Here is a 72,089-nt window from a genome sequence, read left to right as displayed (position 1 = left end):
TGATCTTCATGCAGCAGATTGTGTCTATCACAGATCATGTAGTATCAACTTTCGAACAGGTAAAGCAATTCCTCAACAATACTGCACCGATAATCAGTCAGCGTCAAAAAAGTTCCGGGCTGGCCGACCTACAAATCATGAGAGAATCTGTGCATTTCAGCGCATCTGTAGTTATTTGGAAGAGCACGATGATGAGCAACTAACTGTTGGAGAACTTGTTACAAAAACGGGCACATTTCTTGAAGGGACTGCATATGACAGACGGCACATGAAGCGTCAACTAATGGAGTACTTCGGTGACAAAATTATAATTTCTAGTGACAGTGGAAAAAAACGACTTCGAGAAACTGCCAATCACATTCTACGGGCATATCGTGATTTCCCACGAGAGTATGATGAAGAAAAGGAAAAACATAGAATCATAGAAACCGCAGCTCGACTGATCAAAAGCGACATAAAATCCAAACTACAATCTGGAAGTGATACATATCCTTCACCCAGCGAGTTGACCATTCAGGAATCCCTTCAGTACATTCCACCTAGCCTTAAACTATTTTGTGCCACACTTTTTGCCGGAAAGGACAATGAAACCAAAATAGCATCGATTGGCCAGTATTTGATGCAAGCAGCCAGACCAAGAGCTATATTAGCTCCTCTGCAGTTAGGTGTTGCTGTGCAGCTGCACCACCACTATCGATTGAAACACCTGATTGACACGCTACATCACCTGAGATTTTGCTCTTCATACGCGGAAGTGCAGCGGTTTGAACGCTGTGCTGCAAGTACATTTGGTAATCGTGTGACCGAAATGTCAGCAGACCAGACTCTCCTCTTTGCAGCGGATAATGTAGACCATAATCTCCAAACGCTGAGTGGTTTAGGCACATTCCATGGTATGGGAATGTTGGCGGCCATTACTCCATCCACTACTACCAGTCTAACCATTCTTCGGAAGCCTGTCTCTGATGCTGATGTGAAGTCCCTTGCCAGTGTTCCCATTCATGCATACACTGAAGCCAGGGCTATTCTTGAAAAGGTCAACTGTGAACTGGTAACAGCACCATCACCGAACGAAAACTCCCTGGACATTTTGTGGAAACTTTCCTGGCACTTTCCGTCACGCACTCCAAACTGGTCAGGAATGATGCAGGCCATTCACGCAGATCCATCTCTTCATCATCCAGGGAAATCCACTTTTCTCTGCTTACCGATTATTGACCTCCCTCCATCTGATATGTCATGCATCTATTCCACTTTAGTGTACCTGAATAATCTTGCGAGAAAATATAAAGTCACACCAACACCAACCACTGTTTTGGAAAGCTTCACGTATCCTGCATGACAGAGCACATAACACCAGTATTAAGGACACGGTTCTCCTGTTGGGCTCATTTCATACTCTGATGAACCTTCTAGGAGCAATTGGTTCCCTGATGGATGGTTCAGGCTTACGTGAAATCTTGCATGAGGTTTATGGAGAAAATTCGGTTGTACATATGTTAAGTGGCAAGTCCGTAGCAAGAGCCTTCCGTGCGCACATGATGGTTGACCTCGCATTAAGTGCATTGCTTGTGGAGAATGTTTTTCTGGAGACCAATAACGGAATTCACAGAACTATCAACATGCTTACTCTCTCTACCAGAGTCTGATGTCGGGTGAGATTAATGTAACTGGAGCTAGTTCTTCACCTCTTCTTCAAGAAGCCCAGAAAAAAATAGAAGAACGAAAGTCAGAACTTATTAACACATCAAAAACAAGTCAGTTGTGGCTTGCATACCAGCGCATGTTGACTACAGCAAGGAAACTTGTGGCAGCAGACCGAACAGGAAGCTGGGAGGATCACCTTGATGCTATAGCAGAGTGCATTCCCATATTCGCTGCAGCAGGACACTTCAATTATTTGAAGTCGACATGCTTGTACCTGCAAACAATGTTAACGCTGCCATCGGTTAATCCAACAGTTCACGAAAGCTTTCAAAATGGGTTCGGAGTTATTAGAAGAAGCAACCGTTATTGGGCTGGGTTGTCTTCTGATCTAGTCATAGAGCAGGTTCTGATGAGATCGCTAAAATCCACTGGGGGTCTAACCCATGGGAGTGGAATGTCGGAGATGCAACGATCTTTGTGGGTGCTCTCAATGCCAGCATGCTCCGAGTATAATCTGGCGATGCAAACTCTTACTCACACAGCATATGTCACTAGCGAACAACATAAATTAGCCGAAACGTCAAGAATGTCACGTGATATCAGTGACACACGTCGCATTCTTGCACGACTGCAGCGCATCTCACCATTTGACGGAGACAAATCATTGAGAAACATTGTCATTGGCGTCATAGCGGATTCCTCGGTCAACGTCCATAATTTATTTTCAGTTGGGGAAGAGCTTGCGAAGAAACTATCTGGCAAAGACCTGTTCACTGTGAAGTGGAAGCGTGCTGATAAAGTCCAAACTCTAGCATCCCCGAGTAGTGTTAAAATCAGCAACGATATCTCCGTCGATTCGAATCTTTTGTTTCAAAGACTGTTAGTTGTCGCTAATGCAGGCAGCACATCTTTAGAGGAGACCTTAGCTCATGAATTATGTGCCTACCCACCAGCTTTATTTGAGTCACCCAGCATGATGCGTAAGGCAGACAAAGCCCCACTGGCTCATGTGATACTAGAGTTCAGCAAGCAGCAGACCGCACAGTTTGAGGAAACGGAGCCAGACGATATTCTGTATGTCTTAGACGGAGGATTTTTGTTACATAGACTACAATGGTGTAAAGGCAGTTCGTATGACAATATCGCTGCATCATTTGCTGAGTATATAGTTCGTAAATATGGCACATCAACCATCGTGTTTGATGCGTATGGATCACCATCAACGAAAGATGTCACACACCGCCGTCGAGCTGGATCCTGTGCTGGTCCAACAGTGCATTTTATGCCATCGATGGAATAAGTGGGCAAAAAGGACAGCTTCTTGTCCAACAAAAGTAATAAGGCGCAAATGATCGACCTCATAACAGTCCACCTAGAGAAAGTAGGTTGCACAGTGCTTCACGCTGACGGAGATGCTGATGTTCTGATAGCCACAACAGCAGCCACAGCTTCCAAAACCTATCACACTTTTGTGATTGGAGAAGACACAGACGTACTACTTTTATTCTTATATTACTCACAACCGACTCCATTCCGCCTCGTCTAGCGCAGTGACATAAATACAAGAAAAAACGTTAAGCCCGATTATGACATACACCTAATTCGTGAAAGTCTCAGTCCCAGCTTGTGTGAACATCTCCTCTTTTTGCATGCCTTTACTGGTTGCGACAGCACATCACGAGTGTATGGGCTTGGAAAGCAGAAGGCACTTATAAAAATGCAGAAAGACTCAAGACTTCGAGAAATAGCTTCTGTATTTTGATTTCCTGGCCAGCCAGCAAGCGCAATAATCGAAGCCGGGCATAAAGCAATGGTTCTATTGTTTGGGGGTGATGATCACATCGAACTCGCTCGTCTTAGACATCGCATGTTCAGTGCAAAAACCACAACAGCCAAATGTTTCGTAGCTCCAGAAAGACTGCCACCAACTGCGTCTTCCACCAAATTCCACTCTCTTCGCACCTACCACCAGGTCCAGGTGTGGAAGTCGAAACCTGCAAACGCTACAGAATGGGGCTGGCAAGAAAGGAATGGTGAGCTCCACCCAATCTTATGTGATCTACCACCAGCTCCAGCGAATTTGCTCACCATTGTTCATTGCAACTGTGTTACCGGGTGTGCAACGACGCATTGTACTTGCAGAAAGCATGGCCTTCCATGTGCTATTGCTTGTGGTGTGTGCCAAGAAACTGAATGTTTTAACTATTTAAATGAATATGCTGAGGACAGTGTTAGCGTAGGCGATGACGATGTAGATGTGTAATTTTCCTCCCAAAGTCTTTCGTTATTCCCATTCTTTTGCTTAAAAATATTTTTGTTTTATGTATAGTACTTATATTAAAGCGACCTTTGATTTAAAGAAAGAAACAAGATTTTTTCAAGCGTACAACGATTATAAAGGTTGCCAGAGCCCAAGAAAGGTAAAAGTGTAGATTTTCCCAATTTTTTCAAGGTTTCTTCTTCTTCTTTTTCTACAGGTTGGGCACAGGGGGCACAAACAATACGTCATTGGCAAGGGGGTTCCATAAGCTTTCCAATGCGGTATGCTCCATGTCTGCGACAATTAGGGAGGATGCTAGATCTAAGAAACATAAGTTAAACCACTGTAAAAAATATACAGAGTGACCCTCCATGGTCCGTGGTTCCGAATTCTTATCTCCCTTACTGTTAAACCTACGTCCTTCATTTTTTAATGTTATTGTTACCAATATCTGGTCTACGCGTGAGAATTTTTCTGAAGGCGTATGAGGACATACAGTGTTGCAAGGGTCCAAGAAATATCAATTTAGAAGTGAAAAAACAGAAAAATCAACTTTCTTCTTCTTCTTTTTCTAGGGGTTGGGCATGATGGGTACAAAAGTCACTTCGTTGGAATTTGTTGTCTATGAGCGTTTCAACGAGGTATCATTCATGTCTCTGTGTCAATTAAGAGGACTACTAGAGCCGCCAACGTAAAGGTCTACGATCTTTTCGAAAAACCATGGTCCGCCATTTTGAAACCCGTTTTTGGAGGTGTTCCCGTGGTCCGATTTTGTCGGATTTTGGATATTTTCATCAGATGGGGTACCTAAACAAAATACAGGTGTAAAACTAAAGGTTGCAATTTTGCCCAGGTCAAACCGTATTTTGACTCGACTATATGTTTAAAATATAACATCTAAGATAATTTTCACAGTAGGTCGGTATTATATATGAGGATGTAAATACAAGTTAAAAAACTCGTTCAATAGCAATAAATAAGTTATGTAGTGTATTTATTTGCAGCTATTTGTCATATAGAGAGTAATTCTCAACATTCATAATATAGAATGTCATTTATGTTCTTGAAAAGTTATTCGATGCATAAACAGAGGGTATAAACAGAGAATCCAAAGTCGGAACGCTCGCAAAAAAATTCATGAACCCCAAAGGTCACGTGAGCAGACTGGAATTGTCCTTATGAAGCATGCCACAGCAGGAAGTCTTTACATAGATTTTCAATTCAATTCCTGATATATGCTTTTGCAATGTGGAAGTGGTGATGCCTTGAGTCGCCCTCTCTCGCTCGCTCGCTCGCTCACTCTCTCTCTATTTATACAGAATATAAAAGTGGATTAATGTGTGTGTTTCAACATAATTCTGATATATCTAGAGCAATTTTAACTATATTTCTTACAGTTTGGAAAAAGAGTACTGTCGGGATACATATCAAAAATGCTAGAAACGGGTCGATATTATTATTGAATCCATAGTTTCGTGGTCGCTTAGGTGAATAGCTCTACTTTCAATTCAAGTCCAATTAAGCTCCCATTAGCACCCAGGGTGATTACGTAGCGACATAAAGATATCGAAATCAACCGATATTAGAATCGAAGTCTTTTGAAGTCTTTAAGTTTTACGTCCACGGTTATGCCGGCTAGGCTAAAGGAGACGGTGATAATGAGAGATGAGTGAAATGGTGGAATGAAGAAAGTGGGAGGAAACGGGAGAACCCCGAGAAAACCCACGAGCACGGTGTTTGTCCACCACAAAGTCCACACGGCGCGAGCTGGGATCGAACCAGGGACCCCAAGCATCGGAGGTGAACGCTCTACCACTGAGCCACCGCGCCCCCGATATTAGAATCGAATCGTAAGTTTTCAGCGCCGCTAACAGTGCAGCATTTCCAATTAGTCCACATTAGTCCCATTGAATAGAGGGCAACATATTTGCAGAGTGCAAATTTTAAAACTTGAATAATATTTTAATTTTTTCCGTATGAAAAAGTTAAAAATCATGAGCAAATATACTATTTCACGAACAATCCTCTTTTACTATTCTAATATGTTTAATAATAGCGTAAGAAATGTAATAGTAATTCAGAACATGTTTCACAGTTGTTATTTTTTCTTACATAGTTGTAGCTGTAGCATGTAGTGAGTGGAATTTAACTGTAATAAATTCACTAATTAACCATATTCGAATTAAGTTTCATTTTTAAGTTCGGAATGAAGGGGCGGAGAAATATGGAGTTATTGGGGGCACCGAGCTTTTCTACATTTTACTTTCAAGATCTCCATTTTTCTTTTGTCATTTGTTCCTAATAAAAAAAGTTCAGTCACTTTTGGATTGTCATAGAATAGTAGGAGTTGGATTTTGGGATGCAGCCTGTGAGATTCTAGAGGAGCTAACTGCTTGAAAAAATATTTTTGAATCATCTGTAACATATGAAATAAGGATATGTATCATAAAAAATTGAAAGTAACTATGTCTGCGTAATCATCACGGCCAGGCCCGTAGCCAGCTCAAAAATTTAGGGGGGGCCCGGTAGAAGTTAGGGGGGCCGACCCAATCATATTATACTTTATCACCATATTATAGTTCATTTGCAAGCCTACCGTGAAACTTTTAGGGGGCCAGACAAATTTTAGGGGGGGCGGCCCCCCTAGCCCCCCCGTGGATACGGGCCTGATCACGGGCAAATTGCAAAGTCATATGAATTGACGTTTGGTGTATAATCAGGCTCCAATCCCAACTGGGAAGTTATCATACGCGTGTCACTTTCATTATAATACATATCCTTAGGGGGAGTAGAAGTCCGAATTTTTGCGAAAAATTTAGTATCTCACAAGCCGTTCAACTGAGAGCTGAAATTCAGCATATAACTCTTTATTAAAAATAAAGAGAATATGCCCTGGCATTTTTTAAAATTGTCTTTTATGAGCGGGGGGTGCATTTTCTATATATTGGAAATTGGTAGTGGGTTGATTTGTAAAAATAATCGAAAACGATTGATATTAGTTGAGAAAAAAATTGAGTAATGCAAACTAAAGTTCTTTTTGAATTTTATACCCACTGCTTTCTATTTATAATTGCTGAAGCTGGTGTTTAATATATGGAGCGTTCCGAGCATAAGGCAATCAAGCCATAAAGTTAGAGAAAAATGGCCATAAAATTTGTATTCTAAACTTAATTACATGGGCATTTTCAATTAGTACGGCATGCTTAATTATATAAAAAATTAGTTTCTCTCTCTCTCTCTCTCTCTCTTTTTTTTAACGTTGGTCTACTTTTCCTTGATTCGAAACTTTTAAATTTCACCCTATTTTCTACTGAAATGTGTCTGTAAGGCAACAAATAAATAATTACATATGATAAATTTAAATTCATTTTAATTCGGAAGATGAGAAACACTTTGCCATTATATCGTAAAGGTCAGACCCACCAGTATTGTAACAAAGAGGTGCTTGAGCCAATGACGGTAGAAATTCAAACTCCGATAAGTGATAATTTCACAGTCTTGTTTTATTACAAGTGTAATCTCTTTAGTCAATGGAGAGGAGGACGTGGGTCATCGGTCAGAGTTGATGTCGATGGGTTTTGGTGGTTCGGAGTTGGTCGCAATGGTTCAGAGTGGTTCATAGTTGATGGTGGGTCAGAGTGGATCACGATGGTTGATGGGTCAGAGTGGGCCAATGGGTCATTTGGGTGGTGGGTCATAGTGGGTCATGGTGGGTCGTGGATCAAATTTTCATTGACCCACACCATCTCTTGTTAAAATTGTACTAAAGATAAGAGGCACCGAAGATGCATGTCGGCTATTATGCTCAAATTTTGCGCATGGATAGTACTCCACCAGAAAACAATAAATCTGAAACGGTTCACGGTATGACCTCCTAGAACTCGAGATGTAGGGGTTTGTCTGATTGGCTAAATTAAGACGTCAATGATTTATCCTTCAACAACCAAGCTTTTTATGATCGTTTCCGTGGGGAAGTCAGAAGAACACGTGCCTAGTAATCGTAATATTGATAGTTCGCATCCACCCCGGGGTATTTGTTTTGTGTTTTTTTGTTTCACCTAAATATAAACAAATCACACATATAGGCATTTTAACACATTTTGGGAGAGTAATTTTGTGGTTCGTTGGCGTTTCATCGCGTCTCTGCCGCTGGTAGTAAAGTTTTCAAAATGGAACTTGGGCCATCACGGATCGTCGCTGCGGGGCCACCAATTTCTGGCGAGAGGTTAATAGTTGACCATCTGTAGTCCACCGACGCTTACAGCTTAGGGTAATGAACGATGTCCTTGCCTTGTAGACTTAATGACTACCGACGTCGGCAGTCAACTAGCTTTTAGTATTCCTTTACTAACCATCTATCGTTCATGTTTGTACACGGTGTTGTCATAATAATAATAATAATAATAATAATAATAATAATAATAATAATAATAATAATAATAATAATAATAATAATAATAATAACTATTATTATTATTATTATTATTATTATTATTATTATTATTATTATTATTATTATTATTATTATTATTATTTGTAGTAACAGTAGTATAATTGATGATAGAATTATTATTGTCTATGTATTGTCTAGGTAGGACTACACACAGGATTTGGCTCGTTTTGGTTCGACTTGACTCTAATCCGAGTCGAGTTGGAAGATATGTTTCGCGCCGAGTCCAAGAGTAGACCTCAAAGATGTCTGTTTCGAGTCGAGTCGAGTTTCAAAGAAAAGTCGTTCGTGCCCATCCCTACTAATGAGAGCTTAATCGGAGTTAAGCGAAATTGAAAGTCTCACTATTTATCTAAGCGACCCCGAAAACTATGAATCTAATATCGATCATCTTCTAGCAATCTTTTATATGTATCCCCCTCCCATTCACCATAGGTAACCTGACAGCACTCTTTTTGAAACTATAAGAAATGTGGTTAAAATTACTCTAGGCCAGTGGTTCTCAATCTAATTCCTATCACGATCCCCTTTTATCACACGCTCTTGCCAGCGACCCTTTTATAATTTGTTTTATAATAAGCTTGTGTGGGATTTTTAACATACCTATTTCTATAATAGTAGAATCCATTTTTTTTTGTTTATAGTGAACAGTGCCATGGAAAATCATTGCCTGGGGCGAGAGTATAGTACGATGTCACCGTATATATGAGTGACGTCGACAGACTAGCTACGAAGCGCCACCATGGTTGGCACGAAGCTCAATAACATTTTCAAAATAAACCCTACCTTTCCTTAATTTTGAGCACATTTTATTACGTTTTTCCTTCTATTTTACACATGTGCAAATGCACTTTCCTAACTTGAGTAACACACTTCCTCCAAAGTGTGTGGCCCCTCTTTTCGGCGCCCGGCACTGACAGTGGATACAGTAACTGTAATATCTATATTCCCAACGACGAAGGTACTGGTTCAAGATGGATGTTAAACTCCTTCATTGAAGAGGCAATTAACGTATCCGATCTAAGCCCACAACTTCTTGACCAAATAATAGAAGGATCATGCGACAAGTCTTTGCAACTGGTTTTCTGTACGAAGACTTGGACAAGTTCTGCCTGATGAGGAGAGAAGAATATCCTGGTCTGGTGATTGCTGCTTTAAAAGTAATAATTCCATTTGCTATATCGTACTTGTGCGAAAGTGTGTTTTTTTTATGGTAAACATTAAAACAAAGATAAGAAATCGCTTATCAGTTGAAAATGGCTTGATAATGTTCGTCATGAAGATTGAACCGGGCATTGCTGCACTAGTGAAATTATACCATGCTTAGGTATCTCATTAGGTTTTAATTTTAATTGTATTTCAATGTGCAGGTTTTGTTTCATGTGTATTTTTCTAGTATTTCTATATACAGTTCTCATTAGTTTTATATCATACCTCTTTGATTTAAGTTCATTTTTAAACAACTCTACTAACTAACTAACTCTATGGCCTATGGAACCCGGAGGTTCAATGCCCCGTTCACAAAAGCTCTCCACTGACTTCTATCCTTAGCCAATTGGATCCAGTTTCTACTTTGTATTCTTATCTCAGCGAGATCCATCTTAATATTGTCCTCCCATCTGCGCCTAGGTCTTCCTAATGGTCGTTTTCCGTTTGGTCTTCCAGTCAAGACTTTGAAAGCGTTTCTACTTTCTTCCATTCTAGCTACATGACCTGCCCACCTAAGCCTCCAGACTTGACGACCCTAACAATGTTGGGTAACCGTATAAATTATGTGGTTCCTCGTTATGAAGTTTCCGCCATTCCCCATTCCCATTCCTCTTGGGTCGGAATATTCGTCTAAGGATCTTGTTCTCAAATACTTTCAGTCTATGTTCTTCCCTCAGAGTAAGCGACCATGGTTCGCAACCATACAGAACAACAGGCATGATTATCGTTTTGTATATTTTAAGCTTCAAATTTCTCGACAAAATTCGCGACGACAAAAGACTTTGAACCGAATAGTAACACGAATTCTACACCCTTTGAAAATCTTCAGTAGACTTATTTTTTATTGTTCTTTACAGTGTGTATAAAAAATAAAAGTATGCCTATCAGAACAAAATTAAAAATAATTTCTGGTATTAGATTCTAACTATATTTATCTCTCCCGCCTATCTTCCCGATCCCCTAGGGGCCGCGACTCCCAGGTTGAGAAACCCTGCTCTAGGCATACATGAGTTATGATGGAACATACATACATACACTTTTATATGTATAAATGCAGATAAGAGAGAGTTGAGAGAGAGCCATTAAGGAATTACCGCTCTCAATCTCTTCACTTTACTTTTGCGATTCGTGAATTTCTTACGTGACAGTTTGGGGCTAGCTAGTTTTTTGTCTTGAACCACGATCCGATTTTCGATATGCTCTACCTAAATGCTGTAATGCGAATATTGAGAAGTTATCTGCGATGAAAGTAGCTGCAAATAAATACATTACATAACTTATTTATTGCTATTACACGATTTTTTAAATTTGTATTCAATGTTCACACATAACACACCGACGTTCTGTGAATACCTCAGATGTTATATTTTAAAGATAAGAATTACTTATGTCGTGAAATGATATGAATATATATATTCAATTGATATATACAACTGATGATATGAAAATATATATACAAGTGATGAATTGTAATGTAACTATTTTACATAATTTTCATGCATTGAGGAAAGTAGAATATCATAAAAGAATCTCACCTGAACGGGTATCGAACTCACGATTTAAACGCTCGGTGGTGTACCACTGAGCTAACATGACCGCTTTTCGGAAGCTGCTTCTGAAATATAACTGAGCTCATACGTAAATGCTCTTTTCCGTATGGAAATCACAATGATGAAACGAGAGTGTGAATACATAGTCTCGAAATATTGTATCATTAAGTATTTCAATCAATGTTACTTTTTTCTACACTTAATACCATTTCAACATGTCTTATTATATTTAACAGAAGGAAAAACATATCTGTACATCTTTTCCCGATTACTAAGGTTGGCTTTGGAGGTTCGAACCAGCAGCTTTAGTTTACTGTTTTCTGAAGATACCCGAAGTTGGACTTCGAAAGTGCTCGTCTCAAAACAGCTATCATCATATCGCTCAATCTGTTTGGTATATGGTATATGTTTTTATACGTGTAAAGTCAGTATAACAATTCATTCTTTAAACAGCTTTTCGTATGTATTAATATTCCTATATAAAAACTGTTTTATTATTATTATTACGGCGCACCATTTTCAGATTTGTTTCGCGAGTCGTTGATCAAGTCGTTCGCCACCAGCGTTGCCAGACTCACAGCTCGGAATTATTCCAAAACCTGATCGAACTTATGCTAGATTCGGTCAAATTATGCTAGATCCTCATAATTACTAATTCAGGAGTTTAAAAAAACGAAGTTGAGATACGATAACGTAACTTAAAATACACAGAGAGCAAGAATGCATGGATAGAACTCAATACTTCACGCACCAAAATTTTAACTCAACTAAATTACTGCAGTCATTGCCAGACTCAATGGCGTATATATCGTATAAATGAATGCAAAGTTTTTGTTTACATATTTTGAAAGAAAATTACTTCGCATGAAGGAAAAACTCTCAGACGACCACAAAATTTACCGTCTCGCGTTTGCACAGGCGAATGTGGGTCTCAATTGGGAAAACGTAGTTTTCTCAGATGAATCCATATTCACAACATCAAAGGAGGGACGCCGTTTTGTGTATCGTCCGAGAGGCACCCGATATGACCATGGATATGTGGCTGCTTGCAATCGCAGTGGCCATGTATCTATTTTATGTTCGGGTTGGATTTCCAGTCGCGGAGCAGGAAGCTTCATAGAATTGAAGGACATCTGGACAATGCTCAGTACTTAGACATTATCAGTAATATCATGGTGCCATCTGTACGAGTATTTCAGCCGGATGGTGTAATTCAGTTCCAGCAATACCAGTCGCCAATACATACTTCCCGTGTGGTTCAGGAATGGTTCGCAGGGCACCCTGAGATTGATTTAATCGAATGGCCGCCTCGTGGAGCAGACCTCAATCTCATGGAAAATATGTGGGCAGAAGTGAAACGTACTCTAAGGGAAAGGTGGCCTGAGGCAGATCCACCAAGAACTCAGGATGACTTGTGGCATCTTGCTTCCGAAGCATGGCTGGAGGTAGGGGAAGGAGATAGATTTGTCACCCATGTAATAGATTTCATGCCCAGAAGAATGGAGAGTGTAATAAATTCAGAAGGGTCTTGGACACAATATTAATGTCCCCGCCTTAACTCCCGAAAAGAGCCCTTTTCAGGGCTACCTAAACGCTTCTGAAAATATTTCTAGAAGTAAACCACTCCTTGTATCCGATTTCTGTGCAATTCTACTAACAAAATAATGATAATTAGCTGTAGGTTTTGAACTTAAGACCTCTTCAGTGGCAAGTCCGTATTCTACCAGTGAGCTAACATGAACACGCAAACCCAACCTGAAGAAACACGACTTTCAATTTCTGGTATTCGATGACAATGATGCTCATATACTTTGCAAATGTTGTATTCAACTTGGGATATTCCGCAACACACACACATATATAAACAAAGCGAAAAAGAGAGAGAGAGAGAGAGAGAGAGAGAGCTAGAGAGAGAGAGAGAGAAAGAGAGAGAGATGAATACACAAAAGCATATTCAACGTATTCGAATGAGACTCTTAAGTAACGACATTCCATTCTAAAGAGAATTTGTGTTTCTTCCCGTGACGTTAAGGGGATCGGGAAAAGTTATGTGTCTTGAAGCAGGATACGACTTTGGATACTCTGTTTATACACTTTCTATATCCGTAGGAATATACTGTATTTCACGAATATAAATAACATACTGTAATGAAAATATTGAGAAGTTAAATCTGTATGACAAATAGCTGCAACTAAATACACTACATAACATATTTGTTGCTATTAAACGATTTTCCTAACTTGTATTTAACATTCTCATATATAATACCGACCTACTGTGAAAATTATCTCAGATGTTATATTTTAAACATAATAATTACTATGTTCTGCAATTATTAAGTTATATATAAACAACTTATGTATTTTAATGTAATTATTTTAGATATTTTTTCATGCATTGCGGAAAATATAATTTTTTAAAAAAGTATAGACCCAGATGGGAATCGAACTCAGAACCTTATGATTTGAAATCCGACAGCTTACCCATGAGCTAACCCAAGGACTTCTAGAACTAAGCTTCTAGCGATGTATAACGGATCTCAAGATAATTATGACATTCATATCCATTACAAACGCTGTTTCTGTTCTACTTTGACTTTTATTTTAGTACTCAGGCGATAATTATGTTCTATTTCTTAACTTTGAGCATTCTTTTACATATGGAAAGATTCTTTAACGTATTTAAATGTACCATTACGTATAGAGAGCTAAATGACAAACAAGCATGTGTTCACATTAATAAAAGAATTCGAAATATTGTATCATTAATTATTTCAATCAATGATGCTTTTTTAAACACTTGGTAACAAGTCTTATTATATTTAAAAGAAGAAAAACACATTTGCAAACTTTTTCCCGATTGCAAAGGCTGGCTTGGAGGTTCGAACCTGGCTTACTTTTTCCCGAAGATACCCGAAGTTGGACTTAGAAAATTTTTGCCTCAAAACACCAATAAAGAATGCGCTCAACCTTTTTGAGACAAGCTGTACGTCTTGTATAGAGTAGTAGCTGAAAGACACGCTGAACTCTATATCACCTCGCCTCGTGAGATATTCTACGTTTGCATAATTTCTAAACCACTTTTCTTTCTTTCAATCTCCTCCTTCCTCTTAGGACACGCATAGGTTCAAACAGAAACATTCTTCACGGTTGGAGGACGCAAGGCTACTGTACCATACGCGTACAACCCTTATGGGATTAGGTAGTGAGTTGAGCAGTTTGAGTAGCACGCACGAATAAACCACGCTTACATTTATTATATATAATTAATAAAATCTCATAATAGGACTTACTCTGCACGTCAAACTTTTAACATATGTGACTTTTTAGATTCTGTTCTTCTTCTGCTTTATTATTATTATTATTATTATTATTATTATTATTATTATTATTATTATTATTATTATTATTATTATTATTATTATTATTATTATTATTATTATTATTATTATTATAGCTATATGAAGCAAGTATCTCGGCAAACTTGGTTAATACACACCATTCAGCAACCGGTAGTTGTAGAAATCTGGCTTTTCCAACAGTAGTTGTGAGCTCAATCGGTAGAGCGCTGAGTCATGGGTTTAACGGTTGCGGGTTCGAATCTAGTCTAAGTCAAAAGATTTTTTTCCTGATATAATTCTTGAAGTGGGAATGTTTCTCTTTTAACCTTTATCTCGTAATTCTGAATAGAGATGTTTGGATGTGAAAAAAAGTATACTAGAATATAAGAAAAGAGAGGTAATTTACATGATACCTTTTGCAATTTTTGACTATATTTTCACCTATCTAGGACGTTTCTAAAAAGTTCAGACTTCTAGAGCTCCTTTTCGCTCTCTTATGTGTCCTTTAACTAATTTCTACAGTTACTTAGTGAATCACATATACATATATTACAGATGTCAGAGTATCTCTTTCTCTTCTCTCTACATCATGTCTGGACATGAATGTTTTGACAATAGGTTACAAACACGATTTTTAAAAATAATACGATCTGCGAAATCAGTGATACATATTGTGGTGTTTAACTTAACATATAAAACAATAAATAGAAAAACTGAGAATACGAATCTTTTCGTGCACTGATGCTTCAATAACAGTGAACTGATGCTTCAAATCTGTGTCTTTACTCCCTTCACCTATGTTAATTCCCTAGTCAAAATAAAAACTCTTCAAAATTAATCACAAATTCTTATACAACCATCCCTTCCTTATAGTACTGCGCGGTCACATACCCGTCACTGCGATGTAAAGGCACTTATGGCGACGAGGATACATGCAATTGTCTTGTGACTGGTTTGTGTCAAATATAACAAAGGTAGGTCAAATCTACTCTAGACAAGCGTCACTGGTGAGGGTGATATTCTAGGCTCAGTATATTTTTAAATTCATGATATATGTTCCTGTTGTCCTGAAATATTTAGAAATAATTGTACAATTGTTTTATTATTCTTTGAAATTTAACATGCGAGAGATGCCCTTGCATCTAGAACAGTAAAACATCACACACAGACACACATATATATAATATGTTTTGACTTACAATGTTCTGCTAGTAGCAGGTTTTATTTAGGATACTTTTTGGTTACGTTAGGCCATACATTCCTGTTAACTTTTATCGAAAACCCTTGAGAACAAAATCCTCATAAGTGGTTCTTTTCTTTTATGCTACTTGAAACCTGTGAACACCAATTTTACTGCTTTTGACATTGCTCACAAATCTGATTGAAATGTCTCACAATGATGATAAATTTGTTTCACAAACTGTATTTGATCGTACTTTTGTTGTCAGTTCCCTTTCACATGTGGCAATACCTCTTTTCCTCGGAACATCAGAGCTACTCGTCGTTTGATGAACACACTCCTTTTGTGTCTCTCTACGAAGCGATCGTACGATTTCCTGGGCTGCAATTGTTCTTAGCACATTTTTGTTTGTTTGATGTAGTTTTCAGTTGAGTTGATTTTAGTTTAGCGTCCCTTGCAACAGCGAGGCTATATGACTGCCGTGTCGTGACAAAACGCTGTAACTTTGGCGAAGAAGTTTTGCGAAAATGAGCCTTAAAGTTTTCATCCGAAAATGTGATCTGTATCGTGTAGAACCAGTGTATCTTGACTTTGGAAACACGTGGTTACATGTAATGTTACGTAAATGCATGTTGTGTGATTAAATTTGGTGAAAATTGATTGGTTGACCATTATTGCCTAGTTACACTGGTTCTACACGAAACAGATCACATTTTCGGATGAAAACTTTAAGGCTCATTTTCGCAAAACTTCTTCGCCAAAGTTACAGCGTTTTGTCACGACACGGCAGATGAGACGTGGACCTACTGATCAGCGTGAAATCCAAACCACATGAACTCCCGCCAGGAATCGAACCCGGGTGTCCCACGCCAAAGGAGCGTACGCTAACTCCTTAGCCGTGAGGGAAGTCTTGATGTAGTTTTCAATCAGAGCTTGCCGAAGAATTTTCATCAGACAGGGAAGACGAAGACAAGGAATTCTGCACTCCTCCGTTTCAGATGTCACTTCTTCATCGTCAGAAAAAGTAAGAAAGTTTTGAATTCTTCTAGTGTCAAAGCAGTCGTTTTAGACACCAAATAGACTGTAACTACTGCACAACGAGGAAACAAACAATAATATGAATAAAAACTAATCCAAAATTACCCTAAACAATGTTACCAGTACAAGGTATCTGCGAAAAAACTAAACAATTTTGCCAGTATAATATACTGGAAGAAACTAAATTATTTTCGGACAGTGCAATAATAATAATAATAATAATAATAATAATAATAATAATAATAATAATAATAATAATAATAATAATAATAATAATAATAATAATAATAATAATTATTATTATTATTATTATTATTATTATTATTATTATTATTATTATTATTATTATTATTATTATTATTATTATTGCACTGTCCGAAAATGAATCAGGGCCCCAAGAGACCCCACTAACAGTTAACTCATGGTTATTTACTTAACTGTCAAAGCAATGCAAACATATTAAACTATTAATGGGGGTTCCCTTTCCTGAGGGGAAAGCAACCCATAATAATTACTTTAGCCCACGTTTACTGGGACGATATTCAAATCAGGAGTAGGGAAGAGACCTTTAGTTTTGCTTACACTGACATAATGAACATTATTCTCACTACACGGAAAACCACCGCCATGATAGTAATTATGTATAAAAAATATCACACTGACTACAAGTACAAATTAAAGGTACATATATGGACAGGTGTATCGACCCTTACCTGAATTTTGTGAGGGGAGAAAGGGAGATTTGAATGTTTAGATCACAAAATCTGCACTTGATTTTCACACACCTTTAAAATGGTTCACAGACATCCCCCACTGAAATGAATCCTGTCCATCATCATTGTTTATATGTATGATCTGTCAGGAAAGTAAATGTACACCTATTTTTCGAGTCTGGCATTCCTGCGCTTCATCCGTGGAGAGTATGAGAATTAAATCAATCAAATGTTTACTGAGGGGCAAAAAGAAAAGCTTAATCTGAATAAGACATTGCAGAGGGACACAAGCTGTGAATACGAATAGTGCATAGTGTAAATAAAGGACGACACCGAAAGAGAAAGCCAGAAACAGCTGATAAGCTTAGAAAAAAGAGTAAAAATTGTTGAAGTGGGAACATAAAACACAAATACAAAAACACGCCGACAACTAAACGTTCACCATGCCGTGATCTTGGTGTAGTAGTTAAGGTGCTGGCTTATAAATGCAAAGGACGCAAGTTCGAATCCTCGGCAAGGACATTTTTAAAAATTTTTGTTAATAATCTATGCAGCTCATGAGAGATGGTAAAAGAGGTCGTATTTAGTTTTTCGTAGCAATTATTATTGGTAATGTTTAGTACTGATAATACTTTTTGTCTTTGCGTATTGCTTCTATTCTTTTCTTCATTTCGAAAGAGAAGAATATCCAAACAAATGCCATCAAAATTCCTGATATTTTGAATGTAAACGCCATTTGCAATTAGTGAAGAATAAAAATTGAACGTTCCGATGTAGCTGCAAAAAGTAAAAAGAAAAGGATGGAAGTCGACCATACTCATGGTTATTAAAAATACAATTTCTACATGCCTTACACCTCCCGACCACGTTTCTACGTTAGCAAGTAAGAGGTTTGTGTTTAGGTTAGGCTGGTCAATACGTTTTGCAAAGGGGCCCGGTTTAGCTCTGACGCACCACAGGTGCGAGAAGGGAGAAAAACACTTTTTCTCTCTCGCTCTGTGTGTCTATTTATCTATCTATTTGTATATAGATAACGCTATTTGTGAATGCCATAACCACCCTAATTTTCTGCGGATTGAGACGAAACTTGGCACAAACATTAATTGTTGAAATATCTTGATGAGTTCGTTAACCAGAATAATCAGATGAAAATGTTCAAAATGGCGGCCCTTCAAACTCTTAAAAAGTTCCAAGGGAACCAAATTTCGCCCATAAATAAGTATTCAAAAAGTTTGAATAAATTTTCCTCTTTTACTGAAATATTTGTGTCCAGGGACTTATTGAAATATTGGACCCGATTAATCGCCTAAAGAAGGTTCACGCCCTTTCGCTACGATCAGTTTTTTTTTTTCAGGAGGGGGTTATATTCCTATCGGAACAAGATGATTGTTAGTGATGATATGAAATTACACATTGAAAGTGAAATAACTTGTGTAACGTGTTATTTGAAAGAATAATATAATAAATGTGCTTTCCTCTAACACAGAGAACTGTAAATCATGTATTTTGAGTTCGGGAGCCTGAATGGCGAGGAGTGTTATTTGATTTGCTTTTTAGTAACACATTGCATTGCAAATAAAGGTAGGCAACATTAGTGGTAAGTAAAATAATAATAATAATAATAATAATAATAATAATAATAATAATAATAATAATAATAATAATAATAATAATAATAATAATAATAATAGGTGTTGTTTGTGGCAAGGTAATATCTTAATCAATTCTTCTTCAAACGTAATGATTGTAACGCCATATCTCCCTTACAAACAAAATATTAGCAATTTATATCGAGAGAACGAGAAACCGTAGAGCGATGGAAGCAACGTTGGACAGTATGCACTCATAGTACTCAGAAAAGTAAGCGATTTCAATGCAAAAGGAACGAAGAGTCATTGTCATGGGTAATCATGGGGCCACGGCAGAGCCCTCTTTAGGCAAAGTGTCAATAACTTATATCGAGAGGTGATACTGGGATGGGACCAACTTTGGACACCGTGGACCCATAAAGCGCATCGAAAAAAATAGGGGGGGGGGGCGCCTGCCAGCCTTACTTATTTCCACATAATAATATAAAATTATATTGTCGAAATACACACACGAGTTAGCTACTAATATTTCATATTATTATTATTATTGTTATCGACATCGTCTTTTCATTACGTGTGCGTGTTTGACATGAAGCCAAAGAGAAGATCCATCATTCGTAGAAAGAATAATAGTCAGTTACTTTAACTGTGAACGACAGCGAAAAATACGAAGAGTGGACTACCTGTAGCGTAAAGAAGAAATATTTTCTCTCAAATGGATAAAAAACCAAGCCGAGATTGATTCGAACTCGCATGGACGGCGCGAAAAGCCAGTGCTTTGTCCACTTTTTTTTTTTTTAACTGACTCACCGAACGTGTTTCAGTAACTTACTTATTGCTAATTTTACTTGCTTCACTCGTTTAACTTGCTTTTTCTAATAACTTATAACGACAGGGACACGAACACAGAAACATCGAGAACAGTTAAAAATGAAAGATGCTCTCCCGCCGGGAATCGAACCCGGGACTCCATACACCAAAGGCGCACGTGCTAGCGACTAGACCAGCGGGAAGGGCACCCTTCTCTTCCTGTGTCGTTAGGGATTACGACCACTGTATTGCCAGCTATCACTTCTGTGGGTTGTATACTATGATCACATGTTTCTTCTTTGCTGGAAGAGTAAAATCTACATTATATGTAAGACATGAGGTATTTAGACCTACATGCTCTTCATATAATGTAATAAAAGGGTCATGCTGGGAATAAGAAAAAGAACATTCCTTGGACAAAACGGAAACTATTGGCATCAGAAATATTTATCTACAAGGCATGCGCAGTAGTATATTTCAGAATAGTTTCTGTTTTGTTCAGTAAACGAAGAAAGGGGTATTAAAAAGCAAATATGTCGCGTCAACGAGATCGACCAGATTTGACAGGGGCGAAAGCAGATGTATAGTAATACAACAACTTCGCTCAGTTGATACGAGCCGAGCCGGTTGATATCACTACCCGAGTTGGTCTTCTGCTTGGGCTCAAGAATTCGACCGTGCAGATCTCAGCCTTGATTTTAAGAACTACAGTATATACTTATATTGGTGATTACGACATTTGAGGCTGTCTCGTAATAATAATAAAAAAAAACTCTTGTCTTCTCGTTATCTAGACGAGACGAGATACACTAAAATTGCCCCACGAGATGCACCAAAATTACGAGAGGAGACGCACCCTTGCCGTGAGCAACACTAAAAGTATTCCACATTACTGCCTACATTTCTCATGGCTTTCGGTCTCCAGTCTAATCAGGCCATTATTTCAAAACGAGTTAAAACGAGCTGAACGAGTGAGCGAGCCATTATAAAACTCGACTCAACTCGAAACTCGACCTCGAAAACAGCGCCTTGGCTTGGAACTCAACTCAAGAAAAATACCTTTGACTCGACTCGGATTGAACTCGAGTCGAGTCGAATTTTGGCTCGACTCCTGCTCATCCCTATTCGTATTTGTATTTTGTTTTCACTTCAACCATTTCTACTCTTTTTTTTCTTCGTTTACCTATTGTTTCTGGATTTCTCTGTCGGTATCGTCCTTTATTAACACCATACACTATTCTTATTCCCAGCTTGTGACCCGCTTCAATGTCTTATTCAGTTTAGGCTTTTCTCCTTACATTGACTTCACATGTGATTGATTTAATTCTCACTTTCCGCGCACGACCGATGAAAATGTTTTATTATTATTATTATTATTATTATTATTATTATTATTATTATTATTATTATTATTATTATTATTATTATTATTATTATACTATTGAACTTGCACGGCGAAATTACTGTATAATACGATATCATTTCAGTAATTTTATTCCATTGTATGTTATTTAATTTATTAATGGGCACTAAATTGTCTCCAGATCAACGAATAAATTAACTACGGCATGCACTTTGGTGGAAATATCATTACATGAACATGTTTGGAACGAACCAATAATCTTATTGTAATGATATTTCCACCAAAGTGCATGAAGTAGTTAATTTATTCGTTGATCTGGAGACAATTTAGTGCCCATTAATAAACTAAATAACATACAATGGAGTAAAATTACAGAAATGATATCGTATTATACAGTAATTTCGCCGTGCAAGTTCAATAGTATAATAATAATAATAATAATAATAATAATAATAATAATAATAATAATAATAATAATAATAATAATAATAATAATAATAATAATAATAATAATAATAATAAAATAAAAATAATGATAATAATAAAAATAAAAATTTTTCATCGGTCCTGCGCGGAAAGTAAGAATTAAATCAATCACATGTGTAGTCAAGATAAGGAGAAAAGCCTAAACTGAATAAGACATTGAAGCTGGTCACAAGCTGGGAATAAGAATAGTGCACGGTGTAAATAAAGAACGACACCGAAAGAGAAATCCAGAAACAGCAGGTAAAAGGAGAAAAAAGAGTAGACATTGTTGAAGTGGAAACATAAAATACAAACACGAATAGGGATGAGCACAAGTCGAGCCAAAATTCAATTCGACTCGAGTACAATTTGAGTCGAGTCAAAGGTAATTTGCTTGAATTGAGTTCCGAGCCAAGTCGCTGTTTTCGAGGTCGAATTTCGAGTTGAGTTGAGTTTGATAATGGCTCGCTCACTCGTTCAGCTCGTTTTAACTCGTTTTGAAATATTGGCCTGATCAGACTGGAAAGCAAAAGCCATGAGAAATGTAAGCAGTAATGTGGAATACTTTTAGTGTTGCTCACGACAGAGGTGCGTCTCATCTCGTAATTTTGGTGCATCTCGTGGGGCAATTTTAGTGTATCTCGTCTCGTCTAGATAACGAGAAGACAAGAGTTTTTTTATTATTATTACGAGACAGCCTCAAATGTCGTAATCACCAATATAAGTATATACTGTAGTTCTTAAAATCAAGGCTGAGATCTGCACGGTCGAATTCTTGAGCCCAAGCAGAATACCAACTCGGGTAGTGATATCAACCGGCTCGGCTCGTATCAACTGAGCGAACAGCTCGAGTCGGCTCGGTTGGGATGAGCCGATGACCCGAGCCGGCTTAGTTGGAACAAGCCATCGACTCAGCTCAATTGAGCCGATGGCTCGAGCTTTCTCGGTTGGGATGGGTCACCTACTCGGCTCATGTGAACCGGTTCGAGCCAGCTAAGTTGAAACTAGTTCATCAGCACGTTTCGACTCAGCTCAACTAAGCCGATGGCTCAAATCGGCTCGGTTGGGTGAGCTATTGGCTCGGCTAACTTCTCGATTCGGTTCGATATTGAATGAGCTGTAAGCCGAGCCGCTCGAGCCGTTGTGAAGCCCAAACCCGGTCCCAGCTGTTTTGAATATGTTTGGCTGAAGCCTATAACTTTTAACAATTTTTTGTTCGAACCCGAATACTTGCCCCTTCGGAACTCAAATCCAGAACGTGACCGATGTCCTTGCCTCCTGAAGACTTCCAGACGACCGAGATCGACAGTCAATTAGCTTTTACTATTCAGATACAAACCGTATATCTTTTAAAGATTATACATGGTGTTGATATAATAATAATAATAATAATAATAATAATAATAATAATAATAATAATAATAATAATAATAATAATAATAATAATAATAATAATAATAATAATAATAATAATAAAAGTTTAAACTAGCCCTGAAATTTGGCAAAACTTACTTAAGAGTAGAGATTTCGGGGAAAGGGTTCCGTACCTTCAAGACACAACTCTGCAAGTACCAACATTTTAAACTAGAACCTTTCATTGAAGTTTCATGTAGAAAGTATTCTACTGTATGTTTTGAGGAAAATAACTGTAATAAATATAACTGAATATCACGCGACAGTAAGGCATATAATAAACTAATTTTTAGAATATGCAGAGGTAAATATAAAAGCTTTGCTACAAAAATACCTACACAAAGCATAATTCAATGAGCTCTGAAATACAATGTAACGAAATAACCTATGAGATTCAGTCTACAGAGCAATTGTTACTTAAAGAATGGACATACACTATTTCGAGAATCGAGACAAGACGGGAAATGTTTACGATACTTTTCGTCTCGTCTCGATTCTCATCTCCAAAGAGAGACGAAAATTTTGATTTAGCCCTGACCCGTCTCGAATGCAAAATGTTAATTCTCATGTTATTTTATTTGTTTTAGAAACGAGATGAAAAAATGAAATGAAATCTTTAAGTTTTACGTCCCACAGTAATGCCGGTTAGGCTAAAGGAGACGGTGATGATGAGTAATGAATGAAACGGTGGAATGAAGAAAGTGGGAGGAAACGGGAGAACCCCGAGAAAACCCACGCACACGGTGTTTGTTCACCACAAAGTTCACTTTAGAAACGAGATGAGAAACTCCTCTTCTCGTGAGCAACATTAAACCAAACCGAAATATTCTTTCCAAATGTCACGTTTCTGCTTGTAATGGTATGACCTGAGCGATAATTTAGCTTCTAGCTTTTAATCTTCTACGAGATAATAATAATTATTATTATTACTATTATTATTCCTGAAGATTTGATAGTTCAAGTATTGAAACATCCGAGTATTCAAATATCTGAATATAATAAAACGTATGTTATCGCTGATCAATCGCCATCAAAAATTCTAAAGTTAAAAAAAAAAAAAAAAAAAAAAAAAAAAAAAAAAAAAAAAAAAAAAAAATTGCAACGTGCATTCGCAGAAGCACCTTGACCACTGAACTGCGATCGCTACGCGGTAAACGATTCGTCTTTAGTCTGGTTACGTTAGGTTTCTTTGTCTCCGCTTGCAAACTTGTATGTTATATTTTTCGATTCAAAATGTCTTTCGTATTTCTTTTATGAAGTTGGCAAAGTTTACATTAATAACTTGAGTTTTTCTTAAACCACTGGTTCACAAGTTCGTTCTTTCTCCACACGAAACTACAAATATGACAGATTGAATTCTCATACTCCCCATTTCTTTCAAAGCAGTCGCCATTACCTGGTCAAAGACTTATTTCCGCCACGATTCATATTAACCAAAATAAATTCATTTTTCGGAAGCGGAACTTTCACTTTCCGGATTTCGCAAAATTATGGAATTCAGTTAAATTCCGGAATTCAGAATTTCGGAACTCGGAAAGAATCCGGAATTTAGAAATTTCCGGAATTGAGAAAAACTCCGACTTTCGAAAAAATCCGGATTTTCCGAATTCCGGAATGTTAACGAAATCAGAAATTTCTAAATTCCGGATTTTTCCGAAATCCGAAATTATTACAAAATTGGAATTTTCCGAATTCCGGAATTTGTCCGGCTTTACTTTCGGGAGTCCGAAAACTAATAATTCCGGAACGGGTGTAAGGACGTATCTTCGCCCTTACTGGTTTGCTGTAATAAGGTAAAAAGATTAAATATATTTTATACATATTTATATGTTTAATTAGTAAGACTATATATTTATAATCTATTAGGTCTGGCCAGAGAGGATAACTTGTGTATAGAATTGTGTTCATAGTTTGTGCTTAATTTTTTTTTTCCTAACGTACTTTTTTCCTTTAGCTTTTAAATATTTGGTGGCTGCAAATTTTAGAATGGAATTACTAGAATCTCGGAGGGTTTGCCTACCCAAGCTGTTCTTTTTCTTTAGCGAAAATATAAACCTAATAAAAAAAAAGAGAAAGTAACGCGTCCACCGACCATATAAAAGAAGACCCTCAGTCGTAATTTTTTAGAAGATGGTCAGGAGGGCTAAGTGATGTCCTTTTGAAATTCTGTCTTCTGGTAGGGAACTATCTAAGTGATGATAGTTGCAGAGAGAAGTAATTTTCTCTGGGCCTAAGTGATGGCCGTAGAATATGTTGAAATAAATTCATGTAGGGAACTATCTAAGTGATGATAGTTGCAGAGAGAAGTAATTTTCTCTGGGCCTAAGTGATGGCCGTAGAATATGCTGAAATAAATTCATGTAGGGAACTATCTAAGTGATGATAGTTGCAGAGAGAAGTAATTTTCTCTGGGCCTAAGTGATGGCCGTAGAATATGTTGAAATAAATTCATGTAGGGAAGGCCTGAGTGATGGTCTAAACAGAAGCGTTGATTTAACTGAGTTCTGAGATTCAAATGGCTAATATATTGAAGTATTAGATATTTTTTTTTATTTAGGCCAGAGGAGACCAAAGTGATGGTGTTCTCTTTAAGGAAGTTAACCTTCTATGTTCACAAGTGGGTGTCATAGATGAAAGGTTAATCTATTTTTTTCTTACTGACGGAAAGTTGTAGTCAGACTTTCTTGATAGAAGTAGGCAAATCGGTCGAAGCTTGTTCGAAGTGACGGACAGCGGGTTTCCGAGTAGAGTAAATTTGGGAATCTGTGGGCATCGATTAAGATATTTTTCTAATCAAAAAGATACAAAGGTTAATTAGTTAAGGCTGAAGAACTTCGATGACAGAATTTTGATTATATGTACATATGTATATTTGCACTTTTATTCTAAAAATAAATTGATATCAATTCTACAAGTGTTATATATTATATATATATGTCTCAGAGCAAAAACCTACCACCTTAGTTTGATAGATAAAACTTAGATTTCAGCTAAAACCTTCGGTTGTAGGAGAAGAAGAGGATTAAGACAATTTATTTTATTATTAAAGGTAAGATAAGAATAAATGCTTTATGAGAGAAGCATTATACTTAATTATGTAGTGGCCTGTTACATGCTATGCATTTGAGGTTATGGAGAAGAACAGGTAAAACCACTAACATAAATGGGGGCTCGTAGCCGGAATTGAACAGCAGACATAGAATTGCATAGATATTTGAAAAGCTCTTATCGTAACCTTTATGCTACTGAGATCTGGTAGGTTTAAAAGAGGAAAGATGGAAAATTCAATAAGTTTAGACGAACTCAAGAGTGCTTTGGGTTTAGCACCGGAAACTGAAACTAGCCTTGACAGTCTATTAGAAGAAATAAGAAAATTAAAAACTAGAAATCATGAAAGTAGAAGTGAAGAACAGTGTAATTGCGGGAAAGTAGAAAATCTTATAGATATTAAGTTATCTACTCCGACATTTTCTGGTACAAAAAATGAATGCCCGTTTGAGTTTTTGGATGCGGTAGATGAATTTGTAAAACAGAAAAAAATAAGTGAAAAGGACGTTCTGGATCAGGTTCTTCCGAAAATATTGTTAGAGGAAACGGGACGCTGGTACAAATTCCGTAGACCTTTCGATAACTACGCGAGTTTTAAACACAGTTTTCTGCAGGAACATTTTTCTTTTGAGTACAATCAGGAAATAGAGACACAGATTGTTAAGAAAATACAAAATCCCGATGAATCTTTGGCAAAATTCATCAGAGATATGGCAACACTGTTCTCACGCCTAAGAAATCCGCCGACAGAGAAAGAGCAAATAACTAAGATAATATCCAAATCGCATCCCAAATTCAGACAATTTCTTCATGGAAAGGAATTTGAGTCTTTGAAGAAATTAGAGATGGAATCTTTACAGATTCAGTCTTATTTATTAGGAGAGTACAATTATTTGCAGCAGGCTAAAACAGTGAATATCACGGCTTCTCATACAGTGGCGGCAATTACAGAAAGAGAGGAAACAGACTCTTTGAATACGTCCCAAGTTGCTGTTTCAGCGTTGGATCCGGCAAAATTTAATAGAAACAAAAAAGAGCACGTTCAAAATAATAGCATTCGGGAAGAGAAAAAGAGAATTCAATGTTACTTTTGCCGTAAATTTAATCACAAAAGTTTTGAATGTTCTGAAAAGAAAAAGCAGGAAAGATCGAAAAACACAGTATCAGCTTCTGTGTTGGACGGGAGGAATCCTGTTAAGAAAGAAATCCAACCCTACTTGTATGGATATTTCTATCGGGCTAAGAAATTTTTATATCTGGACAGTGGTAGTTTTATCTCATTAGTTAGCAAGTCTGTTGCTAACCAATGGAGGAGGAGAGGGGCTACTTTTGAGAAAAAAGAGCTAGAAATTTCTCTAGCGAGCGGCCACACGAAGAGTATAGGCATAATAACACCTTCTTTCTGCGTGAAAAAGGGTAGATTTAGACATAGTTTCTACGTTCTTCAGGACATAAATATTCCGATCATATGTGGGGCAGATCTGATAAAGAAAATGGGGATTTCATTACATTTGAGAGAGGGTGGTTGGAGGTTCCAAAATGAGCATAAGATCACTCCGTTTGCCCAACCCAATGAAGCTGACGACCTCGACAATACAAACACTTGTAGGTTAACAACTAGAAATAGAAGAATGAAGGCAAGCAACGCCAGGGGGTCTGTTTTCCCCAGTAACCTCACCCGGGAAGAAGAAAGGGAGAGGTCATTCACACAAGGCTATACAAAAAAGGTCCGAGGATCAGGTCGGAAGAGCACCAAAAACAAAGTGGCAACTATTGCAAAAAACGGGGACACGAACCGTCTTCTAAGAAGACGGTAGTTCGTAAACAATTGAGGGAACCTCTGGTTAGATGTCGTATTCTTGGGTTCGAAGAAGTTATGTACCTAGACGTTGGGAGCAGTATTTCTTGTATTAGCCCTCAGATAGCTGAAAAGTGGAAGAAGAGAGGGGGAAAAATAAAAAAGAATTCTTTTGAAATCCTGTTAGCTTCTGGTTCTACGAAGACCAACGGTTCCATGACAGTAAATGTACACTTTTATGGTAATACTGTTCGACAAACATTTCACATAGTCCCCAACTTGATAAAATCTGTCCTTGTTGGTAGATCTTTTATTGCAAAAGCGGGCTTGTCAATACATTTAAAATCAAATGGTTGGAGCATAGACAATGGAGAAACACTTGTTTGTTTATTTGATTCCCCGGAAACAGTAAAGAAAGAAACAGAGAGTGAAGTACACCTCATTGAAGAAAATAAAACAGATGATATTGAGACAATGATCAATAAAGTTAATTTAGAACCTACTTTAATGAAGCAGTTCAGGGAAATTGTTTATAAATATAAAGATGTATTTTCTGAAAAACCAGGGTTGACGGATGTTATTCAACACTCCATTACATTAAAAGATACAAGACCGTTTTATTCAAAGTTACGGCCTTTATCTGAGGAAAAAAGGAGAATTATGTCCAAATTGTTGGACGAGATGGAAGAACAAGGAATTATAGAAAAAACAATATCTTCTAATTATATTAGCTGTCCTATATTACATAGAAAGAAATGTGGCAAGTTTAAATTAGTTCTTGATGCCCGTAGGTTAAATTTAGCCACGCAGAAGGAACCGACGAATATTCCGGGACTTTTTGAAGCATTAAGCTATTTAGGAAATCGAAAATATTTTCTTAAGTTAGATTTAATTTATGCATATGCAAATATTATGATATCCCCAGAGAGCCGTCAGTATACATCATTCATAACTCACAAAGGAGTGTTCCGCTATGTCCGAGGAGTTTATGGCTTGTCGGGAATGCCTAGTACTCTAAATAAACTAATGCAGATAGTTCTAGGTGAACTATATTACACGAAAGTAATTGCTTTTTACGACGATTTGGTAATTTCTACTGAAACCAAAGAAGAAATGTTACAAATCTTGCAGGATGTACTGGAAAGATTCAAGAAAGCGAATTTAACTGTCAGTCCATCGAAGGCATTATTTTTTGCAGAACAAATGGAATTTTTAGGATTCCAAGTAAAGCAGGGATACTTGTCTTGTACTGAAGAGAAAAAGAAGATGGCTCAGCAGATACAGAGGCCTAAAACGAGAAAGCAATTACAATCATTGCTTGGATATTTTTCTTATTTTCGTCAGAATATAAGAAACATGGCTAAAATAACGGCATGCTTGAGTGATTTACTAAAGCAAAATAATCGTTTTAAGTGGGAAGAGAAACACGAAAATGCACTACAGGAACTAAAATCAGCTCTGATAAATGATAAGAAATTGTTAATTCCTAGGATAGGGGAGGAATTTTATTTATTTGTAGACTCTTCAGCTGTTAGTTCTGGCTATGTCCTCGCACAGAAGAATGAGGAAGGAAAGCTTTGCGTAGTGGCGTATGGGTCAAAGAAATTAACACCGTCACAGCAAGTTTATAGTACAACAAGGAGAGAGTTACTAGGGATTCTGCTAGCAGTAGAGAGATTTGAATTGTATCTGATACATTCACCGAGAATAATCATTTATACTGATCATGAGGCGTTACTTACAATGCTTAAGTCTTATAAGCTATCTGCTACTTTAACAAGATGGATGGCTAGAATTTCTAGATTTCCAGTTATTTTGAAGTACAAAAAAGGAGCTAAATTGTACGTAGACTATCTCTCAAGAATTGAAAGTGGACACACAGAGCCTATGGAATTTGAAGGTTCAGAAGTTGCCAATGAACAATATCCACTGGAATCCGAAAATGATACAGGATACTTCAAAATAGAAGATAAGGATGGTTCCCTCGTGAACTACGATGATTTTAGAAAAGAAGAGAATTTATTTATTGATCTTGAATTTAGTAGAAGAATGAAAAACTTCAAACAGGGAATTAAACAGAAAGGGAAAATGCAAGAACACAGATTTAGTGGAAATATCGACATTAAGCCCGAGGACAAGATTAGTATGCTATCAGAGCTACCATTCTGTTTGGCTGTAGATGGCAGCACAGACCAAAAATGTGGGAGTGAAGAAGACCAAGAAAATTACACAGAAGAAATTTTAGTTGACAGTAAAGCAATTAGAGAACTTCAAGAAGGGGATGAAGTTTTATCACAATTAATTTGCTTTTTGGAGAATGATATTTCAAGTTTCAGCAAAGCAAAGAGAAAGAAACTTAAACTCCTAGCGAGAACAGCATTCCTTGCAAAAAACAGAATTTTGATGAAAACTGTTAAAATCAGAGGTCTAAATCGAGATGTCATTTGGCTTCCTACTAAGTTGAGAGCTGTGGTATGTGATGTAACCCATAATAAGAAATATTCTGGGCACCCAAATTTCAAGGATACTCTTTTGAGAATAAGAAAGAAATATTATTGGAAGACGATGTTCAAAGACATTAAACAATTCTCACAAGCATGCGTCGCTTGTAGTATCTTTAAAGATGCTGGAAAGGCAAAATACGGATTTATGTCTAGCACACTCGTGGAGAAGGCAGGACAATGTGCGTATATTGATGCCCTAGGGCCATTAATTAGATCAAGTACAGGGGGACACGTTTTTTGTATAGTAATCCTTGATGCTTTCACTCGATTAGTAAAATTTTTCCCTCTTAGAAAAGTAACATCAAAGACAGTAGCTGATTGTCTAATAAAATTTTTTTGTGACAATTCCTTCTATCAGTTTGTCATTTCTGATAATCATGCTGTATTTACAAGTAGACTGTGGAAGGAAACATTAGAGTTGCTTAGAGCAAAAGCTGTGTATATTTCAGCTTATAGAGCTTGTGCTAATAAAAGCGAACTTTGGGTTAAGCAAATCAAAACAAGTATTTCTATATACAGCGAAAAACACAGTGACTGGTCGAAAGATATAAAGTTATTAGAATTTGCTTTGAACTCGAAAACTTGTTCGGCGACTGGCTTTTCCCCGTTTCAATTGACTTTTGGCAGGGAGGTTCAATTTCCTTACAATTTGTCTGAGACCAGTGAAGGAGTACATGAGGTCATTCAACATGATTACTTAAAATCTGTAGACGAGCTTAAAAAGAAATTGAAGTCGGCCTGGGAATGTGCTAATTTAACGCAAAAGAAGAAGCATGAAGCATCAAAGAAATTTTACAACAAGGGTCGAAAACAACATCATTTCAAAACAGGACAAAAGGCCTGGGTCAAGGCAGTGCGTCTGTCTTGTGCACCTAAAAACATTTCTGCCGCGATGTTACCAAAATATTTAGGTCCCTATTTATTGGAGAAACAGTTAGCCATGAATACATTTTTAGCCAAAAACATATTTACAGGCAAGATCATAAAAGTTAATACCGACCAAATGAAACCGTTTTGGAAACCACCGTCTTTCAGCGAACATCTTCCGGAGCAGAGAGAAGATTTTGTTATGAGAACGCCGGAAATGAAGGGGAGGGGGAAGAAAGACCCTAAAATAAAACTTCCTTTTTCGGAGAGGAAAAAATAGCCGATGAGGAAGGTTATATACATATAATTCCTATTGTACGAACTTGACAAACAAAATAAGAAAAGATTAGAGAAGCTTTAGTTTTGTATTAGACAATCTAGTGTGAAGACCTATAGTACACTCTTAGAGATGAACTCAATTTTCAAAAAACCACTTCCGAAGCAGAGATCGGTCTATGCTTCTTGTAGACCTAGAGAAGACAACCCGTACGAACTAGCCTTGCTTCTGCACGTCGATAATGAAAAGGCAGAAAGGGGTAGGAAAAGGAAATTTAACCAAATTTCTGAACGAAAAGGCTACGATCCAAAGAACTGCACCCTTGCAGAGCTGAGATTAATAAAAAAAAGAAGAAAGCATGGAGGTACATTCCATGCCAGGAACATCCTCCAAGAGTCAACCGTGGGTTGAAGATGATGACCAGGATGTGCTGTCTATTTTCGCAGATGACATCAATTTTGATGGACTTCCACTGACTCCCGGGAAATTCTTAGAGGAGGAAAAACCCCCGGAAGACAAGAAAAGTGCTGCGAGAAAACTCCACTTCTAATCCAGAACTTAGTTTCAGTGTTTAGTGAAAACTGTGGTGTTTGTGTTTTTTTTTCTTTTTCTTTAAAAAAAAAAAAAAAAACAGTTCGAGACTTTTAGACTAGGCTAAAATAAGCCTTTTAAAAAATGAAATTAATATCTTGTGTGTGTGTTTTGTGATATTAAAAATAAAAAAAGGTGTAGTGAAAAAATCTTAAGAAAGACAGTTAGAGACAGTGAACTTTCAAAGAATAAGTGATATATTCAATTTTTTTTTTTTTTTTTTTGTTTGTCCGGGGCTATGTAAGGACGTATCTTCGCCCTTACTGGTTTGCTGTAATAAGGTAAAAAGATTAAATATATTTTATACATATTTATATGTTTAATTAGTAAGACTATATATTTATAATCTATTAGGTCTGGCCAGAGAGGATAACTTGTGTATAGAATTGTGTTCATAGTTTGTGCTTAATTTTTTTTTTCCTAACGTACTTTTTTCCTTTAGCTTTTAAATATTTGGTGGCTGCAAATTTTAGAATGGAATTACTAGAATCTCGGAGGGTTTGCCTACCCAAGCTGTTCTTTTTCTTTAGCGAAAATATAAACCTAATAAAAAAAAAGAGAAAGTAACGCGTCCACCGACCATATAAAAGAAGACCCTCAGTCGTAATTTTTTAGAAGATGGTCAGGAGGGCTAAGTGATGTCCTTTTGAAATTCTGTCTTCTGGTAGGGAACTATCTAAGTGATGATAGTTGCAGAGAGAAGTAATTTTCTCTGGGCCTAAGTGATGGCCGTAGAATATGTTGAAATAAATTCATGTAGGGAACTATCTAAGTGATGATAGTTGCAGAGAGAAGTAATTTTCTCTGGGCCTAAGTGATGGCCGTAGAATATGCTGAAATAAATTCATGTAGGGAACTATCTAAGTGATGATAGTTGCAGAGAGAAGTAATTTTCTCTGGGCCTAAGTGATGGCCGTAGAATATGTTGAAATAAATTCATGTAGGGAAGGCCTGAGTGATGGTCTAAACAGAAGCGTTGATTTAACTGAGTTCTGAGATTCAAATGGCTAATATATTGAAGTATTAGATATTTTTTTTTATTTAGGCCAGAGGAGACCAAAGTGATGGTGTTCTCTTTAAGGAAGTTAACCTTCTATGTTCACAAGTGGGTGTCATAGATGAAAGGTTAATCTATTTTTTTCTTACTGACGGAAAGTTGTAGTCAGACTTTCTTGATAGAAGTAGGCAAATCGGTCGAAGCTTGTTCGAAGTGACGGACAGCGGGTTTCCGAGTAGAGTAAATTTGGGAATCTGTGGGCATCGATTAAGATATTTTTCTAATCAAAAGATACAAAGGTTAATTAGTTAAGGCTGAAGAACTTCGATGACAGAATTTTGATTATATGTACATATGTATATTTGCACTTTTATTCTAAAAATAAATTGATATCAATTCTACAAGTGTTATATATTATATATATATGTCTCAGAGCAAAAACCTACCACCTTAGTTTGATAGATAAAACTTAGATTTCAGCTAAAACCTTCGGTTGTAGGAGAAGAAGAGGATTAAGACAATTTATTTTATTATTAAAGGTAAGATAAGAGTAAATGCTTTATGAGAGAAGCATTATACTTAATTATGTAGTGGCCTGTTACATGCTATGCATTTGAGGTTATGGAGAAGAACAGGTTAAACCACTAACACGGGCTATCCCTAGTTTATACAGAACCTTTCAGAACACTAAGCTAGTAGCTGTCTACAAACAAACAAGTAATGCAAAGCATGTTGTATCCTGCAATACGTCATGTATTAAAATCCGACAGCAGTTTCCGTATTAAAATCCGACAGCATGACCCTTTTATTACATTATATGAAGAGCATGTAGGTCTAAATACCTCATGTATTACATATAATGAAGGTTCTTCCAGCAAAGAAGAAACATGTGATCATAGTATACAACCCACAGAAGTGATAGCTGGCAATACAGTGGTCGTAATCCCTAACGACACAGGGAGTGAGCGTTACCATCCCCGCTGGTCTAGAGGCTAGCACGTGAGCCTTGGGTGTATGGAGTCCCGGGTTCGATTCCCGGCGGGAGAGCATCTTTCATTTTTAACTGTTCTCGATGTTTCTGTGTTCGTGTCCCTGTCGTTATAAGTTATTAGAAAAAGCAAGTTAAACGAGTGAAGCAAGTAAAATTAGCAATAAGTAAGTTACTGAAACGCGTTCGGTGAGTCAGTTATAAAAATAGTGGACAAAGTACTGGCTTTTCGCGCCGTCCATGCGAGTTCGAATCAATCTCGGCTTGATTTTTTATCCATTTGAGAGAAAGTATTGTTTCTTTTGGCTACAGGATGGATTTTCTCTTTGGTTTCATGTCAAACATGCTCACGTAATGAAAAGACGCTGTAGATAATAATAATAATAATAATAATAATAATAATAATAATAATAATAATAATAATAATAATAATAATAATATGAAATATTAGTAGCTAACTCGTGTGTGTATTTCGACAATATAATTTTATATTATTATGTGGAAATAAGTAAGGCTGGCTGGCGCCCGCCTCCCTAATTTTTTCGATGCGCCTTATGGGTCCACGGTGTCCAACGTTGGTCCCACCCCACTATCACCTCCTATTTTCTCGATATAAGCTATCGACATTTTGTCTAAAGAGGGCTCTGCCGTGGCCCCATGACTACCCATGACAATGACTCTTCGTTCATTTTGCATTGAAATCGCTTACTTTTCTGAGTACTATGAGTGCATACTGCCCAACGTTGGTCCCATCGCTCTACGGTTTCTCGTTCTCTCGATATAAATTGCTAATATTTTGTTTGTAAGGGAGATATGACGTTACAATCATTACGTTTGAAGAAGAATTGATTAAAATATTACCTTGCCACAAACAACACCTATTATTATTATTATTATTATTATTATTATTATTAATAATAATAATAATAATAATAATAATAATAATAATAATATTGTTATTTTACTTACCACTAATGTTGCCTACCTTTATTTGCAATGCAATGTGTTACTAAAAAGCAAATCAAATAACACTCCTCGCCATTCAGGCTCCCGAACTCAAAATACATGATTTACAGTTCTCTGTGTTAGAGGAAAGCACATTTATTATATTATTCTTTCAAATAACACGTTACACAAGTTACTTCACTTTCAATGTGTAATTTCATATCATCACTAACAATCATCTTGTTCCGATAGGAATATAACCCCCTCCTGAAAAAAAAAACTGATCGTAGCGAAAGGGCGTGAACCTTCTTTAGGCGATTAATCGGGTCCAATATTTCAATAAGTCCCTGGACACAAATATTTCAGTAAAAGAGGAAAATTTATTCAAACTTTTTGAATACTTATTTATGGGCGAAATTTGGTTCCCTTGGAACTTTTTAAGAGTTTGAAGGGCCACCATTTTGAACATTTTCATCTGATTATTCTGGTTAACGAACTCATCAAGATATTTCAACAATTAATGTTTGTGCCAAGTTTCGTCTCAATCCGCAGAAAATTAGGGTGGTTATGGCATTCACAAATAGCGTTATCTATATACAAATAGATAGATAAATAGACACACAGCGGGAGAGAGAAAAAGTGTTTTTCTCCCTTCTCGTACCTGTGGTGCGTCAGAGCTAAACTGGGCCCCTTTGCAAAACGTATTGACGAGCCTAACCTAAACACAAGCCTCTTACTTGCTAACGTAGAAACGTGGTCGGGAGGTGTAAGGCATGTAGAAATTGTATTTTTAATAACCATGAGTATGGTCGACTTCCATGTTTTTCTTTTTACTTTTTGCAGCTACATCGGAACATTCAATTTTTATTCTTCACTAATTGCAAATGGCGTTTACATTCAAAATATCAGGAATTTTGGTGGCATTTGTTCAGATATTCTTCTCTTTCGAAATGAAGACAAGAACAAAAGCAATACGCAAAGACAAAAAGTATTATCAGTACTAAACATTACCAATAATAATTGCTACGAAAAACTAAATACGACCTCTTTTACCATCTCTCATGAGTTGCATGTATTATTAACAAAAATTTTTAAAAATGTCCTTGCCGAGGATTCGAACTTGCGTCCTTTGCATTTGTAAGCCAGCACCTTGACAACTGCACCAAGCTCATGGCATGGTGAACGTTTAGTTGTCGGCGTATTTTTATATTTGTGTTTTTTTTGTTCCCACTTCGACAATTTTTACTCTTTTTTCTAAGTTTAACAGTTGTATCTGGCTTTCTCTTTCGGTGTCGTCCTTTATTTACACTATGCACTATTCGTATTCACAGCTTGTGCTCCTCTGCAATGTCTTATTCAGATTAAACTTTTCTTTTTGCCCCTCAGTAAATATTTGATTAATTTAATTCTCATACTCTCCACGGATGGAGCGCAGGAATGCCAGACTCGAAAAATAGGTGTACATTTACTTTCCTGACAGATCATACAAACATGGCGTCCCTGAATGGAATTTCTTATTTTACGTTTTTTGCTGTCTATTTTAGATGGATTTTTATTATTTTTCTTCTCAAAAGCTTCCTGGATAGTTTTCCTCTTAAAAATGTATTAATTTTACCGGTCCTTACTGCCTTTGGACTGAGAAATTCCAAAATGTATCTAAGACGAGCAGGCATGTTCCTGCTCAAATCGTTGCTGGTACTGAACTCGAGATTCTCGCACCGTAACACAATGGTTTGGGAAATAGTTTCAATCACAGCAGAGACTTTGGGCGGCGGAGAGTAGAAAACGAATAGAAAATGGTAACATCTGGATCAAACAGGTTGGCAGAGAGGATATAGGCATCTCAAGAAGGACGAGGGAGATCGAAAAATTGCTTCCAAAATTTTGATTGATAATCTTTTTAAGAGTTCTTTCCCAACAGCAGGACTAGTTTTTTTATAGAATTAAGATGATATTTTCAATATTTCCCTATTTGAAATACCCATATACAGAATGTTATCGTGAAATAATGTAACAATAAATATATTTCCCCAAAATATAGTTACAATAGAATTATCCTCAATTTCCACGTTACTTAAAAGTATAATTATAATTAATTGAAGATCATATATAATTAAAACCTATTTCAGAAAAAATTAGCATGGTATAGTCGGTGATAAAAGTAGTGGGCCCCTCCGAGCTGAGACCACATCACGTAATTGTAATGGTACATTATAACATTAACCAACTAAGAACTAAACTAGTGAAACTTAGGATTCGAACTTAGGACTTTTGATATGTATCGTGTTCGTGATTACTCCCTGTATTCATCTCAACTGGATCACCTAATTGTACCGTTCGTGGTTAACCAGTATGCGGTCAATGTTCGGAGAACGTTGTGTGCGACGTTTATTTCCTTTGTATTTCACGGAAAACAATATCAACCTGCTGCACTGCTAAAACTGCTAACATAATAAATAAAATACATGAATAATACTTAGTGTCTAACACAAAATATTATTATATAACATGCACTTTCTTCGTCACTTTTATGTTAATTAAATCACACAAATATATATTTAATATGTATAATTTAAACTTTTTACATATTGTGGCACTTCACATTTTATTAGCACTAAGATACCTTCTCAAATTGCAATGATGTGGCCTCGTGTTACGCGACGAACAAATATTAATATTTCCGCGCGCGTGTTCACGGTTACGAAAGTCAGTTGACCGGCAAACATAAACATTGCTAACAAAAATGAGAAATCCATTCACACGTTGTTGGGATCTTTTGGTTTCTCCCATATGCTGGTTCCATTCTGACTAGCACAGACAATCCCGTTGCACTATTTTATTGGTGATGGTAACTTAGATAGCTTAGAGGCCTTTTCATGTCTACTCGTTACTAGTGAGCTTAGTATGGAAAATTGTAATTAAACTTATTGCACTTGTATTTAACGCTACTTTAAAACTAGAGTGCTCGTCGAGTGCTCTAATCCTTTTTGTGGTCCCAATTGTACTCCCCGCGCCAAATGCTGGCTGCTTTCTCCGTTGACACAATGGAGGCTCATTGACACTTTATTGAAATAAAAAATAGTTCACAAAAAACATTTAGTTTTTATATAACTGCTTCGATAGTAAAAAGTTATTGATTAATTATCACTTGTTTGAAAGTACGTTAATTATATTGAAGCATATCATAGTGTAAATAATTAATATTTATTATTAAGAATACACATTATGACGTATGATTCACTACGGTTACTTGGGAACTCAGCTCTACGTGGGTTTGAGTGAGGAAACAGGCATACCTTCCCAAATACAGTTTGGCGAGAGATGCTAAAATGTCTTGAGGACAGAGGCACCTTCTGGGTAGAAAAATTCCATTGTTTTGTTGTTTTGCGAATATCGACTGGCTAGGCGTTAGTTCCAAGAATTGGCATTGGAAATATGAGCGTTGGTTAAAAAGTACATATAACGATATCGTTATATATGGTGTATGACTGGAATGTCCACTAATGGTACTTAATGGGTGGTGAACAACCCTGGAATTCAAATTTCAAGAATTGCACTTCATTATAAGAACACAATCACAACACTATTGTGTTGTCTACTAAAGTGGTCCACCCAGGGTTAAAGTTATTTTGAGTTTTTTCATACTGACGTATCATAATTTGTGATTGCACTTGAAAACACGAATTTACGGAATTTGGTACTAACATTTTTACGAGGGACCATGTTGAGCGACACGAAGAGCCATTATTATAATGTCTTTTTGTCCATTTGAATTGCCATTTGATTTTAATTTTCACAAATTTTTTAAAATGTAATCAAATTAATAGTGAATTACTTCAATGTAAATTTCATCGTGACAAAACTAATGAAAATGATTACACTTTTTTCTTTTAACTTAAGAAAGTTTCACTTATTCTTAATACAGAATATAGTGTTTGAATAAAACATTATCCTTATAAACAAGTTATAAATGACATGTATTTTAATACTCTTGAATATCGATTACTAAGTGGAAATTTTTAAATCTAACATAAACTTATTCAGTAAAAATATTTTGTATTCAATATTGAAAAAAGATATGTGATGCTGAATTAAAATATGAGACACTTAATTAAAATGTTAATGTTTAGTTACATAATAGTGCTTAATACAATACTAACAATTGGTTAGAATGATAATGCTCAATGCTGTTTACTTACTACATAATATAAACATATCTGACATAACCTAAATGCAGAAAATACAAATTATTACATAACATATAATACGAATAAATCCATTATCATTCATAACAATTATGAATTACAACACCTATATGTAAACGTAACACTATAAGAAATAATAATACATTAATTTGAAATGTAGTATAACTCAGCTAATCCGAAATCCTTACACTCGAAGTATATATAAATATACAGCTTGCATTAAATGTGCAATACTCTACCCCAATTATTCATTTATATGTTTCTATCCCCGACGCAAAGTGGAAACGATAGAAAGTAAGGTTATGAAATCAAAATAATATAGAGGGGACAAATGGAAAATTGCATTTTCAACGCGTTACAAAATATGATTAGCCCACAATTTGGGAGGGAACTTTGCTTCCATGATTTCAAGTTTGGCTTGAAGTGTTTTCCGTATTAACAAAAAAGATTAACACAAAATATAAGTATAGTAAAAATTGCTATCAATTAGCATATAGGTGTCTAACGTTATATTTAATTGTATCAAATAATACTTCCTCCTTGGCTATAAAAGCTAAGTAACGCGCTCTGAAGGTGGGTACATCTATAAAATGAAGCTACAATAGCTTACTACACCAAAAATTAAAGTATCATCAGCTGATTTAAATGATCCCAGAAGCATACCAATTGCGTGAAGCAAATAACTTGTTGAAACACATCGTTAGTTTACGTTACTATTTAATTGGCACATAATTGTTATTTACAAATTGAAAAGGTTACTCAATAATTTAGAATGTAATCATTTAAATTTCTAATCAGACAGTTTCTCACCAAAGTATTTGATTTTATAATTCAACATATTTTTAGTTTTGTAAAATTGCAACACTGTAATGGAATATTTTGTATCCAGATTATCTACATCTTCACAATTTAAATTTATTTTTTATATTATTCCACTAAATTTGAAATTATTTTCACTGCACAAACTCACTTTAGCAATTTGAAAATGCAATATATTTTTCGTAATATGAAAATAAATTATCACTGTGGGTATGACAATGAGAGAAATAGTATTACAGCCAATTACAGAACACATAGGCTTGAAAGAACAAAATTTGAAAATGGTATCTCTTACCCTGCATTTTAAATATATAATAAAATGCAATACTATTTGGAGCTTAAAAATAATATTTAAATATTTTCTAAATTTATAGGTTATAGACACCATCATGACACATACGTGGAAAATACTGTTTATTTCTAACTAAAATTCATATTATTTTGATATTTAAAATTTGTGAAAATACTAAGAGTCATACAATATTTATAGTATGAAAAATTATTATAATACTAACGCCAAATGAAAAATTTCGTATGATAAATTTCTGCAATGGTCTCAAAACATTTTATTTTTCATCACCAGGTGTAAAATATGGAAAATGGGTAAACCGGCTATATAATAATATCGTTCACACAATTCCATTTCGTATTAGATTTATTACAACATCATAAACCAAATTTTTCATGTGATCATGAAATTTACACTTCACTTCCTATCTGGGGTATTTTGATTTTTGTTGACGCAAAATTGCAATATTTTATGAATACTTGTTTTTCGTTTTGCACTAACGTGAAAATCAGCTGATATTTTACAATTACTTCGTATACTTGAAAGATTCGTGATCTGAACGACATCACAATTATTGGCAGCGAAAACCCTATAATTTCTGCGTACGTAGAAAACCTTACCTACCTTATGCCGTACTTTACGAATTTTAAGCTTAATTCTCATTTCCGAGCGGTATAAAAACCTCTTTATACCTTTTTTGGTTACCACGCTGAAATCGCTACTTTTAAAGTTTTTTATTAGCATCATCGGAAGAATACGAAATAATGGCCGGTGCATAGTCAACCTGACATTCTGATTTACTTTACCATCATTTTTCTTACCTTTACTAGGTTTAAAATTTATTGATTTGCGGTATGCATGATGTGTCACAGTACTACGTGAAATGATTTTGTCTTTGAAGCACACAGTTGCAGGCGTATAAATTGTACATTCTGACCACACTAAAAATACCTTATCATTGGATAAATAACATAAGTTGTCAACCTCAAAATGTTCTGTAATGAATTAAACTGTATGGTGAACTTTAACATGCCATGTACACACCATAAAAAATACAGGACTTATTGACAAACATTTCTTATTGACAACTAGCATTGAGCCGGAGGGGGAAACAATTGGTCTACCCACTTCCTTTTACATAAGAGACAAGTGCAGATACTAATTACGTTTGAGAATACCTCGACGGCATCACTTTTGATTTCCCTAACGTTGGTTGCATTAACCGAACTCGTACTACTAAGGGAAGTAACCCCCTTGAAATGAATCTGTACGTTTCTTTTTACATCTACACTGGCAATTTTTACCATTAACTTCATTACCCTGAGAAGAGACATAACTATTCTCTAAAACAGACGTATATTCCGATTTGATTATGATACTTTGTAGTTATGTACTGTTGTCTAACAATTGAAATAAATTATTCCACAAAGTGTTTTTTACTTTCACCACTACCAACAGAGTGGAACTTATGAATGTCAGATAACCTAATTCTTTTTACGCGATTTTGATACACATCTGTGTTGTCGGCAATACTTTCCCATTTCCTTTTACAATTCTTGCTTGCAGACTTGGGAAGACAACTATGACGAAAGCATGCTAACGGGACCACATTGAACTCATCAGTAAACTTCACCTTTTCTTTGGAATTGTATTTTCCTTTTCAGTCTGACCCACATTTAATAGCATAGTATGTGTACTAACATCCTTATTACATTTTTTGAAAATGGACTTAATAGCCCTAGAGGCAATTGTGTAAGAATGTTCAACGTCAATTAAAGATATTTTTTCATTACCACTATTCCTAATTTCATGGAGACTAGAACAACTAATGTCATTGAAATACTTCCTTTGTAATCTCTTAGTTATTATTTCAATGACTTTATTTTTGACGTTATTATCATCGCACTGTATTTTCAATATTTTGCCTGCATAGCTGAAATCCAAAATTTTGTCACGAGCACACTTTTCTTTTAATTTTTCGTACTCAGGGGTTTTTCTTATACTACATACATGAAGATTGATTTCTTTTTCTATTTCTTTTCTAGACTCACAGTTGAAATTGAATACAGATTCCCAAATTGCTTGCTTAGCAATTCTATTGAGATTATTAGATTCTACATCAACGCCTAAAACATTTTCAAATTCGTTCAAAGAAAATGGAGTAGTGCAAAATTTGTATTTGCTTATGAAAACAACATTTAGTTTCAATTTCACTTCTAATTTGCTTGCATTAACTCGAAAAGTGACATGATGCCTAATTTCGACTTTCAATCAAACATAAAATGTACATAAATAAAAGAGGAAAATACTACTTTTCATACGTATTGAAGTAAACACCGTTGAGGATGATTTAAGTGCACTGAATATTACTCTTTAAAGTAAATACAATAAAGAAAACTTGACAAAAACTTCCCTGCTTCCTCGGTAGTCAATTTATAAGAGTACTAGAGTTTGATTACCGTGTATTTCTGTTTGGGATAAGCCTGTGGGCTACTCTTTGAGTAAGCAGTTTGAATGTTATTGGGTTTGGTCCCTGAACGTTTTATACTGATTCATGAAAGAAAACATACTTTTAAACTACACAATAACAACACACGAGCAATCATTAACAAACTAAGAATTATACTGGTGAAACTTTGGATTCGAACCATGGACTTTGGATCTGTATCGTGTTCGTGATTACTCCCTGTATTCATCTCAGCTGGATCAGCTGATTTTTCCATTCGTGGTTACCTAGTATACGGTAAGAGTTCGGGGAACGTTCTGTGCGACGTATATTTTCTTTGTATTTCATGCAAAACAATATCAACCTGTTGCACTGCTGAAACTGCAAACATTATAAATAAAACACATTCATAACACTTATCGTCTAACACAAAATATTATTATATAACATGCACTTTCTACGTTACTTGTGTGTTAATTAATTCACACAAAAAATATATTTAATATGTATATTTTAAACTTTTCACATATTGTGGTACTTTACATTTTATTAGCACTAAGATAACTTTTCAAATTGCAATGATGTGGCCCGGTGTTACGCGACGAACAAATATTAATATTTCCGCGCGCGTGTTTACGGTTACGAAAATCAGTTGACCGGCAAACACAAACATTGCTAACAAAAACGAGATATCCATCCACAAGTTGTTAGGATCTTTTTGCTTATCCCACATGCTGGTTCCATTCTGACTAGCACAGACAATCCCGTTGCAATATTTTATTGGTGATGGTAACTTAGATAGCTTAGAGGCCTTTTCATGTCTACACGTTACTGGTGAGCTTAGTACGAAAAATTGTAATAAAACTTATGGCACTTGTATTTAACGCTACTTTAAAATTGGAGTGTTCATCGAGTGCTCTAATCCCTTTTGGTGTCCCAATTGCACTCCCCACTCCAAATCCTGGCTGCTGTCTCCGTTGACACAATGGAGGTTCATTGATACCTTATTGAAATAAAAAATAGTTCCCACAAAACATTTAGTTTTTATATAACTGCTTTGAGAGTAAGTGATTGGTTAACTTGATTGAGAGTACATTAATTATATTGAAGCATATAATAGTGTAAATAATTGATATTTATTATTAAGAATACACATTATGACGTATGATTCAATGCCGTTAGTTAGAAATTCAGCTTTACGTGGGTTTGAATGAGGAGACAGGCAAATACCTTCCCAAATACGGTTTGTCGAAAGATGCTAAATGTCTTGTGGAAAGAGGCACCTTCTGGGTAGAAAAATTCCATTGTTTTGCTATTTTGCGAAAATCGACCGGCTAGGCGTTAGTTCCAAGGGGAATATGAGGGTTGGTTAAAAAGTACATATAACGATATCTTGGAACGAACTCTTGCAGTCAATTGCTGGAAGCACACTAGCATAGACTTTTATCTTGAAATGCAGGATTTGCTTTCATCTTTTTCCAGTCCGACTTCTGATAACAATCACTTAGACTTTATTTTATGAATATCCTGGCTAGTCGCCTGTCAGGCACGTGATCTGTCTTCCTGTAGACTTGATAATAAAGGGCGTTGATAATATACCCCGGAGGATTTTTATTTGTTTCTTTTTATATTTCGTTTGTTATCGGTGAAAATTCTGCGAAACATGGTTTGACAAAAACAAGAGAGATATATTTCTCTTTCGGTAAAGAAACGAAAAGATAGGCATGACAACATTGAATCTAGATGCAAGCCTTGCACAGTTGGGGAGTTTAATTTTTTATTTTAAATTAAAATTTTAGTAAACGCAAAATTTTAATACAATTTTATATAACAATATATGTAGAAGCCACAGAAATTTGTAATATTGGTCATATTATGTAAAAATATGTAATATGAAACTTGAGTTGCAGCTCCCCACAGATGTGAATCACAAACATTAGAAGATTTGACAAACCTACATATGATGAAAATATGTAATTAAATAGAAATTGGGACATTAGTATTCAGTGTTACATAGGTGTTGATAAATTATACCATGAACAGGAACGAGTATTCCCCTGCTATTGGTTCATAACAATATATATGTCCTGCTGTGTTCAATAGAGTTTAAAAATAACTCACACTCTTTCATTAGATCTGCTATATTAAATAGTTTTTTTAAAAAATAAACCATACTCTTTTAACAACTCTACAACGTTAAAAATGCCTTTAGCGTTCCTTGTGTAATCTCTACCTTATATAGAGGTTGAGAAAAGGAGTCGTAGAGGAGAACGAATGCACCCTCATTTTCTCTGCTATATGTTCATAGTGTTATGAATTCTATGCCTTGCTACGTAGGGATGTTACGAAAATATACGTTCGTAGTCTCTGTAATTTCTGCAGCGTTACCTATGTTTTAAGAAAGTAGTCGTAAGAGAGAATGATTACACCCCATTAGTTACTGCTATATATTCACAGTCTTATGTAATGTTAATAAGTGGTTGAAAATAATACATACTGTTTTATGTTACATAGGGGTGTTGCGAAAATATCCGCTCGTACTTTTTGGTGTGTTAAAAAGTAGTCGTAAAGAAGAACGAATCCACCCCAAGAAGTCTTCATAAAAGAGGACGAATACACCCCCAAGCACGAGTAGTAAAAGAGAAAGAATACACAACAAAAGGGTGTCGTAAAAGAGAATCAATACATCCCAGTACAGGAGAACAAATTTCCCTACCTAAGTCTTCCGCAATCGCGTATCAGACGGCACTGAAAAATTACGTCCTTTGCATCAATTCGGGCCGACAAAATGGGAGTGTGCTCAGTGGTGCAGAACCGTCGTTTTTACACTATTAGTGATAGTAATTTCATTCTGTTAAAACGTTTTGATTTTTTTCTATTTGCCTGTTAATTCATGTTTTAAATATCTAAATACATATAAAAGTATATTCTAAAAGTAGAATTTCACTGACTTCTATTGAAATGTTCATGATACCCTTAAAGTATATATTTCTATTAATAGTTATTATATATATATATATATATATATATATATATATATATATATATATATATATATATATATATATATACTTCACGTTATACAATATAAAATGATCGAAACAGGAAACTTAAACACATTTTAGAAATCACGAATTTTTTTTTAAAAAATAAATATTTAAATTGTCATTATGAACGCTTGCTGTGGAGTTACAAAAAAGGAAAACAAATTATATCAGAAAGGTGTTCAAATCTGTTTGGTTTGCTGCACTGCAGTGAAATGGAAAAAATAAATATTTCCTCCTTCTCTTCAAATCAAATGAACGCTGAAAAACAAAGCGGGACATTTGACACGAGAAGATAAGAAGGATTTTTTTCATAAGATTAACAATTCGGGTTTCAGCAGTTTTCATCAATATCAACTAAGAAATAAAAGTAGAAATGAAATTTTGTTTTTTCGTGAAACCAGGCCTTTAAATAAGTACAAAAATAATGTCACGAACAGTATTCAATAACTTGTAAAAACTAATACTAATTTGCCTAATATTATTTTTCTAAATGTCATACATAAATAATTTGTGGACTAGATATATATGATATGCAGAGCCGGCTCTATCATATAAGCAACACGTGCATTTGCATGGAGAGGCAAGCTTGGATGGTCCGGCAAAATCGTTCATAATTATATTATTTAAATTAAATATTTCTTGTTGGAAACAGACTTCATTATGATGGTAGTTACATTTACTAAGCTGACATTCTATTTGAATACTACATTCATAAATTATGTTTAGCTTGCATTAGTTTAAGGCCACATGGACAATGCTAAAGCAAATGGTCGAATAAATCCGAGCACAAATTGCTTGATTGTTGTCAAATGCAAGAATTCAATTATCGAATAGTAGTAAATAACTGTTCCATTTAGTAAGTTATCGCAGTTTTGATATGAAACTAGTCTTGTTTTTGTCAGAAACAACATTGAAGATACAAAACAAGTTTTTTTTTTATGTTAGAAGATGTAGAAGAGAAATCAAGAAATAAAGATGAAAGAGCTAGTTGCACTGAAATTGCAAACTGATATATTGATATTGAAGCTCGATATTGAATTATATAAAAAGGATTACCATCTTTCCTCTGCAGATGTGTTTGCTTTATCTTCCACTAAAATAATAAATTAATATTTAAAGAAAAAACAGACACAACGGGATTGCATTTTTAGTAGGTATTTAAGCCTTTCTGAGTGCGACTGCACTTACCCTCACCTTTGCTGTTCATGGTGGAGTAGCATACTTAAAATCATGACTTTTAAGATTTGTTCTTTCTGGAGAAAGGGGGAGGCGGCAAATTATGCCATTGCACGAGGCGACAAATTGACTAGGACCGCCCAGATGATATGTATATAAAAGACAAAGACATGAATATAGGATTACTCAATTTGAAGTAATGCACGGTGTTACAAAATTAATATTAGTGTTTTGAAACCTTGTAATACCTATTACAATTAACTTACAATTATAAATATTATATCAAATGAAAGAGCAACTCAAACAGTTTTGTACGCACACTTGTACATGCATTGTTTCTTCTGTCTGCCGTTAGAAAGAGCAAGTAGCAAAGATGGAGACTAGAGAGCAGAAAGCTTTTTGTGTTTTAATAAAGACTGAATCTGTACAGTGCAACCGTCTGTGTGAAGAATATTAAGGAGACGCTTGCAACTACTTTTTTATCGTTTGCAGTTGCTACAGCTCTAAAGCATACAGACTACGGTTTACGTGCCAATTTCGGAAGTTAAATATTGCTGCATAACAATGAAGATTTTCTGGATGGTGTCGTCTTCAGTGATAAATCGACTTTTCACCTAAGAGCTAATGCGAACACTCATAATGTTTGAATCTGGCCATAATCAGCAAATCCTCAGGAGATGGTACACTTGAAACGAAACTTCCCTAAATTGAATGTGTTTTGTCCATATGGCGGAAAGTTTATGGGCTTTTCTCGCCTATCGACTAGATGTGTGCCGTGTGACGAATGAATCTCACATTGAACACTTGTAGCAAGAACTGTTTGAGGTGCTCTTTTACTTGATGCATTGCTTATAATTGTACGTAACACGTAATAAGTACTACGAAGACTTAAAACCCCAAAATTTATTATGAAACACCCTGCATTTCTTACCAACAGTGTTGGAAATAAGATGTAAAAAGGAGAGAGTTTTCCTTATAAACTTATTGTTTACAACGATATTATTATTAATCGAGACTATAACTACAAGAACAACACGGGTTAGAGTCAAAAAAATGCAATCAAATGTATACTCGGTGGCCCAGGTGGCCAAAGTGGCACACACGGGTGTGTCACTTGTTTAATCCGCTCCCGTGTGGACAGTAAGTAAGATATCGGGATATTATTCTTGCAAAATATGGCTGACTATAGTTTATCATATTAATTTCTTTTTCTTCTGGTATCGAATTTAATTTTCAAATTTCATCCCAGTCAAAAATTCGAGAATTTCCTTATTTTCGAGTTTCCTTTACTTCTTTTTTCCCTGTAGCTTCCTTCGTTGTAGAAAGACATCCGTAAGGCTTGCCAGGTAGATACCTCGGATGGATACCTAACTGTTGATATGAATTGGACGGGTCTGCGCGCGGTGTTGCCATTTAGGGAAATTAAAATTCTCCTATATTTGGGCAAAAATTAGAATTTTTTGTTTATAAATCCGTACCTATACGTACGAGTGCAAGTCAACTTACGCCAATCGAACATTTGTCCATACTTAACAAACACAAGTACAGATTGTTACGATGGAGTAATTAGGCTGCGCACGAAAATTCGTATTTAGGTTCCAACGCTTGATTTTTCTAGTTTTTCCCTACTTTTCTGTTTACCGTAATATATTTTTGGTAATTAAAAACTTTATTCCTTAAATATCGCCAGAATACTTGTAGAAAATATTAGTTGTTTACCAATGTTTAATTTAAGATTTTTTCGTCTGTGTGGTAGCAGTGTTTCCAGCTACAGGAAATTTTAATTCTAGATTTTAGGGTGAAATTTTGGAAAACTCTATTGTTTTGGCTCTATTATTTCCCTCTTGTTGGCTATATCGGAACAAACGTACAAGTATCTGGAAGTCTCGTCCTTGCTCTACACAACGCACTATTGAAATTTTCAAAAGGATAATTAGGGGAGTACAATTGAGGTTTACAGTAGACCTTGTTCTCTAATTGGAAAGATAACTGTGATTTTTTTTTAAGGTAGAATGAGATATTTTTTATTGACATGCTTACTTTATTAGACATCGTCACAATACTTCTAGGATATATTAGAGGGATACAAAAGCTTATTTTAAGATAGTTTGTATGTGTCTGATAGTAGTGTTGCCAGCTACAGAAAATTTTAATTCCAGATTTTAGAAAAAAATCCCTTTTCTATTTCTATTATTCCCTTCTTGTTGGCTACATTCGAACAAACGTACCAGTGTCTAACAGCCTTATCCTTAGCCTACACAGCGCACCACAAAAAGTTTCACTAGAGTAATTAGGGGAAGTACAGTTGTGGTTTATAATAAACCATTTTCTGGAAATGGTAAGAAAATGATGAATTTCTGAGGTAGAATGAGATTTTTTTTTAATTTCATGCTTACTTTGTTATATATCGCCATGATACTTATAGAATATATTTTTGGAGTACTACGGTTTATTTTCAGATAGTTTTCGCCTGTCTGTTGGCAGCGTTTCCGGCCAAAACAATTAATTTCCGCTATTAGGTAAAAAATTCGGAAAAATTCCCTTTCCCCTCAATTATTACCCTCTCACTGGCTACATTGAAACAAACGTATCACTACCTGAAACCTTCCTCTCTGCCTTACAGAACGCACCATAAAAAGTTTCAATAGGATACTTAGAGAAGCTGTAGCCCAGGCATATTTGATTTTTGTTTCTGAGGCGTAAAGTGTCAAAATTTCATGTGTATGACAGAATTTTTTCTTTCCCTCTTTGGATAGAAGCCAGCGACTTCAGGATTTCACTCTACCTTGTCAAGACACCAAAGATTTGTTTAGGTTACTTAAACCCATATAGCGGCAGTGGTGCTAGATACAAAAAAAAATTGAAATTCGGTTAGGGAATTTTTTGTAAAATTTTACCCGTACATTTCTCTCAATAATTTCCCATCCGTTGGCAACAATGCAATGCAACTTACAGCAAAAAATAGCCACTTCCATTTTCTAAAAAACAAGGCCTTAACCATAACAATAGAACGAAAAGTTCTTGAGCAATAAGTCACTAACTGGAAATGTAGGAAAACGCCAAAACTGACCTGGGCCCGAAAGGAATAATCACACAATTTTGCTCATATAGGTACAAAGAAACAAACGATTTGTAAGTTACAAGGGCTTCGACTCAAGTTCTGTTGATTATTTCAATAATCTGCAACATAAATCAATAAATAATAGAAGCCAGAAAAAAAACAGACATTTGAAGAAACATGGAAAAGAACGATGTTTTTTATTGAAAAAAAAACTTCACAGAAAAAAGTTTTTTTTACAACACTAATAAGAAGAAACGGAAGATAAAGCAACTGCAGCGATCGTTTAAAAGGGTAGTATTATTTTATCGAAAAGCTGGATTGGATATTCTTCATGCAGCAACTTCAACATTTTCTGTTGTAGTGGTGTGTATTAAGTTATTTAACTAACTATTTTCAAATAGTTCTTAGTTGAAAAACTACTAAACTTTTTATTCATATAGTCTATTCTCATGCTATATCGCAGTGTTGCTAACTCATTATATTTTTTGGTGAAATACCTATTTTTTCCATTTTTTAAACTAGCAAGAGATCTCGATCAGTACTTCGTGTACACTTGAGTGATTGGTCTTGTTCGAAAGCCAAATTATATAACAGTCACCAGGTTATATAAATTATGTTTGTGGACACCCTGTATATTTTGGAAAGACTGAAATAGATTCTTCGATTCATACTTTATTTTTGTTACTCAAATAATTTCCTTTCTTCGATGGAAATCTTAATAATTATAAATCGACTTTTCTCCTATGAATTGGAAATAAAGAGTCTACCATAGTTCACCGATACATACATGTGAAACATTGTTTTAGCGGTAAGAAATTTTAAAATGTAACAATGACCACATTCATTTTCTTATCTATATATGTGAAAAACGTGTTTCAATTACTTAGATTACATCAGTGTTTCATCCTTAGTTATTAATATGCAAAGACTATATTACCTGATTGCTTGCAAATAAAAGTAATTGTTTGCTTTTATGGCAATATTTAACATGACAGATGCGATCTAGATGGGTTGTTGCCTAGCAGAATTTTTCAGCCACTTTTATCATGAAGTTGTCATGATCGAGGTTCCGTAGTTTTTCTACATTGTAGTATTTAAACTGTTAATTAACCCAGTGCTTTCAATATATTATTTGCATACCCGTACAGGTATTTAATCTGATCACATTTTAAAATGAACTGCCAGAATTGTCCAGTTCGGCAACCCCACTCCCACCTGGACACTTCAACCGAAGTAGTTTTCTCTACGTATCGTTCGTTTAGTTCATTTAGTTCGCTACGGAATTAAGTAAAGCGACATAGGACAATCAGCCGCCCAAGGACTTATTTAGCTAGCGTCCATTTAGTAAAGTTCTGGAACATGTGAACCAGTGCAAATCAATTCAGATTTACGAGTAACTTTTCGATTTTTATACCATACAGACAGACATTCCATGGATAGCTTACCATGACCTTTTCATGAATTCTCAGCGTAGCCGCAAGGATATTACGTCGTGGGATGACTTTCTGTGTTACCCCATACAGCTGTAACCAATGTGCAAGATTTGGGGGTGTGAGAAAAGTGTTTGTCGTGAGCCCAAAATATAATATTTGATTCATATATATAAGTAATATTTCGAAAGGGCTGTAACATCGTAAAATATAAATTGTAATTCTATATTTGTGGAAATAATTAAGATTCTACATACATACAAATATTTAGTGTTGTGATTGCACATAGTACATTTATAAATAAGCATAGTATTATTTTGTTTAATGTATTCGCGTTGCATGTGTGAATGGTGATTTGTTTGTCGTGGTCTAAATGATCATCTCAATGTCCGTGAATATTTCGAGCCCAGACATCTGAACTTGAAGGTGTTTATATTCGTCTCATTATTGAGACTTGAGAGCTATCCGAGAAATGGTCTGTAATCCCGTTTTGGAAATGTTCTTTCTTTCTAAAACAGATAAGCTCAGATTTTCTGATAGTACTCGGTGGTGGGACAGTAGCGGCAGATCCGGAAACCGGTTACCTATTCAGAAAATACCCCTTACTAATAGAAGACTAATGACTATTCAAAATTGATCAATTGACCCTAGAATTTACATTAATAAGAAACTAAAATTTATTTGGATAAATTGAAAGTTCTGTCTACTATTTGGGAAATTGAGTAAGAATGACATTTTAAGCAATTAACGACGAATTACTCAACAAGCAATTAACTGAACACGATATTTTAATTGCTACTAACACGATCTTGACGTTAATTGAAGACAACCACATGGCATAATATAATGTTATATGTAAAACCCTACACTTTGTACGTTATCAAGAAAATAAGTATTTTTTTATAATTATGATAACTAATTTAACGCAACTGTTTCCCTTAAAATAACTATTTACCTTCCAATAATTATGACCTTCCAACCTAATCGCTATCATTATATTAGAGGAGACTTCGAAGGAATAGCGTCTTATAATGAGTTTAAAATAGTTATGTTCATAAATCATAAATAATCGTGATAAATCTACAACGCTCACAAGCACCAACTCTAAGGTTCTTCAGCATCATTTTCATTGAAACTTCGTGGAGGATTATAAGTTTTCCTTCTCTGTGTTTCGAACCACCAATCTTATTGTAATATATATATATATATATATATATATATATATATATATATATATATATATATATATATATATATATGCTTTAACGCATTAGCGAGGTTGATATTCCTGAGGTTGGTGGTGGCCCCAAACCCACCACACCCACCATCACTATCTCTAACGCTTCTTAACATCAGTTTCCTTGACACTTCGCGCCAAGTTCGAGTGTTCGTTTCAGATGTAGTGACCAAGGATCTTGGCTCATTCGTCCTCATCTCAACTATTTTTTGACGCAGACGAACTTGGCTGCACTTTTTGCACCTCTGGTGTTTTTCTTCAGATTTCCCTTCTTTTTGTTGTTCACCATATCAATATCGTATATTGCAATTCTCAATCGTGGCATATTGTTGCAGTAAAATTTAAAATTGAAAAATTTTACAGGAGTCATAATGTATTACGTGAAACATTATTTTCCAAAGATTCTCCCACCAGGAATCGAACCTAGGACTCTGTACAACAAATTCGAACACCCTAGCCATTAGACCAGCGGGAAGGATTTCTTCTATTAAATATCTGTGAGAGAGATATGTCCAAAGGAGATTCCAATTCATTTACCCGAGTTACAAAATCACAAACGTTACCGTCTCAATTTTCATTACCTTAATACGAAGAGTACCAACAGGGTCCTGATTCTAAATCCTCGATGCTAGACATGGCAGGTGCCTCAATATAATTTGTGTTTCTCTTCCCTTCCAGATTGCGATATTATGGAGTTAATTATATGACTCGTATGTTGCACAGTTTAATGCAGCCTCGGGTATTCTTTCCAATGTTATACTTCTGTGCACCTTTTAAATACCTTGTGAACTGAATTACATTTACCACCAATACATACCTATATAAGTCGAGCAATTGGATTTCTCATTTCTTGAAAAACTTCATTATTTCTAGGTATCCCCAACTTTACATCCTCTTTATTATCAATTCAGTTTCAATATCTGTTTAATACCAATGACAGAGATAAAACAAATATATTCACCGAAAAAATATTAGATTTCCTTATCTGGGTTCCCAACCACTAAATTTACAGCAGTATGCTCTCACCCTTGCCCACTTTTTTAAGTGATCTAATTCATGGAACGTGCCTCATTAACTTCATTAACTACTTATTACTGGGTTTCACTTGCTTTACTCACACACTGAGAAAAAAATATGTTGTGTACGTAAAAGCGTATTTTACTTCTATAAATCATGTAGCTTTTTTATGTAACGTACGTTAAACATACAATTAAGAAAGTATATTTTATGCCTACTTGTTTTATAAGTGTTCCGAATATACGTAGGAATCTACGCGGTCAGGAACTCATATAAAGATGGACGTATGCAACTTATAGCTGCCATACGCAACATACGTAAGGTATGAAAAACTGTTAGATATCAGAAATTCTGCAACGACATGGTGTAACAGCTAGGCGGGAAAGAGGGTAGTGCGTATGTAGCATGCGGATAACGTATGCTAAAAATTTATTTCTATGGTAAACATAAGGATCCCGTATATCTTAACAATATACCGTTGTCCGGATAACAATTTTTTCTCAATGAGCTTAGCTTGATTTCGTATTAACCTAGAACAACAGGGCCACAAACATCCAGGACAGTTAAAATTCAAAAGACTCTCCCGGGCCCCCGCACGTTGAAGCCACTAAACCTGCGAGGAGGGCACACACTCTGCCACTCGGACGATTGACAAAATTATCGCTATACACATTATATTGTTGCATAACGGAATCGTTCCCGATTTCTGGTTGTAAGGAAAGTTTTCGACAATGAAATATTTCCCGTACCAAATTTCTCGAAATTCATACTCAAGCAGTTATAATGTACGTTTATGGAGAGTTTCAAATCTTTATCTCATTAAGAAGTACTTAATGGCTACGGACTATTATTCGCCCAAAAAATCGAATATTACGTTTCTTAAATTTCAAACGTTTCCATACTCAAGTCTTTGCCTAAGATATGTATCATTCTGCAGAATTCCACGTCTTTATGTCATTAGGAAGTTCCTAATCAATGACGAGTGAGGCGAACGAACCGATCCCTTTGCAAGGACAGTTTTTCCCCCACAATAAATTTCGTATACCACATTCCTCATATTTAAGACTTTTTACATATTCAAGTCATCATAAGGATCCTTACGTAAAATGTCACGTCTCTGGCTCATTGGAAAGTATCTAATCAATGTGATAAGTCAGCGAATGAGCCGATTTCTGCTCGGCTAAGGACAGTTTTTTGCCCATAAAAATTTCCCGTAGCATATTACTTATTTTTCGGACCTTTTTCTACCCAAGTCATTATAAGGTATATTTATGCAGAGTTCCACGTTTCTATATCCTTGAGAAGTATCTAATCAACGTGATGAATGAGCGATCAGATTTCTGATCGTGTAATGATAGGTTTTTGCCCATAAAAAATCCCATAACAGATTCCTCACATTTCTGACCTTTTCCATACTCAAATTATTGTAAGGTAACTTTATACAAATTTCCACGTCTCTAGCAAATTGAGATGTACCTGAGCAATTTGACAAGTGAGTGAATGAACTGATTTTTGCTTGGCTAAAGATCGCTTTTGCCCTTAAACAATTCCCATAGCGTATTACTCATTTTTCGGAACTATTTTGTACTCAAGCCATTATAAGGTACTTCCATGTGGAGTTCAACGTCTCTATCTCATTAGTACGAACTATTCATTGTAATAGTTGAGTGAGTGAAACGATTTCTCGCTTGGGTAAGTACAGTGCTTCGCCTACAAAAACTTCCATAGCAAATATCTCAGATTTTCGACTTTTTCTCTACTCAATTCATTATAAGGTACCTTTATACAGAGTTTCATGTCTCTACATCCTTGGGAAGTACCTAATCAATGTAGTGGATGAACGAGTGAACAGATTTCTGATTGAGTAGGGACAATTTTTCGCCATTAAACATGCCAATAGTGTAAACCTCACATTTCGAACCTTTTCCATACTCAAATTATTTTAAGGTATATTTAAGCAGAGTTTTACACCTCTAATTCTTTGGGAAGTACCTAATCAGTTTGATGCGTAAGTGAATGAACCGATTTCTTGATTGGCAAGGACAGTTTTTTACCCATAAAAAATTACATAGAACATTTCAAACTTTTCCGAGTTTTTCCATACTGAAGTCATTATAAGGTACCTTTCTGCAAAGTTTCGCGTCCCTATCTCATTTCGAAGAACCTATGCAATATGATGAAATAGTTATAGAAGCGATTTCTGATTGGCTTAGAACAGTTTTTTGCGTATAAAATGTTCCCTTAGCGCATTACTCACATTTCGAACTTTTCCAGAGTAAGGACATTATAATGCAACGTTATGCAGAATTTCACTTCTCTATGTTATTGGAAATTAGCTAATCATTGTGATGAGTGAGTGAGTGAAACGATATCTTGCTTGGCTAAGGGCAGTTTTTGGCCCATATAGAATTTCCCACAACACATTCGTCTCATTTTGGACTTTTTCCATACTCAAGTCATTATAAGGTACCTTCATACAAAGTTACACGTCTCAGTCTCATTGGGGCATAACTAATCAATTAGATGAGTGATTCACTGCGTCTGCATCTGTACATTTTAGTGGTCCAATTCTCGAATATAGTTGAAGCTAGGAATGTGAGATTTGTTATGGAAGCAGATTTCTGGAGTATCTCCTTTAATTCTAAATTTCGTTTTTCTACCCTTACAACAGTTGTTTTTACAGAGCCTTTAAAATCGGCGATTTAACCCAAAACTTTTGTTCGTGGATAGCATGTGTTATAGAGAACATTTATGTTACGTTTTTCAACTGACTGACGGCGTTGTCATTATTAATTTTAGAATAACAATAAATATAATTAAAATTAGATGAAATATATTTGTACTAATTTACACTAAATAAAATTTTAGACTTAGGATTAAAATTAATATTGATTTACCAGACAAAATAATAAAGGTATAATTTGAAATAGGAAGCCATAATCAACTTCCTTCAGTATGCAGTACTCTCGGCCAGCAACTATTATTGGAAAATTTTGAATTATAGTAGGTGAGACCGAGGGATTGGCTAACACTTAAGTTTTGATTATAAATAACACTTTCGTTTTTAGAGATAAAATTTAGAGAACTTCGAGCTTTTCCTGTTTACTAAAGTGCAGAGGAGAGTCAAAAGTAACATTTTTCAATAAATCACATTTTTCAACACATGTTTTAAAAATGTACCTATGATCCGGATTGCCTCAGTAGCCGGGGTAATCCCGAAGATACTTTTTGCTTTAAAGTTTCTTTTACGAAAGAAGCGGAAGGCATTAAAGTACATTAAAAATATAGCGTAACTGAGTATTTAAATCTTAAAATAATAATTACAATTACAAACATAACTAATAAGTATAGGAAATGATAAACACAGCAAACTATTGTGGTTAATAAAGCTAATGATACCATGACATCATCTATTTTCCCAAATTAATTTCATAAACTTATTACTTACTTAAATTTAAATATTTTTGAATTTATTTCACACCATAAGGCAATCCCGAACACCCCGGGATAATGGAAAACAATCTTTCTGGCATTTTGCCATGGGAAGTCATCTTATTGTTATAGTTGAACCCCATTGTTTACTGCATACAGGGTAGTAAGATTACAAAGAACTAATACTCAAATATAGGAGAAAATATACCCATATCTGTAACAATATAGGTAAGATCGAACAAACTTATCTGGCCCAGATTGTTGAATCAACGTTATAAATGAATCGACAAAAACAACAAAAGGCTACTTCCCGGCAATCCACTCAACTGGCTGTCACCAATTTATGCTACACTTTTCAAGGCCTCTGTGCCAGTGTGCAGCAAAATCGGGTGTATTCTCACAGGCTTCCTTCAAAGTAAACTTATGTGTACAGCATTACCTCAGTGTTCGCGAATACCCCGGTTTCCCCTACATTATTTTTTTATGTCTTGCAATTTTAGTATTAATTTGGTTGTAGTCCAAAATTATAGTTATGTACAGATGATATAGATCAACCTGCAATAAGCGGAATAATATACGTGGTGTACAAGTTTAAAATCTGTTCTCCGGTAAAATTGTGCGCTTCTTATTGTATAATTTCCAAGTAATTAAACACATTACTTAATAGTGGATTAATATATCGATGTATATTGGAAAGTACATTTCAGTGTATAATAACTCTTAGTGTTAATATTCTTTTTCTTTTCAGAAATGCTAGCTGGTAAGTATGATGATGTGTTGAGATAAATATTAACTTTGGACGGCATGTGTCATTATATATAAAGATCCAACTTAATCTAAACACCAGTACTTAGTACGACTTTAACTCAACTAGTGAGATGATGAGAAACATGCAAATAGTCTCAATAATGAGGGAACGGTGTTTCTCAGATAGAGCTTGTACAGGGATAGAATACCAGGTAATATATGGAAACTACGTTCTTCACTGTTCTAGTTAAAACAGAGGGGTTGCATAGCTAAATTAATGAAGCTATTCTAATTTTTAGGATTATTACAAATAAAGAAAAAAATAAAAGTACATTGATAAATCACAAAACGTAAGAATTCGTGACGTTACAACTTAACTGTTGCCTTTTAGAGTTATAACACCTTTTTTAAGCTGTCTGATGCTAGTTATCTCATGCTTAAGAAAATGCAATAGCTTAGAATGTTTGTACCAATAACTTTCATTGGAGGGCTACACCGTTTAGTGTGTCAACTTTCATATGTATGTTACGGCTAAATCCCGCATGTGGTCTAACTCCTAAATCTTCCGACTATTCTCATGAGCCAAGTGTGAAAAAATAAAGTTATATACCTTAAGCGCGCAACAACGAGTAACAGGGGTTCCCGTAGACACTACTGAGGGTTGACATCGAAGGGCAATACCTGATGAAGGTTCGTCGCTTATATAAGGCTACTTACTAAGGCTACTTACCTGAAGAGTAGTTATAGATAGAAGACTTATTACACTGACAATTCTTGTAATGTTATAAATCTATTCGTTGTGTTAACTTCGTACCTGGGAGCTGGTTTCATAATTAGTGTGTAAGTTTATGATATAATTGCCTAAGATTACAAGTTATTGCATTCAATTTAAGGGTCAAAGGGAACAATGCTTAAGCGGCAGGAAGAGAATTTTAGTTGAAATAGAATCATCATGAATTGAATCTTCTAATTTAATAATTTTAGTAAATATGAATTAAAAAAACTAAATCAATTTTGTGATTCTTGCTTCATATGTGTGTTTTACGATTAACAAATTCACATCGGACTTCCGAAGAGAGACATCAAAAGCAATTTAATGACCGTGTCTATACCGACAACTACCACTCACGACCCTTCTTCAGTTTTCATACAAAGAGCAAAAGAAAGAGAGAAAAAGAAGACAAGGTAGGAGAAAGGAGGAAAAAAGAAAGAGGAAAAATAGAAAGGAAAAAAGAAATTGACATTAAAGATACTATATAATTATGGAAATATGATAAAGGAACTTGCATAGTTATTAAAGAGTGATTCATCTTGGAAGGTTCTTACTTGAGGATCAATTGGTCGCGAGACAGTTAAATGGGAGTCGCGGATGGGATAAATATAGTTAGAATCTAATGCCGAAAATTATTTTTATATATTTTTCAAAATTTTGTTCTGATAGGCATTCTTTTATTTTTTATACATACTGTAAAGAACAATAAAAATATTTCTACTAAATATTTTCAAAAGGTGTAGAGTTGTTTAGAAATGAATTTAAGCGAAAGATGTATGATATGAAACTAATGAGAAGTGTATATAGAAATACCAGAAAAGTACAATGCAATAAAAGCTGCATATTTAAATACAATAAAAATTGAATCCTAATGAGATACCGAAGCATGATGTAATTTCACTAGTGCTGCAATGCCCGGTTCAATTTTCATGACGAACATTATCAAGTCATTTTCATTTCTTAAGCGATTTCTTGTCTTCCTTTTAATCTTTACAGTAGATAATCAACCTCACTACGAGCGCAATTGTGGCCCTTTTTTTCGAACCAGATCTTTTACACATAAAAATGAATGAGACTGAGTTATGCGCATAGTTTAATAATAAGTATCTATTTTATATTTAATAAATGAAGAAGTGCATTAATTGTAACCAATTAAAACAATACCAAGAGTTCTCTAGAAATGGTAATACAAGACGCAATGAGTGCAAAGCATGCTATAATAAAAAGAAAAGAGAGAAATATAAATATAGTGAGGTTGAAGAAGTAGATGATGATTTTGAGTTTAGAGCTTTTGAAACATATATTCTTACGAAGAAATCGGACAATCGGACACAATCGGACAAAATCCCCCACACTCTGAAAATATCGTGATTGCACGTCTTTGTAGCGGCTCTTTACGACGCCCACTTTAGTGTTTCTGTCATTACAAAACAGTGCAAGAAGAATAGTTGCAACATCAGTTTAAGTGGAATAAAAAATGTTATTAAAAAGTACAAGGGCAAGACATACAACCAGGATCATTTCAAAGTGTGGGAGATTTGACCGATTGTGTGGGGGTTTTGTCCATTTGTGAGGCAGTTGTGACAATTTCTGCATGTGGGAGTTTTGTCCATTTGTGTGGGGGTTTTGTCCATTTATGTTGGGATTGTGACAGTTGCTATGTGTGGCTGTTTTGTCCATTTGTGTGGGAGTTATGACCGTTGGAGGTTATGACCGATTACCAGTGTGATGGTTTTAGCTGTGGGGGTTATGACCGTTCATGTATTTGGGAGATTTCTCCATTTGTGTGGGGGTTATGACCGATCGTGTGGGCGTTTTGACATTTGTTGAGTGTGGGGGTTTTGGCTGTGGGGGTTATGACCGTTCGTGTGTTTGGGAGATTTGTCCATTTGTGTGGGAGTTATGACCGTTTGTGTAGGCGTTTTGACATTTCTTGAGTGTGGGTGTTTTGGCTGTGGGGGTTTCGACCGGTTCCCCGGACAACTTCAGCTATGCAAATTAAAAACTTTCCGTGTTACTTAGCTAGCATGAGCGAGAAGCTGTTTATATAAACCGCCAACGAAACTAATGTTTTTACCATGCAGTGTCTCCAACTCAATATTTTTTCGGAAAGTTCCAGGATTTTAATTTTTCAAGATATCGCTTTAAAATATTTGGGATGAATTCACCCCATTACTAATAAATATGATAATTGTTAAAAGTGAGTTGGCAACACTGGCAGCCTCATCCCCAAATAACGTTAAAATTCAATAGCTCGGTCCCTAATTAACCAATTTCAAAAATTTAAACGGCAAATGAATACTAATAACATAGCTAATTTTATAAAATGCATAGATGGTTGCATAACCCTCAGGATGTGTTTCCCTTTTTCAATATCTATACAAAGTTTCACTAAATCGAAAAAATAAAAAAATTACCATAATTAAAATAAAATTTTAAGATTTTTTTAAACAATAACATATTCCCGAAAACCTAAAACTAAACCCGTAAAAATTCCCGAAATTTCGAATTTGTTATAACCATCAAATATTAACCGATTTTCAAAATTCAAACGGCAGTCAATAGAGAAATAAATTGTCTATTTATTGAATGTCTTGTAAATTGCATAACTCTAAGGATATAATTACAAAAACTCAAATAAATCTCTTATTTATACATATATCTTTAAAATTCAAACGGCATTGTGTTCTGTATACCCAAAGGTCTTAGGTTTTATATTTTTGATACTATAAAACAATTATACACTTAAAACATACTTAAAATTACAAGTTTGGATATCGATAATGAAACCACAATAACAATTATACACTTAAAACATACTTAAAATTACAAATTTTATTATTGTTCTTTTTTGGATTCTTTCTAAAGTAAAACTGATGTATTTTATAACCATTATTTAAATCTTTCAATCCCTCATACTTAACAAACAGCTTATACTTTTTCAAATCTTTCAATACTTGCTCAGTTTCGTCATATCTTTGTGGTAATAACGTTTTATATTTCTCATCTAAATGTACTAAAACTCTTTGATCATAACGCTGTGTTTGAACCAATTTCCATAATGTTATCTCGTACGCTTTACCTTTTTCTAACTCATCTATGCGAAGGAATCTCAATGCTTTACCGTCATTTTTTTATTCAAATAAGTAACAATAGATTATTTATTATAAGGAAAATGCTCGTTTTATGAGAAATTCATAAAACCTATTCTCATTTACATACAGACAATTTACATAAAATTTACATACAGAACTCAACAGTTGGATAATTATCTTTTAGACCAGTGTATTTGATTGTTTTTCCATCTTTACCGATCTCATCAATCATTTCATCCGTTAAGTGTTTTGTAAATCTAGGTGGAAGAAATACCTTAAACTCCTCACACTCAACTAAAATGCTCTTTCCAAACTTAGTTTTAATCTTTTCCATTTTCACAATCTCATATTCGGTATTTAATTCTAATTCTCTTAATCCATTAACTTGTTTTTACTCAAGACTTCCAAGTTTATTTAAAAGCTCAATATGACTCGCCATCGTATTTATTATATAGAAAATCAATGAACACTCTTCAATTTTTATCTTCACCAAAAATATTTAATCATTTTTTTATCAATTTCGATTTTGGAAAAACTTCCATAAAACAATACAAACATACATTTAACTATTTAAAACTCTTCTACTACTTTCTCATTCTTAAGGTCATATGTGAAGTTCTTTTGTCCAATTAAAATCGCATAACATATAGTGACAGCAGCCACAGCTTCTGCAAAGTCTACTACAATCTTTATGTTTGTTCTCTCATTTACCGATACATTTTTCCTCTTAATGCAATTAATCGCATACATTGGTCTGTTATCTATAAACAATTTAGGGTCATAGTACATTTCGGTATTGCCACATGTTATTCTCTTAAATGTAGTATAATCTTCGTACATCTTAAAATAATCCTTGTTAGCAATATCTAAGTTTCTTGATTCTTTTGGAAATACCTCATTCCTTCCTTTCTTATGATAGATATTCTTTACCTTACAATGATCAAACTTACCTGCATCTGCCGTTTGTTTGTCACTTCTATCAGTTTGGAAGATTACAACTACGAAATCAGGCATATCAAATTGTCTAGAATTAAATTGAGTAGTAACATCAAACTCCAAGAAAGAACCTACAACAGTCTTCTGAACACATTGATAAGTATGGAATGAAAAATGATTTTAGGTTCTTTAAGAATATTCAACTTTAACTTGTTTTCATAATTAGATTCGTATTCAACAATAGGCATTCTTATCTCCATACTTTTTATTGTTATATTTCCATCATGAGGAGCTGCTGCACCTGCTCCTGATCCAGTCCATTTGTACAAGACATCGTTATTGTTGTTAGCTTTTGTAAATGTTATTCTCAATCCACCTTTCAACATAACCTTCTTTATAATCACTTAAGAAGCCTGGAATTAATCTTAATGGGTACAAAGCACTAAAGTCCTTTCTTAGACCAAGTTTATCATCTGTTTCAAATCCTGCTTATTTTAGATATTCAACTTCTGGTTTGGAAATCTTTAATGTTCCAATAGCTGTAGATGTTATTCCAGGTAGTTCAATTTTATCTGTAACAACACCATGCTTTATAACCTCAATTTGAGAAAAGAAGAATGGTAAGAAGTTATCTACAAGTTTTATAGTATCATTTGCACCAAATATTCCTCCAACCGATGCACCAACAACTTCAAAAGTCATATGACAATCTGCTTTGTGTGGATGTATAAACCCTTTCCTCACATCGAAATCAAACTCAATATCTTTGTTAGCTTCATTCAAATTATTAAATGTTCTTGTGTTAGCTTTAAAACTCTGTAACTCGTAACTCTCAGCACTATCCATTTATTATAAAGAAAATCTTGAAACAATGCTTTTATGGGATATACCCATAAAAGAACCATATATATAAACAATTAAAAACTTATAATCCCCATCCTAACTTAACCTTAGCATTCATAGCACTACCAACCCCAAAAGCAGCTAATCGTTCACCGACTGACGCATCACTACTAAATGCTCTTTTCCATGCTTTAGTTTCTAGTTCCTTATCTGCAATATGTCTTGACTCTGTATCTTTATTGTCTCTGTAGTATATATAGTGTTCTTTACAAGCCTCATCTAATGGGTTAATACCTTTATCTCCTCTTTCTAACCTTTCTTGTAGCTTAGTTCTTGGACCGCAATATGAAAATCCTGGAATATGTAATTCAAATGGGAGTTTATTAATCAAATCATTTACTAATCCTTTTCCAAGTTTCTCATCATTCCAGAATCGTGGTGGTAATGTATTTAAGATCTTAATCAAATACCCTACACATTTTGGATCATTAGGAATAAATTGTGAAAGCTTATTAGTAATCATACTCACTATACCTACTTTCTCATTATAAAAGTTATTATTACCAGCCTTTTCTTCTCCATCTATAACTATTAACCGATCAATTAACTTTCTCACATCATCCATCCATATATATTCTTTAGGTATCTCTGTATATTGTTTAATTCCTTTACCAGTCCTTTTAGGGGTTGGAGGTAAATATGGTTTAATATAATTATCCCAAATAGGCTTGATAATATTAATGTACTTAGAACCTCTATTAGATGCTACTTTTTTATCTCGATTATATTTTTGGAAGGCAGCATCTGATTCTATTATTATTTCCTTGTACTGTTCAAAATGGTCATCATCATAATCTTCAATGGTTTTATTAGTATTCATTGTTAATAATTCCCATAGACCTTCTGTTCCTTTATAAGTTTTACCATTAATTATCAAATCATCACAATTCACTTTAACTTCAGAATTTCCTACCTTATTTATTATTTTTCCATCTTCTTCTACAGTTCTTATTCCAAATACACTATCATTTCTTTCACTATAATATTTCGTTGCATTCTTACCAAATGATTGTGCTGTTGTTAAAGGCTCTACTCCTTCAACTTTATCTTTAATTTTTTCTTGTTTGTTTTATTTCTCCTGTTATAGGTGTATCACTACTACTTGGAGAACTATCATAAGTTATTTTTTTAAGTGTTTCTAGTAGACTAGGATCTATTGAAGCCGTCTTATGTACAACTGGAACAAGTTCAGTTATTAGATTTTTATTTTGTTCTGCTACTTGTTTGATCTCACTTCCTAAGTTTTGAATAGCATCAATTACAGGCTGTTCTTGCGTCTTAAATTTATCATATATACCTGCTCTTTCTTTCTTCCAAGATTTGAAGCCCTTTATCAAGAACTCCTTTAACTTGATATTTTTATATTTATATCTTTTTCATCCATTTATTATATAGAAAACGAACAAACGTTAATAAACGTCAAAGAACATAAACAAACGTGAAAAAAGTCAAACGGTTAAGAAGTGTTTTATCTTGTTCCTATACTTACCATTGTTTACCTTCCTTGTCATATAAATTACACTAAAAACCATAATTTTCTTGCCAAGATTTTTGAAGATATCCCTCTAAATTTATCACAAGAAATATCTCCTCCAACAAACTCATTATACACATGTTTAAGATTAGTATCATCTTGTCTAAATATGCATAGGAAGTTAACGTTATTTCTTATAAGCTGTTTAGGTACTTTTGAATATGTTTGTGCAAGATAGAAACTGTCTAAATGTCTATGTCTACCTCTTGTAAAGTAATTTCTAACAGTATCTTGATTCTCCAAAATGTAATCGTCAAACACAACTATAGAGTATTTTTCACATTCATCAATAGGTACAATAGAATCGTTACCGCTTAAGAACGTTGCTATTTGCTTCTTAAACTTTAGTTCTGCTTTTTCAAATCGATCTTTTAACTGCTCATACTTTGGCTGATTCACGCTTTTAGAATATATATAGAAGTAATTACTGTTTAACCAACCTGGCTGTAATAAAAAAATAAATAACAAAAAACTTTTACCACATCCAGATGGACCCACTATAAGACATCGAATATCATCAGGTGTAAGTTCTCCATTTCTTTTCTTAACTGTTGTTTCTTTTATCATCTCTTTTAAATCCCAATTAATAGTTTTCTTACTCATTTATTATAGAGAAAATCGTTTCTTTTATGATCTTATATCTTTAAGTTGTTCTCTGATCTTAAGCAACGTATCTTTTATATATTCGTTATCCATTTCACGATTTAATGTTATTATCATCTCTAACTGTTCTTTAAATGAGTTAATACAAGTGACAATTGTTTTATATTCGTCTTTTCTTTTGCTTATGTTTAACTTAGAAGACAAACCTGTTATTATAGCACTTCCAGTTGCAAGAGACGTTGTTAATATTGAGTAAATTGTTACAGGTATAAAGATATTAATAAACCCAGTTGTTGCAGAAAGTTAACCGATAACGTGATCAAAGTGTAGTATGCATATCTAACAATTCGTACTTTTCTCTTTTTCTTCTTTAAACTGTATTCTAATTTTTGAATGATATCTTCTATTAACTTAACTACTTTCTCTTGGAATATCTCTAGGTAAATCAAACTCATTCATTTATTATATAATAAATGGCTAAGGTATTTAAGTTAACGAGTGATACTTCTGTTTTAAAGAAGAAACTCCATTACGGATTATACAACAGTAGCAACTATTTAAGTATAGGACTAGTTGGGCTTTACACAACCTACTTAACTCCAAAGATTACAGAAAGAAATAATAAAGTAACATTTTGTAGTAACCTTCATCCTAATCTTACAAAACAACTCATAGTTCAACCTGGTCAATATAGTTTAAAAGAATTAGAAGAATATATTAAATAAAATTTTCCATACACTGGGGATGCTCTTAAAAATATTAAATTTACTAAGGACAGAGGGAAAAATAGTGTTAAAATATTTAGCGAGCATTGTGATATAACCTTAGACACCATTAACACTGTATTAGGATTTAGTGAGAAGAAGTTAGTTAGAAACACAGAACATGTTGGAGATAAGATACCAAAGTTTCACCCATTCGATACAATTAATGTTCACTGTAATATAGCGGATGGTATGTTTGTTAAAGATACAGAATACACACATAGAGAAACAGGAATTATAGCATCATTTAAAACAGATGCCGAGTTTAAACATAGTATTATTTATGAGCCTACTTATCCATTATTTTTCCCTATATCCAAAGACCAGGTTGACAATTTTGAGATAAGGATAACAGATAAGAATGATTCCTTAATTGAATTTGGTGGAGCAACAACTGTACTTTTACAAACTAAGATTTTCTCTTAAATAAATAGGAAGATGTGTTCTATTAAAGGTTGTATGTTTAGTGTTCCTTATAACGAACTAAAGGATTTAAATATTGATCATGTATTAACAAAGAAACAGCTTAGTAATAAATCTAAGAAAATTAAAGAAGGTAAAGAAATGGATTTAACTTTAACTACTGCACAAATGAAAAAGATTAAGAAAGAGCATATGGGTGGTTTTATCTTTACAATTCCAGCCATTTTAGCAGTTTTAGGTGCAGTCGGTTTATTAGCCGGTGGTGCAGCAGCGATTACTAAAACTGTACTGGATGCTAAGAAGAATAAAGAAGAACTTGAAGAACAAAAAATACACAATATGGCTATGGAAGAAAAGCGGGGAGCAGGTAAACCAAAGAAGTCAAAAAACTAAAACCATTGACCAACTTCGATATAGAGAGGTTGGTTAAAGAATTAAAGATAAAACGATTTAGAAGTGTATTTATGAGTGATGAACTTCCACGAAAACCCTATGTACATGAGTGTGGTATAGTTAACCTAGATAAATCAGAAAACATTGGTACTCATTGGATATGCTATTGGAAAGATAACAACTTAAAGTACGTGTTCGATTCTTATGGTGCTGTTCCTCCTAAACAACTAGTACAATATCTTGGTACCAAAAACTTATTTTACAATGACGAACAAATACAAGACTTTAATTCAGTTTTATGTGGTCATCTTTGTGTTAAGATTTTAAATCTTCTAAATCAAGGGTATTCTTTTAGTGATGTTATGTATATGATTAGAAATGATTAAATATTATTAAGTTTAAGTACTTTTATGGTTTATATCCATAAAAGTTTTGTTTTAAGATAAATATGGAAGCTATACACAATAGATTTTTAGATTATTTTGAGAAGCATGAGGATAAACAAGATGCACTAGTTAGATTTAATTTTTATTGGTATTTTCCGGATGTTAGTAAGATAGACTTAAAAGATAAAAACAACGCATATACAGTTGTTCAGTTATGGAAAATGTTAATACCTAAATTTTTGTACACGGAAGAGGAGTTGATAAAGTTATATCCAATAATTACCTTAAAGGATATGTTATCAAATTGTAACACCGGACCATTAAAATGCAGTAATTTTGGTAGTAAGTCATTAACAAAAAGTATGAGTAGTTACATTTGTGATTATTGTTCTGTAGCGAATGGTTGGGTTTACAGTACTTGTGAAAGAATGAGAGCTGCTTGCATAAGAAAACCATGGTATGATACTATAACAAGATTTAAGTTACAGTTATCTCGTTTGCAAGCTTTACAGGATAGAATTATTCCTGAAGAGGTGTTCAAGGTGTTAAATGATGAATTTAGAGATATATCAAAAGATTTAATATCAACAAAAAATGTTCTAGAAGTACTAAAGAAAAACAAATACACAAAATATTACGATGGTGTTTATTTAATACACTATCACCTTATCGTTCAAAAACCATTAAACTTACGACATATGCAAGAAACACTTATAAACGGCTTCGAAAACTTATACGAAACCTTTAAAGAACTGTATCCGAAAAGAGTATTGTTTATTAACTTGAAATGTGTATTGTACCATCTGTTGAAAAAGCACGATGTTTATGTTGATATTGATTTTAAACACTCATCTAAGCAAATAGAGATGTTAAAAAAATGTTTTGAAAAATTAGGATGTACATTTTCTGTATAATAAATGAGTATGGATATATTTGGTAATTTTAAAGATAGAAAAGATAATGTTGATATTAGTGAAGAAAAATTAAAGCTGTTGGAGAATTTAAATGATGTTGTTAGCGCAAGTCAACTTAGGTCAATAGAAACCCAATTAGAGAACCATAGAAAACGATTTGAAGATGGATTAGAAACGTTACAAGACACATACATCAAGAAAGAAGATTTTCAAAAGGTTACGATGGATACTACTAAATTGATTATGCAAAAAGAAACAATACCTCTATTATATCGATTGAGAATTAAGAATGTTAAGGAGCCAATCTTTAAAATATTCAATCTTTCTAACGGTTACACATTTCTCTATAATGAGCAAATAATGCACATGGAATTAAGTTTGGATAAATACTTTTTTTGACATATATTTAGGTGATACTTTGATTGAAAATATACCTTTTGGTTTTAAGAAGAATGATATAGTAACAATTAAACCAAATAAAAATTTAGCTATGGAAGAAGGTCAATTCTTGTTTGTTATAATGTACATAGAAAGAGATCTTTCCTAAAGACGTTTGCTATATAAAATATATATGGATATTTTTGGTAATGTTAAAAGTATAATAGAAGAATCTAGAGAAGGTTTTACATCCTGGGTTGATTTTAAGAATAAAAGATTGGTTAATGTATACAATGCTATTGATAAACAAGATTTTGTAACATTAGAACAGCTTGAATCAGTAAAAGAAGAGTTTAATTTACTTACAAGAAAAGAAATTGTTAAAGTTCCATGTCGATTGGCAGAAGATGATCTTGGGAAACCAGCCTTTTTGTATATAATTTAGCTGCTGCCTACAAATTTCTTTACAGAGGTAGGTTAATGGATAGAGAATCAAGTCTTAATAAACATCTTATAGACTTATTTTTAAATGACGTTTTAGTTGAAAGTTTTCCACTACACTTTAATATAAATGACCAGTTAACAATTAGACCATCCAAAGATTCTGAATTGAAAGAAGGTAAATTATTATTGCTTAATATGTATGTAGAAATAGAAGATGAAGGTGAAAACGAATCAAGTGATGATGATGATAATGTTAAAAGTATAGTATTAGGTAGTAATAAATTTTATTTTTTTTGTTGATTTTCTATACATTAAATAATGATAATGTATTGTGTTAAGTGTAAGAAATTGACTGATACGGAGAAAGATAGCATTAGAATTGAACAAACAAAGAATGGAAGATATCTAAAGAAAGGTATTTGTTCTGTATGTGGTGTTACTACAACTCAATTCGTTAAAAAGCCCGATTGACTAGAAGAAGGTAAAGGTGTTAAAGAAGACATTATAGAAGAAATTCACAAACCATCTAGAAAAAACTTTGACAGATTAAGTGTAGTTATAAAAGGTATCGATGATCTTTAGCAAGCTGATCTTGTTGAAATGGATAGTGGAGTATTAAAAGGTGTTTCCAAATTAAATAAAGGTTATAAGTATCTGCTAACGATTATAGATGTGTTCTCTAAAGATGCGTTTGCTGTTCCTATTAAAGATAAAAGTGGTAAGAATGTTACAGAAGTATTTGAATCTATATTAAGAACAAGAAAACCTAGTAACTTACAAACTGATCAAGAAAAATTGTTTTACAATAAAGAGTTTAAGAAGTTAATGGATGAAAATAAGATTAATCATTACTCAACCTATAGTGGTAAGAAAGCTTCTGTTGTTGAGATATTTAATAGAACGCTTAAACAAAACACGTGGAAAAGGTTCACAACCCAAGGAAATAATAAATGGATAGAGATATTATCAACATTGGTTAGTGAGTATAATAATAGAGTACATAGAACAATTGGTTTAAAACCTATAGAAGTTAATAAGAAGAATGAGCGAACAATATTGGAGAAAGTGTATCAAAAAGAATATAAGCGTGCTAAACCCAAATACAAATTAGGTGATCATGTTCGTATAAGTAAATCGAAAGGGTTATCTGAGAAAGGATATACACCTAATTGGTCAACAGAAGTGTTTGTTATTAGTGAAGTTATTCCATCTAATCCACCTACATATAGAATTAAAGATTTAGAAGAAGAGGATGTACAAGGTAGATTTTATGAACCAGAACTATTAAAGACAAAACATAAAGATGAATACTTGGTGGAAAAGGTGTTAAGAAAGAAAGGTGATAAAGTATATGTTAAATGGCTAGATTTTGATGATTCACATAATAGTTGGATAGATAAAATTAATGTTGTAATATAATTATAAATGTTGTCTTTTATGGTTATTATTCCATAAAAGGTAATTAGGTTAAAACTTTATCGATAGATAAAATCATTGTGATAAGAATCTATTTGTGTGGGTAAAAACTCTAAAATGATTAAATTAACATTTTATATAATAAATATGAGTACTATGGATAATTCGTATAGTTTAAATGATATTTGTTATGAACAGATTAAAGATAATTATTGGTATGCTATTTTTGGTGATTTCAAATTGATTATAGATAAGAGTACAGGATATTTCAATGCTACTAAGTTATGTCAAGATGGTGGCAGGAGGTTTGATACTTCGCTTCAAAATAAAGAATCAACAACACTAATAAAAAGATTAGAAGAAGAGCATCAATCTCAAAAAATATATTACATGATTTTTGGAGGAAGACAAAGGATAATCAGGGGTACATATGTTCATCCAGACTTGTTCCAAAAAATAAGAAGATGGTCTCAATTGAAAAAAGATATTGATAAGTCAGGTTTTTTTATATAGCAACTACCAAACAGCACCAAGAGAAGAATATATATAAAGTGGGTTATAGAAAAAACCTTGAACAATGCCTAGGTCAGTTTAATGAGTTTAGACTTGACTTCGATCTATTTCATTATGAAGAAACGTATAAGACAAATGATGCTAAAAAGTTAGAGTCACTTGTGCATAAACAATTAGATGAATTTAAATATAAAGGTGAATTTTTCCAGTGTGACCTCAACACGATCAAAGAAGTTATAGAAAAAATTCAAGATGATGAAGGAATCGAAAAGTTAAAAGGATTGGAGTTAAAAGATGAATAGGAGTAAAAAGGTAAAGGCAATGAGTTTTGGACATCACTATCAGAAGAATTGATTGTTTATATGATCAGTGAATGTCTGATAATTAAAGTTAATATTAGATAATTAAAGTTACAACTTTTATGATATAATAGTCATAAAAGGTAATTAGTTAAACATTAAACAAACCATTTGTTGTAACATCGAATGCTAAATTCAATATACTACCTAAATCGGGATTATTATGATATTTTCTTATTATAACTCTCCAATCTACATAATGTCTAAATAAATATATAAACTCTACACAGAGGTGTTGATAAATCGAAATGTTATGCCAATGAACTCTGTCTTTGAACTCTGCAATAAATCCTTATGTTAAATTTTA

The sequence above is a fragment of the Thermobia domestica genome, chromosome 4 (genome assembly GCF_964235325.1).
Source record: "Thermobia domestica chromosome 4, izTheDome1.hap1.1, whole genome shotgun sequence".
Lineage (NCBI taxonomy): Eukaryota > Metazoa > Arthropoda > Insecta > Zygentoma > Lepismatidae > Thermobia > Thermobia domestica.
The sequence above is the reverse complement of the archived record's forward strand: the minus strand, read 5'-3'. Positions refer to the sequence as shown.